This window comes from Canis lupus, chromosome 26 (genome assembly GCF_048164855.1).
Source record: "Canis lupus baileyi chromosome 26, mCanLup2.hap1, whole genome shotgun sequence".
NCBI classification, from domain to species: Eukaryota; Metazoa; Chordata; class Mammalia; order Carnivora; family Canidae; genus Canis; species Canis lupus.
The window spans coordinates 3349975-3413944 of record NC_132863.1 but is presented as its reverse complement, the minus strand read 5'-3'; the positions used below and the strand labels follow the sequence as shown (position 1 = coordinate 3413944).

The window sequence follows — 63970 nt, the reverse complement described above, 5'->3', positions numbered from 1 at the left end:
AAAGGCAGCTGTGGAATTGGTACAAGATTATGTCATGGGTGGTTGCAAAGTCATGGATTCCCTACAAGAGAATTGAGGTGTGGATCACATGCCTGATTCAGGAATGAAAAAGGAAGACATGTGTTCAAGGCATTTGGGTGAGGTTAGAATAACACACCTTTCTGCATCAAGTTAACCAACTGCACATTGGACTTCTCTTGAAGCTAGAAAAGTTACCAAAAAAATGCATTTTAAAAATAGAGACTCTAAAGCTTTCACTGAATCTGACACCTTGGGCCAGGATTGATCTAGTATGACCTCCATAGTTCTACTAAATGGACTGTACTGGTTTGCAAGAGTGGCCTTAGGAATGGTGATGAGGCCTCCTTGTGCAGTGCCTTCTTCCCACCTCCCTCCATTTATGCAGATCATAGACACACCAGTGAACCCTGAGATCACCAACATCTGCTTTGTTTCTTGGGCCTGAGTGAGCACAGATCATATAAACACTGGGTAAGAGACTCAATCAACAAGGAGAACTGGGTGAAATGATCAATCAAATTATAAACTCCACACAAAATAGCTTTATTGATTCAGTAATTTTTACTGCATCCAAGTGAACAAAGTTTTGGCCGGAGCCTTAAGAATATCACACCAAAGCAAATTCCACATGGGCCTACACATAATCAGTCTTCTCAATCCCAAATGTCCACAGCTGAGATTTCCAAGGCTGTGCTAGATGTGGTCAAGGCCCAAGTGAATCAGATACCTTCCTGCTCACTGGAGGCCAACTGCTGACCAATAAAGAACTCATAAACAATCAGGTGGTATTAAGCTCATACTCACCTTGTCCCCTCCTCCATACAGTCATAAAAGGCAGGTTGCTTAGTGCTGCATGTTTACATAACATCTAAGGAAAGACTGGTGTGAAAGAACAGAGCCTTGCTCAGGGAAACAAGATGGGAACTATAGCCTTAAACCAATTCAGGGTGTTCCACCCAGGAAGCTAGGAGTCCCTTGGTGTGCTTCCCCAGAGAAACAACATTCTGAACGGGGATCATGAGACTCAATAGATGACATGAGTTCCCCTGAAGCCCTAGAGTTCCTAAGATTGTCACTCAGTGGCTGAATGGTGGTAGAAACGTGGGTTTCCTGGGAGTGTCTTTATTGTCATTACTCCTTTCAATACTGAGGTTAAATTTCATGGTGAAACTTGCCTCCAAGAATCCTATAAATGTTGGTTGAGGGAATGAGGGATTAATCATGCCATCTTGAGTAGTTGGGATTCAGATTAATGGAGGGACAAGATCTGGGAGACATGCATCAAAAGGGGCCCTGTCATAAAGAACAACAACAGAAAAAAAAAAAAAACACACTTCTGAAAGGTTGGGAGAATGATGTGATGTCAATTGTGGGAGGCTATGGTCTTAAGCACAGGGAAAGGAACCAGTTTTTAAAATTCCTTTGCCAGGACACCTCAGGAAGTAGTTTGAACATTATATAAAGCAAATCATCTTCAATACTGTCTTCTATATATCTTGTATAAAATAAAAATGCATACCAATGGGTGTTCTGAGCCAAACTACATGCACAAAAGTAATTTTGCTCAGGACAGAGAAATCCAGTTGCCACTATGTTGTCATTTTTTGGTCTATTTTAATTTCTTTACCCATCATCTACTTCTCTGTCTTACTCAAAAAGGTACACCTTTAAAAAGTAAAATATGTTAATTTTGCCTTTTTGCCTTTTCTTTTGGTCTTTGTCTTCCTTTTCAAGGCTAGCCCCTTGTTCACTCCCTTTTTCCCAAAGCTAACTCCTGGCTGTGCTCATTTTGATTTTTGGTGACACAGAGCTGAGTTGTATTCTCCAACAGACAGCCACAGTCCTCTGTCTTATCTGGATTTTCCTCTCTATATAGCCAAGCAGAGGTCCTGCTCCCACAGCCATTTCCTAGCACCTGCTGAGCAGATAAGGGAATACTTTTGCTAAATGCAAAAATGTATTGAGCTTGTATTATGATAATTAATGTATATTAAAGCTTTTAGTACTTAATTTTTAAAAGTGCTTTCATATGTTAAAATCCATGGTTATTGTCTTACATATCCTAGGTATCCCCTTCTGGTAACCTAAGTCCCTTTGTCCTTTAGGAGGGCTTGTGGTTTGACTGGGTCTGGCTCACCTACTGGGACTTAGCTGCCTATTCGGGCCTGGCCACCTTCAGCCCACAGTCAGGAGTCTTTTGCTGGAAAGAAATGTGTTCTCTTGGCTAACTGAGCAGGCAAATCAAGCCTCAGGCTATTGGTAGTCATCCTTCCTATACGTGGAAGAACCTGTCTGATGAATCCAATAGGGTAAAAGTAGAAGTGAATGATGGGGAAAGAGAGTAGCATCCTTGAGCTACTGTATCTTTCTATGCCTGAGTTCCCCATTTATGTGAGCCAAAAAATTCTTTCTGCATCAGCAAATTGTTTTTAATATTTTCTTTATTTGAGAGAGAGAGAGACAGACAGACAGACAGACAGAAAGAGAGAAAAAGAGCACAAGCAGGAGGGAGAAGCAGAGGGAGAGGGAGAACCAGAACCCCCACTGAACAGGGAGCTTGATGTGGGGCTCAATCTTCATGTTCATGACCTGAGCCAAAGGTAGATGCTTAACTGACTGAGTCACCCAGGTGCTCTGCTTCAGCAAATTTAAATTGAGTTTCCTTTTCAACTGAAAGAGGTCTAATTAAGGCATAATTTGACAGTCATTTATTAAGTCTACTATGCAACACACACATTTGGCTCAAGAATCACTTTGTTCACATTATCTTAATGTGGGTGCTTTTTAGATTATTATTTTTATTAACAACCCTTTGAAGATTAGTCTCCTGAGACTCCAGGGAGTAATTCTCTCCACTTTACAGAGGAGGAAACTGAGGCACAGCGTGATTTAGTAAGTTGCCCAGCATCACACAGCTCAGACTCCTAGTCCAATGCCCCGTAGAGATAAAAGACACACCAGGGCTGTGAAGGAGCTCTCAATCTCTTTCTATACCAATAGCTTTGGGTATAGTATAGACCTTATCACCATTTGCAGTTAAGTATGTGGCCAGATAACAGAGAATATGCGGGGAAGGGATTGCCCAGCCTGTGACAGCCAAGAAGGCTGGACGAAGCTTGGCTTTTCATCAGGCCTGGAGGAGTGGCCAGGTCCAGAAAGGCAATGCCCAGAGGAGGTGCTCTCAGAAAGGGAAAGACAAAAGTGAAGGCTAGAAGTGGACTTATGAGGTCCCTCACACCACTAGGGGTATGACTCTTTCAAGGCCATCCATGTCATCTGAGCCTCAACTTTCTGACTGATACTACTGGAAAGAAATGCTCTCCTGTGACTCCCCTCCTTCCCCCTTTTCTGCCCTTTCCCTTCTTTCTTTCTCTTTTCTCTCCTCTCTCCCTTCTGTGTTCTCCCCTCCTCCTCCCTGTCCTCCCATGTCCTAATGCTTCTGGACACTTAGGATTGGCAGTTCCAACAGAGGACACTGGATTTATAATCCATACACTTGATTCCAAATCCTGTCTCCACTTACAAATGTATGTCACTTGCATCAAGCTGCTTAGCCTCTTTTAACTCAGTTTCCCTATTTGTAAAATGGACAGAATTCCTTCCTCAAAGACTTTTCAAATGAAAAATCTTTTGGCCCTTCCAGATCAAGCTTTTTGCTTTAAATGAGGTTTCTAGCACAGTCTAATTCTCTAGTCCCAACCTGGAACCTTTCATTCCTTCCACTGATGACATTCACCTCTGTGGCCTGAGTTCTTATCTCCTGCTCGGTTCCCAAACTATGCATACCGTGTGGGTTCCTCACTGCTCAGGGTCATCTTCACATTACCCTGGGGCTTGTTAGAAATGCATAATCTCAGGTCCTACTCTGGACCTTCTGAACCAGAGCTTGTATTTTTTTTTAATTTATTCATTTTAAAGAAAGAGACAGAGAGAGACAGAGAGAGCAAGCACAGCAGAAGGAGAAGAAGAGGGAAAGGAGAGGGAGAAGCAGACTGCCCCGAGCAGAGAGCCTGACCCAGGGCTGGTTCAGGACTTGAGCAGAAAGTAGATGCTTAACTGACTAAGCCACTCAGGTGCCCCCTAAGCTTACATTTTAACTGGTCCCAGGGAGACAGATCTGTGCATAAAATTTGAGAACTGCAGCTTTCTCCCCACATCGGACCCCACAAACCCACTACCTACTCATGGTTGTACTTAGCTAGCTGACCCTCCCCCTGGTCACTCTTCCATTTTCTGCAAAATCCTTCCTCCAGGGAGCCTCCTTGGTTCATGCCCCCATGGCACCTTGCACTTGTCCTGGTGACATTTAGCAGAGTTGCAATAAATAATTATTCGAGTAACCTCTGTGGTAACAAAATTCTCGCCTATATTATTCATCACATAACCTCTACATCTTAAGTTCCCAATAAATATTTCTTTAATAAACTAATGGTAAATGAAGGAGTATTGGAATAAAGGTTACTGTACATGTAAATAGCTGATATACAAGAGCTGAGTAAATGTATGTTTTCACTTTCCCACATGTCCCACAGCATAGGAGGCATATATACTCTGTGTATACGTCAGAGTCAGGATCGGTTGGGTGCTGGTAACACCAAAGCCACGTGGTCCAGATGCTGCCCTCTGGAGCTCACAGAAGTGCTTCTCAACATCAGTGTGCCGTTCTATCATCCCCATGATGAACCACAGCCTTACCCACCTATGCTCAAGGGCAAGTTTGTGTGGCATGCCTTCCAGCTAGGGTTCCTCCCACAGAGAGCAATAAAGAAAGTGCATACATTTGACCTGACCGCATGTGTGGTGTGTACTGCATGTCACTAGGTACAGCACAGAGATACAAAACACGAGACCACTAGGTTGTTGCTGGAAATTCTACTCTGGGTTGAAACCAGGTATAATGACTCCAATGATTTGTAAGTTTCCTTTTAGAGAAAGATCCACATAGACCAGAACAGTTTGGAAAGCTGCAATTGCTATTTATCAGCAGGGCAAAATGTTCTGTATTTTCTATGAGAAGCCCTCAACTTAAGTCAAATAGATCTTTAAAAAATCTTCATACATTCTTTTTTGCAGCAAGAGTACATTTAAATCATGATAGATAATCTGAAGTCTTGAAGGGTTTCCAGGGAGTGAGAGACACAATAGGAAGGATTAATTGATTGAGCTGCTTAATGTAATGAATGTTCTAATTCTTCAGTAAAGTGGAGGGTCTCACTTAGCCATTTCAGTGTCTTTGTACATAGTCTCTCTCATTTAATCTCCATGCTCTCCTTACCTATATTTCTTCTTTCTTTTTATCTTATTATCCTGGGGATATTTTATAAGCCACCTGGGAAAAAACTTCAAGGACCAGATATAACTTAAATATATGTGTACAGCTTCGGGCTTGGGAAATTTAGGGAAAGGTTGAAAATTAGAGTCAACTTTGTGGACAAGGGATGAGTGACTTAAACACACCCTTGAAAAATCAGCAAGATTTCGATAGGTAGAAACCCATTTTAACTTGCTGGTCCTACCTTTGCACTTGCCTTGAGCCCCTTGGATCATGGAGAATTATATTAGCCTCTGAGTTGAACAGCACTGAGCACCTAGCTACATGCCACAAGTGCTGGCTGTTATGTGGGTTCATGTGCAGGATATCCACCCAAGGCAAATACATTCTCCATTTGGGGTGATGGAAATGGTCTATATTTCCATCAGGGGAGTGGTTCCAGGGTGGATTCATTTGTCAAAACTCATCAAACTATTCCTTTAGGGATACCTGTATGGCTCAAGTATCTGGCTCTTGATTTCGGCTCAGGTCATGATGTCAGGGTCCTGGGACTGAGCCTCACTTGGAACTCCACATTCAGTACAGTGTCTGCTTGGCCCTCTCCCTCTGCTCCTGCCCCTGCTCTCTCTTTCTCTGTCTAAAATAAATAATAAAATCTTTTTTAAAAATCTATTCTTTTAGATTGAGGATAACTTGTTGCAAGTGAATTATGCCTCAGTGTAGTTGATCTTAAAAATGAGCATACGCTTTTGGTCCATTAAGGGTCTGTCCTCACTCAAGTTTGAGGTAACGCATTGGCAACTCTTAGAAGTTGGGGAAGGTGGTAGAAGAGGAGGGTCTCTCTGCATGACTGAGCTTTGGAAGCTAAGAAGCATCAATAAGATACAAATCAAAATATGTTAGGGATCTGAATCTGAGGAAGGGCTATTGAAAGATGCTGCTCTGATTTCAGTGGTAGCTGCTCTGATTTAAGTGGCAGGGTACCTGGTGGTGCTGCCTCGCCAGTCCAGGGTGAGGCGAAGGATCCATGGTGTGGAAAGTAGGAGAAGGGTGCATAAAGCTGAGGGGAGAAAAGAAGATGGAGAGCTGACAAGAGGTCACCATCACGGCTGGCAGAGGGAACAGAGGTCCATGCTGATGGTACATTTTGGGAAACTGTCTAGAAGTCAGTGCCTCTTTAGGCACCCAGGGTGGGGCTACCCCTTGGTACTGATGCTTTCTGCTGGTGCTTCTTAACCATTCCTGAGCATGAGCATTGCCTGAAGAGCTTTCACCAAATGCAAATGCTGAGGACCCTTCCTATCCAGCTGGCCTGGAGTGGGGCCAGCAGTTGTTGTTGTTGTTGTTTTTGAAGCTTCTCAGATGATTTTAGTGGGCAGACACCAACACCAACCCTCACTCTGTGTTCCTGGAATCAGGGTGGGGAGAAGCTAAGTGAAGAGGGGACTGAGACCCAAAGAGGTTAAGTCACTTACCCAGAAGTTATACAGTTTGACTGGCCCCTGAGCCAGACTGGCCCCCATGACGTAGGATCCTCACCCAGCTGCTGCATGGTGGACTTCTCTGCTCCCTTGTCCCTTTTCCTGCTGTTGACAACTGTGGACACATATGGGATCAGTGTCAACCCTCTATTCTTGGGGCTTCCTCAGACACATGCTGGAATTTCAGCACTACACAGTCAAGACCAAGGTTCTAGGCCTGGGTTGTCACATGGGCTGTGGGGAGTTGCCTTTCCCAGGACAGTGCGGTGGGGTCTCCCTCAGTCCTGCTGAGACCCTTGAGATGCCACAGGGAACCGTATATGCTTCATTTTCCCAGGCACAGACTGTCTATTAAACTTTGAGATCGCAAAATTAAAAGAAAAACAAGCTTCCATTTTCTGTCCCTCCCAACCCATCCTAAACAGTGTTCCACCCAACCCATTCCCAAACTCACTGTTAACCACCTATTTTCTGGCCCTCCATTCCTCCAGGACAAAATCCAAACTCTTGACCAAATGTCAGCAGTTCCTCTGAGCCATGACTCTGGGTTGTCACTGCACGAGGATACATTTCACAAACCTTTGGCACCTCCCAAACTGATCTCTTAGTTCCCCGGGGATCCTCTGCCTGTTCTCACAGATTTCTCAGGATTTAGAAAACTTAACTCTCCAGCCAGTGATTCTCAGTCCTCCTTCATTTCATGGCCCCTAGGAAAGACTACTATCTCTTCACCAAACACTATGCTCTTGATCCAGATTGCTATGACTATTTGTTGGCTTCTGCCTCAAGTCTTCTGCATTTGCTTTTCTGTTCAATCTTCCTAGCTTTTTCTCCTAACCAGTTCCTTCTAAATCCTCACCCCCCAACCCAGCCAGTGACACTGTTCACTCCAGCCTATTACCTTCTTCCAGTGCACAGAACCATTTGAAATCATCTTGACTTTTTGTCTACTTTGTGTGTTATCTGCCTTGCTCTACTTAAATGTAACCTCCATGAAATGCAAACTTCTTCTGTATTGCTCACAGCTGTACCTCTACTGCCAGTACAAGCACATAGTAGAATCTTATTCAATGTTAGCGCAATGAATGAATGAAGGAATGCAGTTATTCTGGGCCACAGTATGCCAGATACACTTCCTGTCCTAGGCACGGCTTCTTTTTTCTTTTTTTAAGATTTTATTTATTTATGCATGAGAGACACACAGAGAGAGGCAGAGACACAGGCAGAGGGAGAAGCAGGCTCTCTGTGGGGAGCCTGATGCAGGATGCGATCCCAGGACTTCAGGATCACACCCTGAGCCAAAGGCAGAGGCTCAACCACTGAGCCACCCAGGTATGCTTAGGCACGGCTTCTTGAGCCACCTTCTGCCTCTGCTCACCATCTGGGCTAAAGTGTGTCTGTCATCTCCTCAGGCAAGCCCTTCTTTTTACCAGTTGGACAGCAGGTATTTTCAGAGATAGATAGATATCTGACCTCATAGGTGAACAGCAAGCACTCAGGAGATAAGGCAGGTGGATATGGGCCCCCTTTCCCATGGCCCAAAAGGCCAAACCATGGTCTAGGAGGTCAAAGACAACCCCGACCATTCCCCAGTGTGAGGATGGACTATTTTGAAAACAAAATAAAACAAAAAAACTGCCATATTTGTAATAACAATGAGTCACAAAACTTCATACATTCATCTGTAAAATAAATTGTAACTGCTGGCACGGATCAGAAAACTATTAACACAAATCGAATACCAATAAAAAATAAATTTTTATTAGAAAAAAGAAAACTATTAACAAAAGAAGAAAGAAAGAAAGAAAGAAGAAAGAAAGAAAGAAAGAAAGAAAGAAAGAAAGAAAGAAAGAAAGAAAGAAAGAAAGAAAACTATTACCCATGGGCCAAATCCAGCTAGCCACTGTTTTCTTATGGCTCAAGAACTAAGAGTGGTTTTTATTATGTCTTACTGGCAATGTTTTAAAGGGCTATATAAGCACTGAGATAATATGATGGAGAGGAAATTTTAATTATCTTCTGAAAATCTCGCAAAACAACAAATGGATGGTAATGCTGTTGTTCATAAGATCAAAAGTGCACAGGATGAAATGAGCGTGCATATAACTTACTTTTGCCACTACAGAGAGTGTTAATGTCATAGAAGAATCTGGTTGAGAAATAGACTGTCTACTCCATGAGGTGGACAAGCAGGTCATGGTTCACCAGAAGAACATGACCAGTGAGGAGTGTAAAACTGTGTAAGGAATCTTCTGCAGAAAAATATATATTCGGTCCTATGGATTCATGGGTGAAAATACCAACTTGACCTTGTTTCAACCCATTTTTATCCATCAGCATTAACACTGACCCCTTGCAGTTCAGCTTCTAATTGTGGTATCAACATTAAGTCTTTTCCGTTAGTGCATGATATATGCTTGTCCTTAAGGGTTACATAGAGTGTCATCAAAGAGACTGGAAACCCAGCGTTTCCTTCCCAGCCTGCCCAATGTGGTTCTGCAGAGCAGACATTCGTACACGTGTCCACTTGGGGGCTCCATAGAACAATGTTCCAGAGCAGTTTTTAAAAAAACCAGATCAATAGCATCTCAACTGCCACCTCAGGGCCAACGTAACACGTCTGCATCACCTGCTCAAATTTGTAATTTTGCAAACATTATAAAAAAAATTCATTACTGAAAGAAAAAATATTTGAGGTGAGATTTTCCCAGCCAGAGAAGCTAATCCAGGAGTAAGACTTAATTAAATGTGGTCCCCATTCAGGTAAGGAGACTGCACCAGCGCACCACCTGACTTGAAGAATCAGCAGGGTGTGCAGGGGTCACCCCACCACCTTCAAATCTCCAGAGGGATCCCCCTCCTGAACACGAGGCACTAGGAATCAGGCATTCTGTCCTAGACTCTCGTTATCAAAAATCCAATGTCTAAGCCAAATGGATGCCAGGTCTGAAGAAAGAAAACATTCTGAGTGGCCCTAATTTCACAGGAAGTATATGCAAATGGTATCCTATTGATAAAAGAACTATTCATAGCACTGGGACCTCTTTATGGCCTGGAAAACATTTAGTAATGATTATGACCCTAATTTTTTACAGCTCTTTATCACATTTATGGACTTTTTCCTTTATATATCACATTTTATCTCCTAAAATACACATGGATTTGTATTGGGTTGAACTGAATATCCCAGAATTAAATGACTAACTTTCATAATATCTGGTCCAATACTTACTGTTCCTTGACTATTTTTCAGAAGGTTGAGTTAATTTACTTTAAACATCTGTATGCCCTCCTTCAATGACATGGTCTTTCTGAAATACACAAAGCATAAGCATGTGATGCAAACAGATACACCCGAGCTGCTTTGAGACATCAATCATTCAGTACCTAAGTTTGTAAAAACCTTTCCCTGATGCACCTGGTTCTGAGAAGTTACCCAAGAGCTAAGGTGGAGCCCTTTCATTGGGGTCCTGGTGCATTTTTCTGAAATAAAAACAAATATCCCCAACTCCATTTAAACTGTATCCTGCTATTAAAGGTACATATACTCTGTCATGGTCTTATATTTCTCCTCCCCAGTTTGAACAAATGTTACCAGTTTCAGGGCTTCTGGAATTATTACCAGCTAATAATTTCACCAGCCCTCTGGGTTTAGAAAACAATACTTGATGTAAGCCGTTTCTGATCTCCTGCTAATCCGAGATAATTGCTTTCGGGTTTCATGGGGAATCTGAAATTCTCAATGCTGGATTCACTGAATGGGTCTACTGGAAAAGGGCTTTAGGGGACACTTTCTGCCTCTCTTAGCAACCCAGGTTTTAGCAGCAGTTCTAGCACAAAAGAAGCCTTTACATTGGTGGCTGCCAACTGCCAACTCCCTGTAAAAATCAGATACACCTATTGATGGACTTGATGATATTCTTTTATAAATTCCCAGCTTCCAGCTTCCTTCCTTCCCTCCCTCCCTCCCTCCCTCTCTTTGTCTCCATACTTTCTTCCTCTCTTCCTGTTTGGTTTTTTTTCAAATGTTTGATAGATTTCTGGTAAACCCCTAGAAAGTGGCCACCAAGGATGGCTCTCTGCTGTTTGGAGGATTCAAAGTAGGTTTGAGTGGTGGAAGGTGCCACAGAGTTGGCTCCTCCATTCCTAGGAGAGAACATCAAAATTATGTTGGTCCCACTGAGACTGCTAGACCTCGGGTAAATCCTTAGACACCCCGACAGTTTGGCTTGAATTCTCTAACTTGTCACATGGCAGTTGGTTCTGAAAATTTAAACCTGGACTTCATAACATTAAAACAGAAGTTCTGGGGGCCAGGACTCGCTGACCAGTCGCCCATAAACTGTGCTTCCAGGAATAAGGGAAGAGTGGCCAGAATTCTAAAGTACAAGGCTCACTGTGGAAAGTGTAGCATCACCCAGGACCATGTGTTCTTTTGAAAAGACACACCCATGGGGCCGCCTGGGTGACTCAGTCCATTAAGCCACTGGCTCTTGATTTTGGCTAAGGTGGTGATTTCGGGGTCATGAGATCAGGCTCCATACTCATCATGGAGTCTGCTTTGGGATTCCCCTCCCCCCCACCCCGCAACAAACAAACAAATAAATAAAAATCTTTAATTCTCCTGGACACAGAAGGCTTCACACTCAGGAACAGTTCCTCACAACTTCATGTATAGAATTAAATGTCATTGCCAAGGGCTCTGTTGGCCAAGTGGTAAATTCATCCTGTATGTTTCTTTTCCTGGGGACACTCAGATCCATAACTAGTCTCCAATCTTTTTTATTTTTTAATTTTTTTTTATTTATTTATTTTTTCCAATCTTTTTTAGGTTTCAGCATGTTTCCATCTCCTTGAATGTATTCACATTTGCCTGCTCACTCCCTGAGCTCTGTACAGGCTCACGTGTCTGCTTGTCTCCAGGTTAGCTATAAATTAACCTGGAATTAGCTTTGGGTCTTTGGAGGTCACTTCATAATAAAACTTCAGAGACAACTAAGAAAGCCAAAGGTCACCAAAATGGCAGGACTTCCTTTGCAGTCCATTGGGTTAGATATACCCCGAAGCAGAAAATTCATTTTAAGGAATACACACCATAACTGAGAATATATTATGTGATTTTGCTCCTTCAGTCCTCATAAGAAATATTTACAGAGGGAACAACCATTGATCCCCATTTTGCAGAGGAGCTGAACATTGGAGAATATGGGTCAATTTCCCAAGGTCACAGAGCTGGCAAGTCATTGAAGTTGAGTCCACGTAAGGCCTCTCTTCTGATCTGAAATGTCTAAGAAGTCAGGGACACCGATGCTCACCAGGACTTACACCGATGCTCACCAGGACTTACTGGGAGTCATATCTGTTCAATGTTGAGTACCCAGAAATACTATCAGGAAAATCCTGTTGACCCAGTAAAGCCAAGTTCATTATGGGTATTGCCATAGAGGAAGACAGGCCTGACAGCAGGGTCTTGAAAGAGGACACCAAGCAATGGTATTTATTAGGTTTGGGACTGGACTGATTCGGGGTAGGTCTTGCAAGGTGAGGAGCGAGGGGATTGGGTCATTTTTTACCTTCTGCAAGAGTACATTGGTGGACACAGGAAGGTGAGGGGCATGAAACGGGAGCTGAAAAGCAAGAGTCAGTCATGAGAAGTAAACTGTGTGGTTGGTTCAAATATTGATTTTCTAGGAGTCAAAATTTCCTGAAGCACACAGGTGAGTTACTTTCGCTTCTTCTCTGGATTAAGGTAGCAAGTTGGTTCCAGTTCTCATGCAGAAAGGACAGGATACGAACAGGTAAAATTCCTGCACTCAAACGTTGGTGTCCCCTCAGAAGTAGCCACTATCCTTATCAGATAGCTGAGAAAAGAAAGCCTCAGGAAAGTGAATAATAATATTACAGTCCACAGGTGGGTGTGGACAAGGCCTGTTTGAATCAGGGCTTGCATTTTCACTGAGCTTCCAACCTCTGGAACATTCACCCTCAGTTAGGGGCATTCCTGCACCTCAGTTCCCTGATATATGCAGGGTCAGTAGGGGTCAGCAGGGGGAGAAGAAAATGCTTTGGGGAGAATTTATTCCAAGATCATTCTAGAGAAGTCCTTGATCTTAGAATAACCTGAGGCTACCACTCACCTGGCTTATCTCTCAAGTTCTTTAAACCTGTAAGAATGTTGATGAACTGTATTCATTTATAGATCAGTGAAATTTAGTCTTCTGAATTATAAAATATCTAGGTGCCTGGGTCAGTCAGTTAAGCATCTACATTTGGCTCAGGTCATGATCCTGGGGTCCTGAGATCGAATCCCACATCAGGCTCCTGCTCATCCAGGGCCTGATTCTCCTTCTCCCTCTGCCCCTCCCTCTGCTGATGTGCACACGCTCTCTGTCTCTCAAATAAATATTTTTTTAAATATTATTAAAAATAAATAAATCATAAAATATGTGGAGTTAGGGTGTTAGTAGGGCTCTTTGAACAATGAAGAATGTTTGTTTTATATCAAACTATAGGTCACTCAGGACCCATTGCTTTATCTTTCCTATTCAGAAGTGAACCCTTAGTACCTCCCTTCTGATTTGTCTCAGCAACTCAAGTGTAATACGGTAGCAGTGTAATATCACAGACTTGAGGCTGAAAGTGGAAGTGTCAATAAAAAACAACCAGAAATAGGTGAAAAATCTAATTTAAAAAATGGAGGGTCAGAATTTGGGGATTTTTTTTTTTAACAGAGACATATTTTTGTCCCTGGACATGGTGTCGTTTCTATTTTTAAGCCTTTTTTTTTTTTTTTTCTTCCCATTTAGGGCTTATATTCTTTTTCTTTTTGAAGTCTGGAAGGCAGCGTGGAGACCGCGGACGGCTCCGGCCACCAGGGCGCGTGTTAGACCAGCAAACTGACACCGTGTGGGCGGCCGGTAGGCCGCGCCCCCGCGGGGATGCACCGCGAGCCCCGGAGGAGCCCCGCAGCGGCGGGAGCCCGAGGCGAGGCCGGAGGGTTGGCGCGGGCGCGGGCGCGGGCGCGGGCGCGGGCGGGGGCGGGGGCGGCTTCCCTCCTCCCTTCTCCCTCCTCCCTCTCCCCTCCCTCCCTCCCTCCCTCCCTCTCTCCCTCCCTTCCTTCCCCTCTCCCTCCCTTCCTTCCCTCTCTCCCTCCCTCCCTCCCTCTCTCCCTCCCTTCCTTCCCTCCTCCCTCCCTCCCTCCCCCTCTCCCTCCCTTCCTTCCCTCTCTCCCTCCCTCCCTCCCTCTCTCCCTCCCTTCCTTCCCCTCTCCCTCCCTTCCTTCCCTCTCTCCCTCCCTCCCTCCCTCTCTCCCTCCCTTCCTTCCCTCCTCCCTCCCTCCCTCCCCCTCTCCCTCCCTTCCTTCCCTCTCTCCCTCCCTCCCTCCCTCTCTCCCTCCCTTCCTTCCCTCCTCCCTCCCTCCCTCCCTTCCTCCCTCCCTCCCTCCCTTCCTTCCTCCCTCCCTCCCCTCCTCCTTCCCTCCCTCCCTCCCTCCCTTCCCCGCCCCCACCGCCCGCGCCCCCGGGGTCCCGGCACACACAGGAGCGGGCGCCCCCCAGGCTTCGGAGCCGCCTCCGACCGAAGGGGACGACAACCCTTTAAAAGCAAAGCGACCCCGGGCTGTGACGGGAGCCAAACTGCTCCAGGCTTTGGGGAATCCGGGTCGGTCGAGGCTCGGCGTCCTCGGGAATCCGGCCCGTCGGGGCTGCTGCCCGGGTCCCGCGTGCGCCCGGCCCCGCAGGGCGGCGGCCCGAGCTCCAGACCTCCCCGCCTGTGTCGGGGCGCCGGGGCCCGCCCGGTCCCACCGCCGCCAGGCCACTGCTGGAGTAGGCCGGGACTTGTCACAGCCGAGGGCGAGGGCCCCAGGGAGAGAGGCTAGGGCTCTGCAAAGCCCAACCTGGCTTGGCCAGTGCTCCCGGGGGCCTGCCTGGAGGGGGCCCCGGGAAGGGCGGCAGAGCCTCCTCACCGCCCCCCCGGGGCAGCAGCTGCGGCCCTGGCCTTCCAGCGCCCGAGAGCAGCCGCCGCGGTACCCGAGGAGCCTGCAGCTCTGAGCCCAGGCCTGAGGCGCGCAGCCACCGTGACCTCTTCCTGCTGAACCCCACACTCAAGGGGCCCCGCTGCTTCTGCTGTCACTGCCTCTGTGATACCTTAGGGTCGCCTTTGCCCCTTCCGTTCTGTGACATTGGTAAAGACTCTTTTTGTTTGTTTGTTTTTTGTTTTAGGGAGAGCAGGGGGGAGATTCAGTGGGACTGCAGAGCCGGACGGGGGGCTCCATCTTACAACCCAAGATCATGACCTGCACCGAAATCAAGAGTCAGACGCTCGGTTGACTGAGCCACCCAGGCTCCCTGTGGTAACATGGTAAAGTTCTTTATATGAAATTCTCTGCGGTTTCTTCCTCTGACTGATGGATATTCCAGCCATAACCCAACAGATCATCAGTATTGCAGATTATTCGGGCTTCGGGTATGAATTGAAAGAAATGTAAAAAAAAGGCAAGGCCAGGGCTGGAAGTGGGGTGAGAGAGTTTTGTTGCAGTTAGCAAGGCCAAAAACCTTCAGGACCAGAGGCAACTTTGGAGAGATTGGGCTTAGCCCGCCAGGTGCAACCATGCCTCCTTGAGCAGGTCCTCACGGCCACAGCCTTCCTTTCTGGGCCTTTTCTTCCTCAGTGTTAATCTGCTCTCTTCTCCTAGTAAAGCTGCCCTAAAAGATGATCTATGAGTCACATTCACACCACATATAAATGACTGATAAAACTTTAACACATTATCAAGAAATTTGCACTTTAAAAATTACCTCTGTGGCTGAAATCCCAAGCACTGACAACACCAAATGCTGGTGAGGATGTGCAGCAACAGGAACTCTCATCCTTTGCAGGTGGGGATGCAAAATGGTACAGCTGCCCTGGAAGGCAGCTTGGCAGTTTCTTATAAAATGAAATATACCCTCACCATATGATCCAGCAAATGGTACTCCTTGGCATTTACCCAGTGAGTTGAAAACTTATGTTCACCCCAAAACCTGCCCATACATGTTTATAGCAGCTTTATTCACAGTTGCCAAAATTTGGAAGCAACCAAGATGTCCTTTAATGGATAAACAGTGTGATATATCAGTACGATGGAATATTATTCAGTGCTAAAAAGAAATAATAAAGCCATGGAAAGACATGGGAAGACCTTAAATACATATCACTGAAGAAAGGAGTTAACCTGAAAAAAAAACTATGTGCTGGATGATTCTAACTATATGACATTCTGGAAAAGGCAAAACTATGGAGACAGTGGGAAAAAAAAAAGCAGTAGTTGGGGGGGGGTGCCTGAGGAAGGGAGGGAGGGGTAAACAGGTGAAGCACAGGGATTTTCAGGGCTATGAACTACTGTGTGTGATACTATGGTGATGGATACATGACATGGTACATTTGCCAGATCCATGGAATACACAACTCCAATATTCAGCCCCAATGTAACCTATGGATTTTAGTTAATAATTATGTATCAATACTGCTGCTCATCAAGTGTAACAAATATACTACATTAATGCAAAAGAAAAAGACAGAAAGGGAGAACCGGGGGCATATGGGAACTCTCTGTATTCTCTGCTCAATTCTCTTTAACCTAAAACTTGCTTTCTGATGACAAAGCTGGGACTTCAGTTGCCCTGCTCTGATGTGCATTTCTGTCACTGTGCCTACAGCCAGGTCCGGGCAGAAGAAGGAATAGAGATTTTAAAATCATGAAGAATTCACCTCCTGTTCAGTGGTGCTTTGCATTCTGGTGTCCTTCCATGATTCACTTTTCAGGGTCCTCAGAAGCTGCCCTGTGTGTTTGCCCAGGTTTTATGGCCACATTCCAAGAGAGAGATGAAGTAGCCTCCCTCTGTCTTACTTGGGACCAGAGCCTACCACTATTTATTTAGATACTCAAATGTTCAAAGTCAAATGGTTAAATATTCAATCAAGTGAATTGGCTGGCACTCCTCAAAAATGCCAAATCAAGTCACACACAAAACCATGGAGATGTCCAAAGTTAAAGATACCTAAAAATGTAAGCAAAGTTATAAAGGGCATTACTTTATGGGGGTACTGATAAAATGTAAATATGATCCGTGGATTGAACAATAGTATGGTATTGATGTTAAAGTTACTAATGTTGATACTGTGTTATGGTTATGTAAAGGAATGTCCTTTCTTTTTGTAAATATACACCAAAGTATTTACTGGACAAGAGGGCATGCTATCTCCAACTTAGGTGCAAATGGTCCGAATATGCACATAAATGCACACTTTCTCACACAGGCACACACACACAGTACTGCACAGTACTGTACACTCACACACTCATATTCTCACAAACTTCCTTATCCACTTTCTCATCCACTGACAGACTCTCACAGACTCAAACACACACACACAGTCTCACATACATTGTGCACACATGCTTACACTCTCATACTCCCTCACACACACATTCATGCCACACACCTTCATAGCACTTAGGCTGAAGGGTGTGGAGAATAGAATACAGTTGGGAGGACCAAGAGCCTGTGGTCTCTTCCTGGGTCATCTGCTCACTTGCACATGAAGCCATTGACCTTGGGGCACCTCACTTACTCCTTGAAGTGTGGGAGTGGAGGGGCTTCTAAGACCACCTCTGCCTCCAAAACATTGAACAGGGTCTATGGGGCATGAAGGAAGCCCCTCTCCCATGTAGCTGGCATAAGTATGAGGCTCCTGAGAGTAAAATATTTTCTTTTGGGAAGAGTATAACACAGCTGTGTTAACACCGAGAGTGCAGGAAAGGCAGAGGTAGCCAACCTCGTGCACTGTGAATTTAGCTTCGGTTTCTCCATCCCATCCTCCATCAGCCTGGAGGAAGGTTATAAAGGGCTGATTAGATGTGGTATGAGTACTTGGGTTGTTGTCATTATTGCTCTTTTAATGTTAAATGCAGAAGTAAAGCTAAGCCATCAGAGGTTCTGAAACCTAAGCTTTAAGAATATATATATATATATATATATATATATATATATATATATATACACACACATACATTCTTTTGAAATCATTTATGATCATTAACTTCAAAGTCTAAGAAATGGAAATTTGACCTTAGAAATAGTATAGAAATACACTTATATTCTGGGAAGCCTCTTTTGACCTCATTGCAGGAAACAATGAGCAAACAGGTTAGAGGCCAGGACTGTGACAGTCTGCATGAATTCACTCACATGTCCCTCAGGGTTGTGGTTTTCCTTGACCCTTTTTCAGTACAAGACAACTGAAAATAGAAAGGCTAAACAATTTTCTAGAACAAGGCAGAGCTGGGATTTGAACCCAAGTCAGTCTCACCCCAAACCTTGGATCTCAGGCTAAGGCTGAGGAAAGAAATGAAAGAGCTGGACATCTGGGCCTGGAACCAGGATGGCTGAGCCATCATGTGGGGCTACTTTGTCCATGTCCTTCCTTCAAAGGGACCCTTTCTCCAATGGAAGAAGTGGGAAAGGAAAGATTTGGGTTTTACAACTTAAGTTCAAATAAGAGTTTTGAGCCCTGGGCAAATCACTTAACTGCTCTGACCCCTCAGTTTCCTTTTCTGTAAAACGACAATCAGAGAACCTATCTTGTAGGACTGATTGCTGAGAGGACACAATGCTGTACTGAACTCGAAACCTCTGGCACCGTGTGTTTACCAGATTCCTCTGAAGAAACAGAACCAGTAGGAGACAGACAAAAAAGGATATTTATGTTAGGAGTTTGTTCAGTTGGCTATGGAGGCCAAGAAGTTCCACAGCCTGCCATACATACGCAAGCTGGAGAAGCAGGAAAACCAGTGGTATAACTCACTCTGAGGTCAAAGGTCTGAAACCCTGGAGTCTGTTGGTGTGAGAGGACCAGAGAAGGTGGAAGAGGAAGAATTGGCCCTCCTTTTGTTCTGTGGATGCCTCTGACCATTGGAAGATGCCGCCTACACTGGTGAGGGTGAATCTCTTCACCCAGTTACTGGATCAGGTGTCAATGTCTTCCAGACCATCCTCACAGACGCACCCAAAAATAATGTCTTGCCCGCTCTCTGGACATCCTTTAAGTCAGTCAAACTGATGTAAAATGAGCCATCACAGTGTCCCCATGTAAATGCTTCATCTATGTTGATGACCACAAGAGCACAAATGTTTCACTTTACAGCTGTTACTTGGTTCTAACATGATACTCATTCTCATTCCACACACAACAAAATTCAGGACATTCCCTGCTTCAATCCAGAGCAAACTTCTAGCTGAAGATACTCTGTGGTGAGGACAAAGCCACCCCTGAAATTCTGTCACGGCCTCACAGCAAGGCAGCTTCATACAAGCCCTAGAGCAGCGTTGTCCCAGAAATACAACATGCTCACAAAGGCAGTGTCAACTTTTCCAGGAGCCGCATTAAAAAAAATGAAATTAATTTATAATATATTATATGTAACTCAGTATGCCCCCAATATTATCATTTCAACATGTAATCAACCACTTGAATTAATATTTTACATTCTTATATTCTTGTCCTCAAACCAATTCTTGGAAATCTAGTACGTCTTTTAGAATTACAGCTTATCTTAATTAGGATGACAAAGTCTCATCTGAAATACATAATTTAGATTTCATAAAGTTTACAGTTGAAAAGGTAGATTCACATACTCAAGTTGTTTTAAAACTACTGAAGAGTTTTCTAATAACTGATCCAAGCTTCCATTCTTAAACTTAAACTTAGAAATAATTAAAATTAGACAATTATACTACCTCTATCACATGATCCACATTTCAATTGCTCCCAGCCATAGGTGGCTAATGGCCAGTGTAGTAGGCAGTGCAGTCTTTGCCATGAAGACTCAAGGGCTCTTAAAACCTTCAGTGTGGATTCCACTGGTATTCCTCTGAGGTGATCTTTAAGGATCCATGCATGATAAACAGAAAGTCAAATATCTCCTTCTGAATGATAGACAACAAACTGTGCTGGAAATATATCTAACTTGAGATGAAATTGCCAAATATTCACTTAGTCAATCTACCAATTATTCACTAGTTTATTATTTATTAATATGATGTTTACTAAAACCAAGTTTATGCACAGCATTGTACTTCAGAGAGGATATGTGGGTGTGTCTTTCAAAATAATTAGAAGAAGGCCAACCCCAAAATGACAGAGGAATGCGGTTGAAATAGGTCATTCTTCAGGTTGACCTGATGAGAGTCTAGAGTCATCACTGCATAAAGTAACCCCCACCAAGGAACATCTATGAGGAAAACTACCCTCTCGTGGGTATTGGCGTTTCTCAGCTTGACCCCTGGCCCATAGCAAATGACATCCAATCAGCATTCTACATTCACGGAAGCACTCCAGTGACAGGGTATGTGCAAAGGTGTCTCAGCCAGCCTGAAAGAATGTCATCTTCTTCAGGGAAAAGTAGAGCAAGTTCACAAGCCTGATCCCCGTACCACACACAAATACACACACACACACCTCACTTCATGAGTCATTGAAAGGGAAAAGCGTATCCTTAAAATCTGTAGATCAGAACAAAGAACAATCAAGAAGTTTGATGGTGGACTCAGTATCATTATGCCCGTGGTCCTGTGGCATTCATTCATTCATTTTTCATTTGTACATTCATTCATTCGACAAATGTTCATGGAACCCACAATTGCAAGAAAGTGCTGACAATATTCCTCTGAAAAAAATGTGGACCCTGCCCTCCAGAAAATCAAAATCTACTGGTGAGACAGCAGTTAGCAGGGCATATTTGATACCACCTGAGGAATTCAAGTAGAAATAGAGAAACTTTGCAGAGGGCTGGAAAGTATTACACAGAGGAGGGAGCTAGAGAAATTCTGTTGAATACTGTCAGGCTAACATGAGCATGTCCCTAGATAGGGTGGCTTGGGTGACACAGGCCACCCTGAGCCGGGGCAGGAGTTTGGTTGCTATTCAGTGTAGCTAAAAAATAAGAAGCCTGTGGGGGATGCCAGGGAGGGGCTATTAGATCTTGAAGGATTCTGTATGCCTGCTAAGGACTTCAGACTTTTAATTAGGAGATCTAATGTATTTTAGATATTAACACAATAGGGAGTGGTAGTTCTCAACACTGGCTACACAGTAGAATCAGGAAAATGAGGGGGTGTATGGGAACTCTCTGCTGTCCGTTCATATTTTCTATAAATCTAAAACTGATCTGGAAGGTCTATAGAATCTATGGTCTCTAAGTCTAGAAGTACATAGTCTACTAATTATAAGAAATCATTCTAGATCAATGGCCTTGAACACATTGTCCAGACACTTCTGGAATCCTAAGGGTTGTTTCAGTAGAGTGATGAGGTCAAATCTATTTTCCCAATCTTGTGCTCCTAAGACTTTATTTACTTTTTCCCAACTGCTTCTGTCATGCATGTATAGTGGCATTTGCCAGAGGCTACGGGACATGTGCAGAAGAGAACATGAGGATTCAGTTGTCTTTTGTTATGCCAGTCTTTAAAGGAAAGACAAAGATGTAAAGCAGCATCACTGTCTTACTCAACTTTTTCCATCTTGGAACACATAACATGTTTCAGACAAATAATTCTTTTAGGTTACATTAATTGGATTTATCATTGTTATTTCGAATGAGTTAATAAAAATACTTTAAATGTCTCATTCTTGATTTCTAATACATTAAATATGAATAGATGTGGCCCACACAAATCAAAGCTCTTGAAGTCCTCAATAATTTTTGAAAGTGTCCTCAATAATTTTTGAAAGTGTAAAGGGATACTGAGAACACAAATTTTGAGAAACTCTGGTCTAGACTACACTACTAAAAGATAGAGAGTAGGCTTAGAAATTAGCCAATGGGAGCATTGACAAGAGGGGTTGGTTTTTTCCTTTTCTTTTTTCCCCTTCATTTACAGAAGTTTGAGCATGAATGGAATCCTAACATCTAAGCAACCAAGTCCATAAAGGGCATATTTTCCAGTCTCCTGGGCACTCCCTCTTCCTTATTCATTTATTCTCATCAACCAGCTTGAACTTGGCATAAAAAGCTGACCCTTAATTCTAAGTGTTAGTTTATATGCCTGTCCTTTGTACCAGCTGAATTAATGACAAAAAAAGAGCAAGTAAGTTTTCTTTGAAAGTGGAATATCATTAAGATCTCTTTGGAAGGCTGATAATAATTCTCCCTTCTTATCAACTAGATTAATTTTCTTATTAAGACATTTGCCAATCCATTAGTGCCATTTCTCTCTTTCTTATAGTTTAATAAGAGATGAGGTTGAGTCATATTAAATTACCATTTTTGTAGGTTGAAGAAACATAGCTGGATAGCAGCCATTTCACATGATGTAATCTAACAATTTCTATAGCATTAATTGCCACTTTGTGTCTTATTTAACTCAGCTGAGAAATGTGTTTCCCATGCTTGGACATATACGGAATAGCTGCCAAAACAAACAAACAAACAAACCTGTTATTCTGGCAGTGGCAAGATGTCTTTAAATGCATAGTAGCCCTTGTTTTTTGGCCTTATTTTTGGAACCTAGCTGAATGATGTGTGGCTGGGTATAGTTGAGCTTGAGAGCAAACCAAGGTCTACTGATTCCCAAATCTGCACTCTTGGACCATGGTGGCCACACAATGGATAGACCAATAATCTCTATTATTCGGCACAAGTCCATACTCCAATGTAATGTTACCCTCTATTTATTTTTTAAATATTTATTTATTTTAGAGAGAGAGAGGGAGTGAGTGTACACACATGTGCATGTGTGAGTGGGCAAAGGGAAGGGAGAAAGAGAGACTCTCAAGCAGACTCCCTGTTGTGTGTGGAACTTGACCCAAAGTTCCATCCCACGACCATGAGATCATAATCTGAGCTGAAATCAAGAGTCAGACTCAACCATGTCATTCAGGAGCCTTTACCCTCTATTTCTATTTCAATTCATTGCAGGATCCTTACAATGCTGTCTGAAACATCTAGGGAAATTTAGATTACATCTGCTATGGTTCCTGAAATCGATGTATTATATTGCACCTTGGCAATCTGCATCATCTAACTCATATATTAAATGAAAAATACCATCTCATTCTCTGCTATCAGATTGGTGCATTTCTCCATACTTACCTTCCTTTGATACAGGTTTTATCATCTGAAAAGGGTGGATGATAAGTAATATCTACTTGGGATGTATGCTAGTTAAAGGCAATCTTTTAAAAAAGATTTTATTTATTCATGAGAGACACAGAGAGAGAGGCAAAGACACAGGCAGAGGAAGAAGCAGGCTCCCCGAGGGGCGCCCCATGTGGGACTTGATTCCAGGACTTCAGGATAATGCCCTGAGCTGAAGGCAGATGCTTAACCACTAAACCACCCAGGCATCCCTAAGGGCAATAATTTAAGAGAAGTTCTGGCTCAGTGCTAGACACATGGTTGGGTCTCAATAACTACTATTTTTTTCCCTTTCCCATCCCAAACACACTTATAAATACCCTCATACATATGCACAAACTCATACACATGCACACATTTCATGCAAAACACCCTTGCACAAATATGCACACTCACAACACTGACACAGTCACTGTGAACTCACTGTGCTCATATGCGTAAATGCTTGGAAATGCTAGGACAAATGAAAGTGGTAGCCACTTATACTACTATGCATACATAATTGCTTTAAAGATGGCACTGCGGAATAGAAAAAACATGTATCCAGAAAGCAAAAACCAGGTTTTTATTTCATTGGATTGCTCTTCAGTGTATTATGCTCATTGACAAATCCTTAATCCGCCAAGCCAAGCTTCCTCACCTGCAAGATGAAGGCATGGAAGAGGATTGTAGCCTCTTGTGACTAGAACATCTTTCTTTGACAAAAATGAGCCAAGGCTTTGGAGCCTGTCACAAGTTTAAACCCCAACTTCATCCCTTAGTAGTTCATTCATTTGGAAGTCCTGCTTCCTCCTGGGCTCATTGGCGGACTGCCAGATTTGTGAGTCATTGTGAGGATTAAATGAAATACAGAAACTCACCTAGCCACTGTTAGGATCCCACAGAAGAATAGATGGCACTCAGCAGGTGACCAGATCCTGTCTCTGTCCCAGAGTCCAAGGCAGAGGACTCGCTCTCTTCCCTGACAGTAAAGCAGAAAATCTTCCCTGCCTCCTCTAAATGAACTTAACACTATGTTCAAACATCCTGTAAGAAAAAAAAAAAAGAAGAAGAAGAAGAAGAAGAAGAAGGAAACCCCTCACACCCACTCTGGTACACCTTGGTGTTTGCCATTATTAGAACAGCAAACTGAATACTATTGATTCAGAGGGTTTGTGGTTTACCGACTTGGTGCAGTTAAGTTTCTTTTCCTACCCCGGTGACTCATGAATACACATCAAATCCTAAATAGTTTATTTACTGTTTGAACAGATTTTTGCTTCATGTCCCATTTCCCTTTGGACAGATAACCCAGGATGCTTCCTTTAGCTACAAAAGCAAATGCAAAACAAAAAAATACTGTTTTAGAAATAAGGGCAGGCGTAAGAGCATGAATTTTATTGCGGGGTGGGGAGAGCTTTAGTAGAGATTTCTTTGAAAAAATCTCAGTCCAATATGTCTCATTAATGTCTCAACATTAATATGTTCCTTTCCATCCCAAAAGTGTCTTGGATTGGATAAGAAATCATACAGTAAGCTTACTCAGAACACAACTTAGATGGGATAGAGGCAAAGACCAGAAGAGTATCAGCTAGGGCACAACTTCACTTCCACTTCCACGCCGGGGGGTGGGGGGTGGGGTAGATAGAGAAGACTGATCATTAACTCTTCCTAAATTGCATGACTTCTAGAATCTTGCTACTGGAGATGCAGATGATCCTACTGAATCCAAATCTGCATTTTACCAGGATCCCAGGTGAGCCAAATATGTTCTTAAACTGGAGAGCTATCCCTCAGCAAACCTTGCTAGGGGTACCATGTCTTGCAAGCTTCAAGACTTTAGCTATTGTTCGTTGAGAGTTAAGAGTAACTTTTCCAAAATCCTAGAGGATTTCAGATTTAGAAAGACCTTCCCTCAAGTTTAGGTAATGCATGAATTTCTTCAGAAAGGCCTTACCTGGGGGGGCCCCATTGTGTGCTGGGGAACTCTCCCTCTTAGGAAGAGTTTTCAAAAGTGCTTCCCTCAGGCAAGATGGAACTTGCTTCCCTAGAGCTACCATTTACGGGCCCATTGTCTACACTAAAGAGCCACCGAGAGGAAAGATTACCTCTCTTTCCCTGTGAAGAATTTTTGTAACTCCAAGACACTTCCCATAAATAAGATCCCATATCCAGTTCCCTCTGAAGTCTGTCTGGTAGGTTTTGAGCCTCTCACTGAGAGAACATCCCTCAGTGCCCTGGGCCCAACCCTGCTGGCAGAGCCACATGAAGCCACATCAGCATGATGACAAGGGGAGTCCCTTGTCACTTTTTTCTGTAATTATTAAATTACAGTTGTCTGCTTTATTTCCCAGCCAGTTCAGTGGAGAGCTGTGGCTAGTCTAACCCCAGGACAGGTCATTTCTGTATGTTATCAGCAAGCACTTGAAGACAGGCATCAGTCTAATAGTCAGAGCTAGATAAATCTCGATCAACAGTGACAATAAATCTTCATGAAACAATACTCAATCCTAGAGACCCCAACTACAGCAGAAAATTTCGGAACGTAGGCATTGACCTCTGGTAAGACACAGTGTACAAATATCAGTATATCACTTAAACCTGTTTGGTGTTCTTGGCAATAATTTAAGAACAGAGAAAGTAAGTCTAAATGATAACCAATACCTAATACCTAATCTAATACCTGCCAACTAGTGGATGCTTACTGTGTACTTTGTCCACTCTGCAGCTCCTAAGTGGCAGGATCAGGACTGGAACCCAAAGCTATCTGCTTCTCAGCTGTCTTCTTAACCATGGGATGATACTGTATTCAGTTGGCCAAGTTTTATCCTACATACAAGCCTGTCTATCAGGGTAGTGGGTGGGGGCGAAGCATGAAATCATGGCCAAAAAAAAAAAGTAAGACTGATTCCTTTTTACTCTATCAGAGTAGGGTGGACCCAAGATTTCAAAAACAGTTGGTAATGATTTACCAACATATTATGGATTCAAATTCTTCTATAACATGATAAGACTTATATTAATAATTATGATGTTGAGTCATCCTTGAAGATAGTAGCTAATTGAGATGGCAGAAAAATATGTAAAATGTTTTAAAAATATTTCCATTACCATGGTTGACATAAATTTTTCTTTATTATTTCATGGTAATGCACTGTAAATGAAGTCCTTTTTGTAGGACTTCATTGGGAGTAAGGCTGACCTGGCCTTAAATTCTGGGTTTACCACTTTACTAGCTTTGTGAATTTCAACAACTAACTTCTCTGAACCTCACTTTGTCATCTGTAGAGTGGGCTTAGTAACACCAACTTCTGAGTGCTGTTAAAGGCATGGAATGGTAAACTGTCTTTAGAGCATAAGGCCTCCAGCAATGCATTTGGCATGTAACAAGAAAAATTAAATTTATGAGATAAAAATTAAAAGGTGTACCAATCTGCAAAAGATATTTCATGATGCAAAAATGTATATTTTTATACCCTTTGGGCAAGAGAATATGGCAAGTGTGGCATCTAGGGTTGGAACCGGAGATGATTTATAGGACTTCCTTCACTACAGATTCATCCAGAAGTTGAATTTGAAGTTTGGGACACTAGGGACAGGCAGGTGCTCTGTGTTTGGAATATCATAGGCCAAAGCTTGAGAATTAATAGGAAAGAATGGAAAGAACAGTAAACATGTGTTGAACTCAGTGACAATGAGAGCAGGGACATTGATCGATAATGGGAAGTTGGCTTATATGCCTTACAACAGGAGTCAATATATATTTTTTGTAAAGGGTTGGATAGTAAATATATTAGGCTTTGTGGACCATACAGCCTCTGTCCTGACTACTCAACTCCACTGCTGTAGTGAGGAAATAGCCATAGATAATCTTTAAATTAATAGATATGGCTGTGTTCCAATAAAACTTTATTTACAAAAACAGGTGGTAGGTAAGATTTGGCCCTAGAGGTCATAGTTTTCTGACTACATCATATCTGATTTTAAAAATAACTTGGAATCTCATCACCAAGAAATTTTCTAAATGCAAAAAGTCCAAAGAAAACTATTAAAATCCTGTAGTCTAGTCCAAGAAAATTTATAGGAAGAAATGACTTCTGCCATGAAAAATAAACTCTCTTCCTATCTTAGAAATGGCTCCCAGGAGAATGCCCTGGGTGGGGGAATATTTTCTCTATTCTGTGTCTGAAAATATACCTCTAACAGAAAATTTAAATGTGCTAAAAGGCAATTTCATCCAATCAGGTGGCAGTTTTGGAGAAATAAGACTCAGGAGCCAGAAGCTGCTACTGAACAAAGAGGTTTATGTTTTGAGGGAGTGGAAGTCATGCCATGACCTCTATGTCAGCTTGTGCTGGCAATGGATTGCCCATTCACCAGGAGATGGACTTCCCAAGGCAGAGGCATGCACAAGGAGACCTTCTTTCCCTCTGCAAAGGAGGAAGCTTGACGCCTGAGGGAGTTCTTGATTCCATGACTGGCTTATTGAGAATTTATTGGACAAGTTGCACACACAGATTATCTTACAGAATTCTAAGGGATTTGCTGGCAGAAACTTCTATCTAAAGGTCAAAAGGAGAAAATGTCTCAGTTTCTAGAAAAGTCCATGGTTAATATTAGCAAACCAAACAATGAGTTGGGAAAACAGTTTTCTTTTTTTTCTTTCTTTTTTTTTTTTTTCCTATGAGGTTCACAAGGGAAGGGACAAGGACGGCCTCACTCACCTTGGCATCTCCATCATATAGCACAGGGACACAAACAGTAGTCACCCACTCAGTAATGTCTACTGCATGTAAGAAAGTTGCTTTTCACTCTCCTGGGATATTTCTGGCCCTATACACAGGGTAAAAGGACTGGTCTATTGGCTGTTGAAAGGATAGATAAGCATCACAAATCTGATTATCTGCTCCTTGCACTCTCAGAGAAGCCATGCTGTTGAATGGCAAATAATGCAGTCTTAGAGTTCTGTCTGAGTTCACTGGCCACCAAACCAGGGGAAGAGGAGAAAGGGGCCCAATTGGCTCCTGGCATTTAGGACTCTTCTACACAAAGTGTGAAAACTTCCCATGAGGTCCTGCTCCTTTAGAAGAGGGTGCATAGTCTTATATCTGCCCAGAAATCTCAGAAGTTTTAGAAACAAAATCTGTAGGAACTGGTTGACCCCACACGTTGCCCTATCCACTTTCAATGGTAAATAGGAGGTCCTGTATTCAAGATTGGGAGAAATAGAAAGTTTAAACTTTTCCAAAGTTTAGAGCTAGTTTTGATTCCATAAGTTGCCCTTTACTCTTCAAAATAGTTTATCCTAGTTTTAATCTACTTATAACTAGAGTTAAAATATGCTTTGGGTATTAGAAGATATCTAAACTTTGAGCTTTTGATTTCCATTTAAATGTTTGCTTCTCCCAAAAATGAATAAACAAACAGAAAAATGTTTGCTTCCATGGTAGAATGGTTATAACATAGAATCAAGGTATTTTTTGTTTTACTATGAAATTTGCTATATCTGTATTTCTTCACTGAATCATCCCATATGTTTCACTAGATGTGTATCCTATGAGGGGAAAATTTTTATAAGGCAACATATTTGCAATTTCCTTTTTTACAGTACATTTTTCTATATCATTTAACTTTAAAACTTTTTACTTGAAGGAAATATGAGCTATTTCATTCTGTGTCTATAATTATCTTATTTTCCATCCAGAATCAAAGGATTTAAAAAACTATCAAACCTAATTTGTACCTGTATAATGTATTTTCTGTATATTTTGACTATGAATCAATTTAAAAGCAGCAATTTAAAAATAGGTTAGCCTGAACAACAACTACAACATAAGAACAAATCTACAATCAAATTAGTAGTCAAATAACCAACGGCAAGTGGAAAATTGGTCAACATATTATTTCTTCTATAACCTAATTCAAAATGTGACATTTAAAAATGTAAATCTCTCTTTTCAATGTTAGAGAAGCATCGATGAATATTTCTATGAGTAGGAAAATATTTATTAAAATAGTGGCTACCTATTGGTATTGATATTATTCTTCTAACTGTCGACTCTTTTAAGAGACATCTGGGCCAGATGGAACTCAAGGGCAATGGAAAATAGAACACAAAATATCATCCACCTGTGATGACCCACACAAAGTGGGAAAACCACAGTTCCAATGCTTTCTACTTACAAACCTAGAAAATAAGTAATAAACCATTCTTTCATTGGAAAAAAAATGTCTCAAATAGATTGATTGGATGATGAGTACCTTCTCTCATAATCATAGTTTGGTCTTCTTTTTTAAAATTAAAAAAAAAAGGATTTTATTTATTTATTCATGAGAGACACAGAGAGAAAGGCAGAGATATAGGCAGAGAGAGAAGCAGGGTCTATGCAGGGAGCCCGACGTGGGACTCGATCCCAGGACTCCAGGATCACGCCCTGGGCTGAAGGCAGGCGCTAAACCGCTGAGCCACCTAGGCATCCCAGTTTGGTTTTTTTCTTCTCTCTCTCTCTCTACATCCCTGCCTGGATCCCTCCCTCCCTCCCTCCCTTCCTCCATCCTTTCCTCCCTCCCTCTCTTTTTGTCTCTCTATAGAGGAGTTGACCCTGTAGAGCTCTAGTTCTTTTTTTTTTTCAATGAAAAATAGATAAAAGTTAAAATTGCCTATCTTTCCAGATCTCCCCTTCTTTTCTGCTGTCCATTTTCACCCCCAGAATTCCAGAACTTGTTAGCTTGGAGTTCAATTGTTTATGGTAATATCAAATCCACAGATGAATTCATAACTCTGTAGATAAAAAGAAGTCTTGAAAACAGAGCAAGTGAACTGAGGATGACCTAGAACATCTTTGTAAGGCTAACATATCTGCTCTACTTTTAGAACCTAGTAAACCTAACTCACAAAACTAAGTTCCAATCATATCGTAGGAAAAACATTATATTGAAGGTCAGAAGTCCTCTGATCCCACATCTATCACACCTAACTTTGTAAAACTAGACAAATGACTTGATTTCCTTGAGGCACAGATATCTTACCAGCCATATGAGTGTTTAAGTGACATTACTAGGTCACTTCTAACTTGAACATTCTATGATTCAAAGATTTATTCCTAAATGGGGTATAGATGATAAAATGTGTTCTACTGGAGTTCCATAAAATTCAGGAGACTATGTGAATTCCTTTTTAAGGTAATGAAGTCTGCTTTGTTTGTTATGATCCCCATTTATTTCTTCCTTCACCTACCTTGAAAACTGAATTTATTTGTAACCTAAGACAACTTTTTCCACCCAAGGTTCTTTGCCTTGGGGAGCTGGAGGTAAAGTGTATGTCCCATAATATAAGAGGCAGCTCTATGGAGTTTTGCCTCTTTAACCAAACAGCAGTCTCTCTAGGAGCCACACTTCTCAGGACTATATTGATTATTCCTTTTGTTCAAAATACATCTATGCTATCTGCAAATGTCTGACATCACATTTCAGATGGTCGTTTTCAGAGGGACATCTATAGAAATGAAACATATCTGTATTTCTATAAAGTCAGGTTGGAAAAGAAAATGTGGAAAATTATGATCTACAAATACACTCATTTCTGAATTGTATTTATTCTCAGCTTCCATTCCCATGTCTATATCATAAAAATAACAATACCTTTCTTCACGATTTTGGAATATTGAATGAGATAATACATTGAAGTGCATGTGAAAGACTTGAAAATGCAAGATACCACTCAGAAATTCCTAGTTAGTATTACATAGTAATCTCAGAGCTGACAGGGGTTAAGTGCCTGCGTAAAAGTGACAACCTAGTGACAGTATTAGCAATTTATACTTGGCTCAGGCCACCAGAATTGGTGGTCTTAACTTTCCAACCCATATTAATGGATCCTCATTAATGACACATTTAGAAGAATAAGTACAGAAGGAAGAATTAGATTCTAGAATGATGCTTCTCATTAAGCCTCTATTCTTTCACTTCTTGTATTTCTGACAAGAACTTCAGAAAACTCATTAGGGATTAGAAATTTTATCTAAGACACTTTAAGATTTCCAAACTGAAACCCCCTAGCATCCTATCACTAAAGGTTAGACTTGTTTTGTCACCTCTCATGTATTTCTAAATGTATCAGCAGTGACCATAAGAAAAATAGGTGAATATAGATAGTTTTGATCTTTACTCCGGGTCAGTTTGTAAACATTTAAGTGCCCAGATCTGGATGCACACTAAAGGCATGGTTAGCTTTTGAAAAACCCCAACCAGAAGTCTACACTCCAGCCAGGGTATCCTTGATTCTCTAAACCAGCGTTAACATTGGTGCTTTTCAAATTTTAATACCAGATGAATCACCTGGAAATCTTGTTAAAATGGAGGTGATGACTCAGTAGGTCAGCGATCAGCCCTGAAATGTTGCATTTCTATTAGGTTCCAGGTGACTTGTGATGTTACAGGTCTCAGGGCTACTATTTGAGTTGTAGGTTGCAGGTGTGTTACTTATCATAGGGATACCATAAGTAAGATTTAATTGGGGAAATAAGTAGTGTTCAGTAACATCTTCTAGTGTTTCTTGACTAGTATATAACATCTGGTAAGCCCTAGAGTCAAATTCTCCTAATGCACCTGGGATTTCAGATTCCATGAAGAGCTCGGTTTGGTCACAGCATGTAGGATTCTTGCACAACACAGGAAGATGTAGAAAAGAGGCCTCCTCAATGAGATATACATATTATTATTGATAATCCAACAATAACAATAACTTTAGCTTGTTGAGATTTATCAAGTGCTAAGCAAATATTAACTTGCTTTACTCAATATCTGAGATACAGAAAGACTCAGTGAAGTGTCATGTGTGACAACCAGTTATCTCCCAATATCCTTTTCGCCTTTCTCATTCTTTACTGTCCCATAGTAATAGAACCATTCTGTCTTAGCTGACACATGGCCACCAGCTTCCCATATAGGAAGATTGGTCATGTGATTGTGTCCTGGCTGAGGGAATGAAAGTGTAAGAAATGGTACAACTTCTAGGTTATGACTTTCCAAGAAAGGTGGCCACTATCCCTTTGACCTCCTCTCCTTGACACAGGCTAGAACTTGGATAGTCTAGAGGGGAGTTTCCAACAGATGGAAGCTGCATATTAAGAATGGAATATACTGGGACCCTAGGGGATATACACTTTTGCTGTATACTTAATAATTATAAATGTTTTAAAAGGTAAAATATTTTATCTACTCTTGTTTTGGCCTTACAATGACTATGAGGGTTAGAGAGATATATTCCAAGTTCATAGATGAAGATACTGAGGCTTGGAAAGTTTGAATAATGAAGCTAAGAAAAACCTGGACTTGAACCTGGTACTTTATTTATAAATCTTGTTTACTTTCTATTTCTTAATACTGACCTGTGTTTATGTAGACTTGGAAAGCACCCTACAGAAAAGAGGTTGGCCTCGGTTTGAAATGCAAGCCAGAGTTCCATGACTATAATATTAAAATGCAAAGAGGAAGAAACTCTTTCATTTCTGAGTGCACCGGACAAACCAGCACTAGACACAGAAGGCTTCCACTCATGAATGTCTTTAATTTTGGTTAAAGGAAAAAAATAAAACACCATGCAGTCAAATGCTCTATCCTCCCCCAATGCAACAAATGCCAAATTTTAAAAAAGACATGGATCTGCAAATCTAAGATTAACCAGCTTCAGGTTGGATAAACCCGAAGAGGCCTACACTAGACATCTTATCATCAAATTCTGGAACGCCAAAGGCAAAAAAAAAATCTTAAAAACAACTAAAGAAATGCAACGTGTTATGTACAAGTGATCCTCAGTAAGATTATCAGGATATTTATTGGCAGAAACCCAGGAAGCCAAAAGACAGTGGAATGATATATTTAAAAAACTGAAAGAAAAAAAAACCCTGTCAATCAAGGATTCTATGTCTGGCAAAACTATCTTTCAAAAAATTAGAGCAATCAAAACTATCTTTCAAAAAATTAGAGCAATCAAGATAAACAAAAGCTGAGGGAGTTCATTACCACTAGACCTGCCCTACAATATCAGCTAATGATAGTACTTAAGTGGAAATGAAAAGACACTAGACAGTAACTGAAAGCCATGTGAAAAAACAAAAATATCCAGTAAAGACAAATACATAGACAGATATAGAAACAAGTATTATTATAATTTTTGGCTTATAACTTCATTTTTAGATTGCTTTAAGAAACAAAGACAAATTCACAAAGAATTATACATCTAAGTTAATGTATATATGATATATATGAAGATGAGACATATTTGTGATAAAATTTATGACATCAATAAAATAAAGGACATTACTGTAAAGCAGTGCAGTTTTTGTTTGATTGAAATTAAGTTGGTATAAATTTATAGGTTTGTAAGACTTTAGGATGTCATATGTAATCACAAAGAAAACATTTATAGACTATACACAAAAACAAAGGAGAAGGAAATCAATACATGACAAAACAAAAAAAAAATCAAATAAACACAAATGAAAGAACTAATGCAGGAAATGGGGGACAAAAAGGTTATAAGACAAAAAAGCTTTCTGCCCAAAAAAAGATAGAAACTCTTCCTTATCAGTAATTACTTTAAGTGTAAATGGATTAAATTCCCTAGTTAGAAGGCTGACCAAGTCATAGACTAACAGAATGGATTAAAACAACAATAGTATCCAACTGTATGCTGTCTTCCTACTGACCTCCCAACATACAGTAGTTGAAAATGGAAGGATGGGAGAAGATAGTCCATGCAGACAGTACCCAAAAGAAAGAAGGAGTGGTTATACCAACATCAGACAAGATAAACTTTAAATTAAAAATCACTATGAGAAAAAAAAATCACTATGAGAGTTCAAGAAAGATTTTGTTTAACGATAAAAGGGTCAATTTTAAAGAAGATATAACAATTATAATCATGCATGCACCAAACATCAGAACTCCAGAACATATGAAGTAAATAAAATTGAAAGGAAAATAGTTCTATAATAGTAGGAGATTTTCATACCATACTTTTCAATAATGGGTAGAACATCCAGACAGAGGAAACAAAGGACTTTAACTACACTAGAGACCAACTGCACCTGACATGCATTTACAGAACACTTTACCCAACAACAGAAAAATACATATTTTTCTCTAATTCACATCGAATGTTATCCAGAATAAACTACATATTAGGTCCTAAAACAAATCTTAGTAGATTGAAAGAAGTTGAAACTACACAATGTGTCTTTTTGGTAACAGTGGAATGAAATCAGAAATCACGGACAACCTGGTTGGTTCAGCGGTTTAGCACTGCCTTCAGCCCAGGGCCTTGTCCTGGAGACCTGGGATTGGGTCCCACGTTGGGCTCCCTGCATGGAGCCTGCTTCTCCCTCTGCCCTGTCTCTGCATCTCTCTCTCTGGGTGTCTCTCATGAATAAATAAATAAAATCTTTGAAAATAAAAAAAGAAATCAGAAATTAGTAGCAGAAGTAAAACTGGAAAATTCTTAGGTATATGGAAAATTAAGCAATGCACTCTTACATGATCAGTGGTCCAAAGAAGAAACACAAGGGAAATTAGAAAATATCTTGAGATAAATGAATATGGAAACATAGCATATCAAATTTAAGAGATAGAGCAAAAGCAGTACTAAGAGGCAAATCTATAGTTGTGAATGTTTACATTAAAATAGAAGAAAGGGGTGCCTGGGTGGCTCAGTTTGTTAAGCATCTGCCTTCAGCTCAGGTCATGAACTCAGGGTCCTGGGATCGAGCTCCATGGTGGGCTCCCAACCCAACATAGAGTCTGCTTCTCCCTTTTTCTCTGCCCCTTCCCACCTCTTGTTCTCCCTTTCTCTCATAAACTAATAAATAAAATATTATAAATAAATAAATAAATAAATAAATAAATAAATAAATCCAAAAGTAAAAACTTAACTTCATACCTCAAGGAACCTTCAAGAAGAAGCTAAACCCAAAGCTAGAGAAGAAAAAAATAATAATAAAGATTAAGTCAATGGTAAATGAAATAGAGAAGAAAAAAAGCAGTAAATAATATCAACAAAACCAAGAGCTGGCTATTCAACAAGATCAACAAATTTGAGAAACCCTTAGCTAGATTGACTAAAACGAAAAAGTGAGAAGACTCAAATAACTAAAATTGGAAATGAAACTGAGCACATTGCTACTAATTTTTCAAAAGCAAAAAGTGAGAGTAATATGAAAAATTGTAGTCCAACAAATTAGATCACCTAGATGTGATGGAAAAATTCCTAGAAACCCTCACTCTAGTAAGACTGAGTGAAGAAATAGATAATTAAAAAAGAATACAACTAATCTATTATGTAGTAAAGAAATTAGATGATTAATTATAATTAATAAGAAAATTAAATCAATAATCAAATCTTCCAACAAGGAATGCCCTGGATAAGATGGCTTCTACCTGATGAATTCAACCAAACATTTAAAGATTTAACACCAACATCTATCAAACTCTCCCAAAAACATTGAAGAGAACACTTTCTAACTCATTATTTGAGACTAGCATTACCTGGTACCAAATCCAAAGATGTTAAGTGAAAACTACATATCAATATCCCTTATGAATATTGATGCAAAAATTCTCAACAAAATACTACTGTTGAATTCAACAGCATGTTAAAAGGATCATATACCACAGCCAAGTGGAATTTATTCCTTGAATTCAAGGATGGCTCAACACATGAAAACCAATCAAAGTAATAATACATTACATTGACAGAATAAAGGAGGAAAACGTAGAATCATCTCAACTGATGCAGAGAAAACTATTTGACAAAATTCAACACCTATGCATGATTAAAAACACTTAACAAATTATGGGTAGAAGGAAGTTGCTCTAATACAATAAAGACCATATATGAAAACCTGATGGTTAACATCATATACAATGGTAAAAGACTGAAAGCATTTCCTCTAAGATGGAGAACAAGACAAAGATGTCTGCTTTCACCACTTGTATTCAATATATAGTGGAAGTTCTAGCCCAACGCAGTCAAATAAGATAAAGAGGTACAAATCATCCAAATCAGAAAGGAAGAAATGAAATTATCTCTGTTAACAGATGACATGAAAAAAAAAAAAAACAGATGACATGATCTTATATGTAGAAAACCCTGAAGATTCCATAAAAAATAACTGTTAGAAATGATAACTGAAGTCAGCAAAATTGCAAGATATAAAACTAACACAGAAAAATTGATTGCATTTCTATACACTAATAACGAACAATCTGAAAAAGAAATTAAGAAAACAATTCCACTTACAACAACATCAAAAAGAGATAATATTTAGGAATAAAATTAACCAAGAAGGTAAAAAGACTGGTACACTGAAAGATACAATGTTTTCAATTATTGTTAAATGAAATTTTAAAAAGAATAAATGGAAAGACATGCATGTTCATGGATTGGAAGACTTAATATTCTGAAGATAGCCAATATTTCCCAAAGTGATCCACAGATTCAATGACATCCCTTTCAAAATCCCATTGTTGTGGGGTTTTTTTTCAGAAGTAGAAAAATCCATTCTAAAATTTATGTAAATATCAAGGGATCCTGGATATCCTAAGTAATCTTTAAAGAGAAGAAAATTGAAAATTCACACTTCTTGATTTCAAACTTACTACAAAGCTATAGTAATCAAAACAGTGTGGAACTGGTATAAATGCAGACATAAAGAACAAATGAAAAGAATAGAGACCCTAGAGATAAACCTTTGCATATACAGTCAAATTATTTTTTACTGGGCAGCCCCGGGGACCAGCGGTTTGGCGCCGCCTGCAGCCTGGGGTGTGATCCTGGGGACCCGGGATCGAGTCCCACATCGGGCTCCCTGCATGGAGCCTGCTTCTCCCTGTGCCTGTGTCTCTGCCTCTTTCTCTCTGTGTCTATGAATAAATAAATAAAATCTTTAAAAAATTATTTTTTACTAAGTTTCTAAGACTCTTTAATGGGAGAAAGGACAGCTTTTTCAACAAATTGTGGAAATTTGGATATCCACATGCAAAAGAATGAAGCTGGACCATAACTTTAAACCGTATACAAAATTAGCTCAAAATAGATCAAAGATTTAAGTGCAATATCTGAAACTTAAATTTTTAGAAGAAAACATAGGAGACAAACTTCATGATGTTGAATTTGGCAACAATTTCTTGGCTATGATACCAAAAGCACTGGCAACAAAAGGAAAAGTAGATAAATTGGACCTCATCAGAATAAATTTTTTTTAAATGTTGTACCTCAAAGTACACTATTAACAGAGTGAAATGGCAACCATAGAATAGGATAAAATATTTGCAAATCAAAAGTCTGATAAAGAATTTTCAGAATACACAATGAACTCCTGTAACTCAACAAGAACAAAACAGCCAAAGAACTCAATTTTAAAATGGGCAGGGTGTTATTCTTTCTATAGGGTGTTATTCTATATGTTGGCAAATCGAACACCAATAAAAAATAAATTTAAAAAATAATAAAAAGAAAAATAGGTAAAGTGGCAGAAGGGGTGGTGGTGCTGGCTAGCTCAGTCCATAGAGCATGCAACTTTTGATCTTGAGGTTGTGAGTTCAAGCCCCATGTTGGGTGTACAACTTACTTAAAATTTCTTTTAATTAAAAAAAATAATAAAAATAAAAACAAGAATGGTAAAAGGACTTGAATAGACATTTCTTCAAAGCAGGTTTATAGATGACCAATCAGTACATGAAAAGATGCTCAATTATCACTAATCACTGGGGAAGTACAAATCTAAGTCACAATGAGGTACCACTTCACACCCATTAGGATTGCCATTAACAAAAAAAACAAAACAAAACAAGAATAAATAACTCAAATAAGCAATATAACTTTATGACTAAGGGAAGTAAGAAATTTAAAACAAAAGTTAGTAGAAAAAATAATAAGAAAAAAGCAAAGCAGAAAATAACAAGTGTCTACAAAGATGTGGAGAACTGGACCCCTTGTGCACTGCTGGTAGAAATGTAAAATGGTCCCAGCACTGTGGAAAAACAGTATTGTCAGTTCCTCAAAAAATTAAACATAGAAGCACCGTGATTCATAAATTCTGCTTCCAGGTATGTACACAAATTAATTGAAAGAAGGGACTTCAAAGATGGATATCTTTGACGTCAAACAAAATATGGTACATACATACTGTAGAATATACTTCAGTCTTTCTTTTTATAATATATTTATTTTTTATTGGTGTTCAATTTGCCAACATACAGAATAACACCCAGTGCTCATCCCGTCAAGTGCCCCCCACAGTGCCCGTCACCCACTCACCTCCACCCCCCGCCCTCCTCCCTTTCCACCACCCCTAGTTCATTTCCCAGAGTTAGGAGTCTTCATGTTCTGTCTCCCTTTCTGATATTTCCCACACATTTCTTCTCCCTTCCCTTATATTCACTTTGACTATTATTTATATTCCCCAAATGAATGAGAACATACACTGTTTGTCCTTCTCCAATTGACTTACTTCACTCAGCATAATACCCTCCAGTTCTATCCTCGTTGAAGCAAATGGTGGGTATTTGTTGTTTCTAATGGCTGAGGAATATTCCATTGTATACACAGACCACATCTTCTTTATCCACTCATCTTTCGATGGACACCGAGGCTCCTTCCACAGTTTGGCTATTGTGGACATTGCTGCTAGAAACATCGGGGAGCAGGTGTCCCAGATATTCTTCAGTCTTAAAAGGAAGGAAATTCTGGCACATGTTATAACATGGATGAATCTTGGAAACACTATGCTAAGTGAAATAATTTTCCCCCATTGCAAAATTTTTAACAGATTTATTTATATATTTATTTTAGAGAGAGGAGTGAGCACTAGAGTAGGGGAAAGGGCAGAGGGAGAGGGAAAGAGAGAATCTCAAGCAGACTCCTCACTGAGAGCAGAGCCCTCTGGGGGGCTTGATCTCATGACCCTGAATCATGAGCCTGAGCCAAAACTGAGAGTAGGACTCTCACCCAACTGAGACACCCAGGTGCCCCTCCCCCTATTGTAAATTTTAAATAATTTTTCAGGCTCCTGTAATTCCTGCCTTTTCAAGAACACATTTGAGATGAAAGGATCAGGCTAATTGCACTTAGCAGGAAAGTCTGGAAGTTCTGGAAAGTTCTGCATGTATCAACTTTCTGTTATTCTTTCCACAAGATAAACATACAGACTAAATATTGTATATGTACCATTTACTTTTATCAAGTTGTTCCTCCTCTTCCCTTTGCTCCCTGCCTCCCAACTTTGTCCCTCCTCAACCTATCTCAGCGCCTGTCATTAGGACCAAGGGATCTCAAATATGTGAACCCCAGTAATACAAAGATAGATGGCACCAGACATCTGAGTGTACTTCTGTGAATTAACAAAATTCCTCAAGCCATTTATGAAATCCATGTAATGATTTCATAGTGCACAGCATACCCATTCTTGTGACCACATTTCTGTACCCATCCTTGCACACACATGTGTGATCTACAGAGAGAAGAAAGTTCTATTTCCTTGAGGATACTATATGCAAGGCACATGGATATGCACTTCTTTGAGTTGTCTTATCAAGTCCTCCAAAAAGCACCACGCAGTCCGATTGTCATCCTCATTCGCAGGTGAGGAGCTCAGAAAGGTGAAGCAATGGTCACACCTATACCTGCTTCTTCCACCTTGGTCCCAGCCACCATTACCATGGAGTTCCACTGAACTCAAAATAATAATATCTTGCATTGAAGTGTACAGGCTTCTCTGTTAGTTTTACTTTTCTAGTTTCTGTTTTTTATTTTTTCTGTTTTTTTTTTTTTTTTTTTTTTTTTTCAGTATCTACTGGTGGGGTTCTTCAGACTTCCTGCATGGGGAGAAAAACAACCTTGGACTCTCTCCTCCATTAAAACTGTTATTACCAATAATTGCTCTCTAGGATTCTGGCTCCCTGAAAATTCAGCTGCAGGGAACTTTCCAGAAAAAAAAAAAGGAGATCATATTTTGGAAACAGATCTATGAAGAGTACGCCTTCTTTGGAATGAATTCAACAAAAAGTCAGTCCTTGGCTTCATTTTACAGCAGGAAACAGCCTGTTTAGTATTGGTTTTTCCAAAGGCCTCTGGCCCTTCCTTTGTCTACAGAGGGTCATAAAGGCAGGTGCAAGCAGGGAGTCAGAGAGCAGACAAAACTGACCTTTAAAGTTTTGTTTCAGGCCAGTGTGCATGACTCCCAAAAGCGTACTGACTAACACAAATAGCTTTCAACCTCTGCCCTCCTCACTTGTGTCTTGCCATTGTGGGGGAGGCATTCATCTTCTGCCATGACACATCTTTTTAAGACGGAGAGACTGTGTATTGAGTTATTATGATGATTGTGACCTTCTTCTGTGACCCATTATTTTTCTCCCACAATGAACATACTGAGTAAATGCAGATTTAAAATAATACATATTGTTATTTATTCTTATGAAGTCCTCAGTGTCGACTTCTCACCTTACCTCCTGTGTCTTTACCGAGCTGGGTATCACCTTTACATTTTGTTTAGTTCCTGAGAACCTAGATATGAGGGTGGAGGTGTGATGAGGGAGATAAATACGTTATTGCTGGGACAGTCAGTGTTTATGAGATACTGACCACATGCTTGCTGCTGTCATAGGTACCAGAGTCAGGTGGAAAGAATGTGTGGGGCCGCAGTCTGCCTGTGAGGATTCTGCCTCTGAGACAGAATGGCCTTGCTCACACAGATTCTTTGTCCACTCCAGCTTTGCTGCACTAACAAAACACCCCTAAATCTCAGTGGTTTACATCACTTCTTGCTGTGAGCTGTGGTTCTGCTCATGTGCCCCCTCATTCCAAGTCAGGCTGAAGGAGCACCTCCCATTCAGGACCATGCCATTCTCCTGACAAAACGCAGAAGCAACACAGCTGGAGGAACCTCCAGATTCTTCTCAAAACCTCTGCTTGAATGCAGAATACGGTATGTCATTGCTTCACATCTCATTGGTCAAGCATGTCACACAGTGAACCCAAAGTCATGGGTTCACTGTGTGACAGACGGAGGCCTGGCTCTCACAAAGAATTAGGTTATGTGGGAAAGGACACAGTAAAAAAAGTGTGAGTAATATGATCTATTATACCCAGAAAATCCTCAAAATGTATGTGAACTGCAGTGGATGGCAGTGACAATGAACATTCTACAGGTAGAGAGACTCATGGTGGCCAATGAGAGCAAAGAGAAACCCGAATAGCCAGAAAAACTAGAAGACAGAGAAAACAGAGGGGAGGGGAATGAAACTGGGATTTTCTTCAGTTAAGCATAGTGTCATGGATGGAGGCATGAGAAGGAAGCTCATGCAGACATGTCACTTTTTGCTACCTAGCATCTATTTCCTCCTTCCTGATATCATTTGAAATTGCATTTGAGAAATGCTTCTTTTTATTTGTGGGACCGTAAGAAAGGACGGTGGGGGCCTCTGGAGTCTTCTGCACTCATCCACTTCTTTTACAGTCAAAAAGTCAGCTGGTCACTTACATTTGCCCCATTAGACTCTTTCTTGGGGCTTTAAATGAGAGGTAGGTTGCTTCTAGGACATGACAAGGAGCAATGGCTGAAGTTCACTTCCACACGAAGGCCACACTGTCAGACCCAGAAGGCTCCTTCCCTCCATTCCTGTCCTTTTTCCTGTCCTGGTTCCTACCCTTCCCATAAAGTTTAAAGGATCCCCTCTACATTGAAGTTAAACAGAATGGTTTCTGTAGTATATGACCAGAATGTTCTGATTGATAAGGGGCCACAGAAATCATGGGAAACCAAAATGCTATTCCTTTATAGGGTTTGGCATTGAAAATAAAAAGAAAATTTATTGCATCAAAACAATATATCAGTGGAGATGTTGTAGTGGCCTGTCCCAGGTCACTCGGTGGCAAAACCACACCTTGTTGTGTGAGAGCCCTCCACTGTGTCAGAGCTCCTTTCCCATCACTCTGAGTGGACCTGAGCCTGCCTCAGGAATCAAGGTGGCAGCATGGAAGGGAGGCATTCTGGAATGCTGTAGGATGGCTCTAGATGAGTGGAGACCATGCTAACCAGAATGGGAAAAGGGGATCCATCAGTGCAGGATGAAATTTCCAGAGAAATTCAGGAAAAATTTGGAGTGATGCTTACAAAAGAATTAGAGTAATATGGACAATAATTATGTTAGAATGTTAAATGAAAAGGAAACAAACACATTCACTCTGACAAGTTTTATTCTAATAGAATGAAAAAAAAACCATGTACACAAGAGTTTGGAATTCTGGATAAAAGTATGAATGACTGTCTTTTTCCTAGTTCTACTTTTATGTGGTATCTCATTCTATTACAATGAAAGTGAATCACTCTCACAGAGGAGGATAAATTTTTTCAAAATCACAATTGCTCAAGAGTAAACAGCAGAAATCCAGGGATGCAACACATTTATAAAAAAAAAATGCTTTGCGCAGTTCACCTTCTGATGATTTACACATCTGCTATTTCTCTCAGAGATGAATAGTCCAGGTCTGCTTAAGATCATCTCTTCCATTTGGTGCAAAGCTTTGGCTAATCTCTGCTGGAACTGGGATAGGCTAGGAAATTCACCTGGATAAAAAGATATCACCTGGATATTTTCTATGTAGACAATACTTTATTTATGCGCCTTAGTAGCCATTGGCAGCATCTTTATAATAGCCTGCAAGGGATACAGCTGTTCCCAAATTTAAAAACAGAGAAACACAAAGGCTTCTGAAGCCTGTACTGTGGTCTCTCTTTGACTAGAAAGAATAAGAGGGAACAATGTGCATGTTGGCAGAGAGGTATTATGAAACAACTGCTGGAAAGCTGAACTGAGACAACCTTCCCCTGCTCCTTATCACTTGCAAAAAAAAAAAAAAAATCTCTAAGAGCTGCTATAGAAAAGGAGGCAGGGCTATTTAGGATGATAGCCAAACACCTGCAGATTTTTGAGATTATATCACATTCTGTGGTTCTGGAGGAAAGTTTGGCCACTTTGTTTTCTTTTTTTTTCCCCCATATCACTCATGGATTCTATTTTCTGAGAGTGCTTTGATTTTCTACTGACTTGCAAATGAGTATTTCACCTGAGATGACTCCTGCATCTTTTTGACAGCTATAGGCTTCTTTCTTCAAGGACTTTTGTACTCTTTGGAAATTGATGGGATTATGGCAAGGAAAGCAACCTAGGAATATACAAGTAGGAGAACATCAGTATGTATGAAGTGACCACATTTCTCATATTCCCCTGAAGCAAGATGTTCTGAATCCCTACCCACCGCCCTATGTAGGGTTTACATAGCATGCTCTGTGTGCATCCCTCTGCAATGCCAGGCTCATGGCAGGCCCCGGTATACATTACAACTCTGGTACTCAGCCAGAGCTGAGTACCATAATGCAATGGTTCTAGGTTGTTACTACCAGGAGGCCAGAGTTACCCATGAAGTGACAGCTCTTTGATATACCTGTCTTCTCTGCAGTTTGTGAAAACTCCAAGTTGTCGATTTCAATCCTTCCTCAGTCAGAGGTACAAACATGGCTTCGACTCCCTTGCAAGTTCTGCGGCCGCGTAACTGACGTCTGTGCGGTGGGATGCAAGCAGAAAAGAAGTGATCGTTACCTTGGAGGGCGGGAGGGAGCCTTTTCCTCTTTCTCACTGGCCAGAGCTATAGAGTAAAGCAGCCCCCATGCCCTCAGAGAGGACAGGCAGGCTTGAGAATGGAAAACTGCCTACCTAAACACTATGTCTTGTCCTGGACCATTCAGTTAAAGAGTAATAAGCTTCCAGCTCATACCAGCCACTGTATTCGTGGTCTTTTTGTTGCAATGCCTTACTTAGCCTACACCTCTGCTAATGCATACAGAGGGCAGGAGAGCCCCTTCCCTGCTTTTCCTGGGTCCTGTGCTCTGATCCAGATAGCCTTCCAGGATTTCAAGACTGGAGAAAATAAAACACAGGCATTTCTTATAAAAAATATCCAGGATTGCTGCTTTGGAATGAAGAGCTAAAAGTAAGTGACTGTAAGCGAGTAGTAATTCAGAAAAAAAAGGAAAACATCAGCTCCATTCTTGCCTTTGACCTGCGTGTGGTCCAGGAGTTTGAAGGAAAATCACAGCTGTCATTGGACAAAGAAGTGGAAGCCCAGATACTCTGAGTACCTGAGAGTTTGTGTTTGCACAGGATTTTGCAGTTAATTTATTTTTCTGATTAAATGGTATCTAAAAAAAATAAAATAAATGGCATCTAACCAGAAGTTACTCTTTAAGGAAAACCTTTGTTATTTGACTGTTTTTATTTCTGCCCTGGTCATTTTGTTTACCAATCCTCATGGTAACTTTCTTTGATATTAGAGAATGTCGGCTTCTCAAAGTCCTCACTCTGATGGACCCTGAAAGATGGAGATAGGACTGAATTCATCACTCATTAAAAAAAAAAATCCACTTCCATCCCACATCAGTTTGCCTAATATTCCTTTTTTAAGGAGAGAAAGCACAGAGGCCACAGATGGGGTGGGGGGACACTTGCCTTTCACCAAACAGGAGGACAGAAATGGGACGTTTATCTAAATGCAAAAAGTATTCCTTTGGCCATTATCGAATTCTTGTCAATGAGGCAACAATCTGTATAGGCAACAATCTGATTGTCATGTTTTCTAACATCTGTTTTTTGGACAACAAAGAATTGCCCACAGTTTTTTAAAGCCCACCTGGGAGAGAAACAATGGGGAGTGAATTTGAGATAATTGCATCACTTCTCCTAATGAGCCATGCTTCCCTTACCAGGGATCCCACGCAACCAGAAGCTCCTGCTTTCTGCTTCTTTGTGCCAATGACCCAATGGTGATGCAGGAGAAAGTATCACCGTCCATGTGGTGGAGCACAATTCTTGTTGAATGAGAAAAAGAGAAATAGTTGGTTTCCTCTTTCCACCCCCCATGCCATTTGTGCTAAATATGTAAGAGGCTAGAAAGTCTTACCCAGAGTCTGACATCTGAGTAGAGACCTCAAAAGTCAATAATGTGACCCAAACCTGAACCTTGGCAAACAGTTTCCAAAGCCCAGCTGAGAAGAAAGGGCAGGTGTGCTATTTGATTGCATTTCTTTTGCCACAAAAGATCCTACTTGTTTCAAGTTACTCTATTTGAAGTGCACTTTTCCTGTTGTTTTAATTTGCGTGTGAGTACAAACCTCCTGAGAACAAGGCCTCCCATTTGATTCACTCTTGGTGCATTCCTTTCCCAGAGGCTTGTCTTGCTGCCCATCTTGGATTCTCTCCTTCCTCCACCCCACCCTCTACCGTGCTTACTGGGATCCTCTTCCAGATCAATCCCCTGCTCTCAAAATCCTTATCACAGGTCCACTTCTGCAGCAGCCATAAGATCTCAGTCTCTCTCTCTCTCTCTCTCTTATATATATATATATATATATATATATATATATATATATATATATTGAACAAAGTTAGGGCACAAGAGCAATATATGAAAAATCCAATTTTCTTTATCTTGATTGACAGCTATTATGCCCAGGAGCCATCATTCTGTTTGATGTCTCAAAGAAACAGGGGTTCATTCAGCATCACCACTCCATGCTCCCCTTGGAGTCTGTGTGGTTTAGGAACCTCTAGCCTTGTGTCAGCAGCCCAGTCCGGGGAATACTGGTCAGTGCTGTCATTTATGCCACTTGCTGAAGCTTCTTTCCACCATTGCTTCTCTGGGGACTCATCTTTGGGTATCCTCACCTGGTCCTCAGGTTCACCAGCTAAGCGTGCTGTGTCTGTGCTGTTTGGAGGCTGGGGTACCTCCTATTGCTCCCACGTTGTGTTGTCAAGTTTACATCAATAGGAACTTGGGGGTTCTGCGAAGGTGGGTGCATCAGAGTTTAAAGTTTGTGGCTGTTGAACACATGCCCCTGAACATTTTCTCAGAGGTCAATTCTGTTTTTACCCAGTGCATATCATTTATTCCTCTTGAGAACTGAAACCAAGAGGATTGATTTCCTGACATCCGTTAAACAATACTGAACCTGGTGCTCTTTCACCTTCCTGCTGTTGCATTTCTATTCCTAGAAGATAAGACCCTACATCAACTAAAAAGTTTATTAATTAAGACCTACACTTGCTCAACCAGACTCATTTCAAGACGCTCGCCTTGCTGTCCCCACCAATTCAAAGCTTAGCAGCTTTGTCATAATGGCCTAGGCTCTAAAATCCTACAGATGCTCTCCTGTGACTTGGTCATTCTCAGACAGGGCTAAGATGCCCAAGTTGAGTGAACTGAACTTTGCTTTCTTGACAGGTGTTTTTGGATGATCTCCTGGGGAGTCAATAGTAGACTATCTTCTTACTACACAGCAGTGAGTCAGGGAGCCACTGTATTATCATTGTGAATAATCGTTTCCATACAGAAATCAATAGTTTATAAAAGGGCAAAATCATAGACTGAAGAACAACTTAAATGTTGTTGGACAAAAATAAATGTTGGACAAAAAGGAATAATTAGCGAAAGCACTAAAGGTGACCTCAATTTCAGAGTCTCTAAAGACCATCTATTTGCTACCCTCTTGCAGCATGCTGACATCAGGCTGATTAGAAAGACAGGTGAGCAGGAGGGGAGGGGGCTGCCTGTGGGTGTGTCCGAGACTATGCTAAGGCAGTGGAAATGGAGAGTCGTTTCAGAGCTGGCAAATCCTAAGTTTGTGCTAAGGTGGCTCTGCTAATACCAGGTAACGGGGTCTCTGTGGAAATCCATGACAAAAGATGCAGGAGATCATTGTTGGCAATGACCTGCTGTAACTTCCTTCGGAAGTGGATCATCCCCACCCCGACCCCAAATCCAACAATATGTCAGCATGCACACATCCCATTTTGTATGGTAAACACCAGGACGCCAAGCATCAGTCTTGGTCATAGAGTCAATACCGTGTGTGCTTTTTATAATGAGAATTAATATAGTTCTATCTCAACAAAGCAGCAGTTAGGATGTCATCCTATATTCCCTATTTTCCCCATCCCTAATTCTTAAATGTTGGTGGGCAGAAAAATCTCTTGGCACTTCCAGACTTGGGAGAGATCAGATGAGTGCATCTGGGATGGGGCCCAGGAGTCTGTATGTTTAACACTTCCCAGGCCAAAGGAGCTCATGGGAAGAGCACAGCTGAGGCTCAAATAATGTGTTTCTGAGGAGGCCAACCTTAAATCTTGGCTCTGATTCTGGCTGGCTATGTGACCCTGGACGAGAAACTCAGTCTCTTCTATTTTTTATCTGTGAAGTGAGGATCATAATGCCCACTCCTCGTGTTTATTTGAGCTGGCAACAGTGAGATGCTTGTAGCATTTGTGCATTCATTCAGTCCAAATTCAGTGTCCAGGAGTTCTGGGACAAGCTCTGAGCAGGGCTGTGGCTACAAGGAGCAAATAAGGCACTCAAAGTCCTCATGGTTTTTGGGTCAGCAGATGGCAAGTACTAGTGGCTTTGGGAGGAGAACTACAAGAGGGTTGGTGTTGAGGCCCCTGGCCTCTTGAGTCAGCCCTACTTCTTAGGAAAAGCATCTGGCATCTTGAAATTACTGATGAACAATCAAGCACCATGAATTGGGTTGGGATCTGTTACATAAGCAGTATCAGCTGGGTGTAGCCTTGACTTAGGCTCTCTCAGGCTCTCTGATCCTGAGTCTAGGGTCCTGGTGGAAGTAGCTTATTAAGGACGTTTTCCCACCAGAACTAGGAAAGGGGTGGGGAGCAGGACGGGAAGGGAAGGGAGCCAAGCTCAAGTGTGCTCTCAGGTGAAACCCTAACCTCAGCCTGGACCCTCTGAGACCCCAGGTTGTAAATGACACTTCAGAGTTTTTTGGCCAAGTAGGTAAAGGGCTGTGCCTTTCTATTTTCAAGGATGTTCCAGTGTTGATAAAAGGGATCTGAGGGATCCCTGTATTGCTATACCCATTTTTAAGCTACATAAACAGACTCAGCCAGTTTTCTCTGTCTGAGCTTGCATAGCTGTTACAAAACAGCAGTCACCACTGGCTGAAGGCTTGCCATGTGCCAGGCAGCCCTCCAGGTACTTTACATTAATAACTCACTTAATCCTCAAACAACCTATGACTTAACATCATCATTAGCCCTGCTAAGGGGATTGCATCAAAAATAATTAGTAACCTGCCGAGGGTCACAAAACTTAACATTTCAACTCAAGTTCAATCCCAGAGGCTGGGATTTCAACCCAAGTGTGCTTCACAAACCTGGTCAAGTCTACCATGGTGCTCTCAGTATTTGGTTATCTACATGACTCTGGAAGCCTTAGGAGCAGCTGCCCTTCCCTGTTCACCCTGCATTCCCAGCATCTGGCAGAGAAGTTAGACATTCATACATATTTGGAGGAGGAGAAGAACAATTTCAAAACACCTCGAAGTACTTTGGTCTATAGTTGCACTTGGACTAGAACAAACCCAAGAACAACAGTAGCAAATTATGAAATTCTGGCCTTATTAACTCATTCAGTCAAAAGGCACAGAGCGCCCATAGCATACCTGGCCCCATCCCATGTGCTGGAAGAACAATCATGAAATTGGATACTTTTCTCCCAGCTGAGACTAGGCTTGACAAGTTGAGCAGGGAGGGCTGTCTGTCCATTCTGAAGGCACTCGGCCTCTCCCTTTGTGCAGGCCTTGCTGTCCTGTGTCAGGAGCCCTAATATTGGCCAGGAAGGGACCTGTGTCCCTCCTCTGACCTTCAGCATATTAACAAGGGAGCTCTGTACCTCCTTGGGCCCCTTCGACCTCTCCCCTTTTCCCCTTATAATTATAACAGGTAAATAGCTCAGAGTTATGGTACAAAGAAATAGAGCTGGAGGGATAGTGTTTCAGAACTAATTGTGAGTCACCGGATCAGGTTTCTAAAAGTTGAATATACTGTGAAAATATTCTCCTACCACAGAGTCCTGTGACTTAAAAGTGATGACTGTTAACTATTACTAAGGGAGAAAATTTTACTCAAATTGTTTTCTCCCTTTTCCCATTTTCATTGTTCAATGTATCAGCAAAAAACCCATGGTCTGTTTTAATTTAAGAAGAAATAATGTAAAAATGTTTTCCTCTGCCCTCCTCTCAGGTGTAGTGAGCAATTATAGGGATCGATAATTTTTCATTCCAGGATGAAGATAAAGGAGTCTCCCTTTCAATTCCTCACCTTCTGCCCCCACAAAGAGGGTTGCAGTACCTCTGGAGGCAGCAAGGAACGAGGCAGGGTTCAGAATTCCAGGGGCAGACAACCAGCCTCTGGGTCAGAGTCTCCACCCCAGGCCTCCATTCCCTATCCGTGGTCTCTCCCAAGCTGAGACATTTCTCAGAGTGCACTACCCTGGGCTAGCTGGAAGCTGGACTGTCTCACGTAAATGTTCCTGTGAGGTCACAGTGGTCTTAGGGGTCTCTGATTCCTCCCAGCCGAGTCATCCTAAATTATGGACACTTGGACCCCTCCTGTGTGTCCTACGAGAGAGCCTGAGTAAGACCCTGGAGCCATCATGAGCCACCAGCCTCTAGCTGTAAAGGAGAAATGAACTCTGTAGGGGACATATCCAATTCTGATTTAAATTTAATCTCGGTGGTCAATTATTTGTATAATAATGGAGGAAAATAAAGACTATTTCACCAAAGTCAACTCTGTAATTTTAGAGCCTTTAAGACATTTGAAAAAGCCTTGTGCAATTATGTGGCGCTTAATACTCAGATAATGGAACAATGAAAGATGTATGTTTGCATTTTGTAAAATTAAACTGTATGCAGTTATTTATCTTTTACCTTAATTGTTTGAGCTTGTTTCTAATGTAAACTGTTGTAATTTTAAATAAATACAATAGAAAAAACTTTCATAGGTATCAAGAATCCAGAGTAAATTTACTTTGCAAATAGGCTTTGTAGGTATGTTTTATGCTGAGGATCTTAAACTGACACTTTCATTCAAAAATCTTTTGAATTACTCACTGTTTGCCTCTCCGAGGTCAGATGGATTTTGAGGAGGCTGGATTTCACAATGGAGTTTGGGTGACTTCATCCAAATCTTGAAATATGGGAAATGTATGAAATCGGTGTGCTAGTGGGTTGAAAGTATAGTCTGGACTGACTTTTGTGAAGTGTGCTAACTTTATCCTTTCATTTTTATGTTCTTCCTTTAACCCTGGGTCCAATTTGGTCTCCTTTATAATTATATTTCTCATCCACTTACCTTTTGTTCGCTTGATGTATTTATTATAAGAAGGTTTAAGTATCTTGGGGGATAAGGCAAGTTATAGTATATGAATATATTTGCTAATATTTAAAATAATCGATACAAGTCAAATATACTGTTGGTTAAATTCCAATGTTGTCTTTCTGATGTGATATTCATACCATGACTACAAACACTTGTACAAAACATAAAAACAGAAAGTAAGGCATAAATGATTCCTCATGGATTGCAGAGGATTCCAGGATTACGCTCAATCACATTCCCCTTGTCCAATGGCTTCCTCGGAATTTTATTACTTCAGTGACACTGAATCACTACAGCACAGGGTTTAGGAGTATAAACTTTCAACTGGATGCACATTCCAGCTCTGCCATTTACTAGCTGTGTGACCTCAGGCATGTCACCTGAACCCTCTGAGCCTCAGTTTTCTTACCGAAAAAACAAGAATCCTGGTAATACCTAAGTCTTGGAGGAAGCGGTTGTTCAAATGTATTGATGTATTTTAAAATACTTTGAACAGTACCTGCCTGGCACATGGTAAGCCTCCTATGGGTTAGTCTTGGGTAAAGCTTTATTTTGGAATAATTTCATATTTATAGACAAGTTGTTAAAATGTACAGAGAAATTCTGTAAATTCTTCTCTATTTGCTAATATTTTTACATATGTGCTTAGATATCATTATTAGTTTTCTATTGCTATGTAAGTACCTGTCATAAATTTAACAACTTAAACCAATATACATATATTGCCTCCCAGTTTCCAGGGGTTGAAGTCCAGATACAAGTATACTGGGTCCTCTACTTAGGGTCTGGCCATACTGAAATCAATCAACCTGTCAGCAGAGGCTATAATCTCCTCTCATTTTCAGGATCCTCTTCCAAGCTTAGTGGTCACTAACAGAATGCAGTTTATTGTCTTTGTAGGGCTGAGATGCCTACTTTCTTATAGGTAACAGTAGAGATCATGCTTAGCTCCTAGAGGCCTCCTGTCATTTTCTACCATGTGAGCCTTCCCACAGCATGTCAGTATGCCCTCCTGCAGGAGAGAGCATTTCTCTAATGGCTTACCTTTAGTTAAAGGGTTCACCTGATTGGGTCAGACCTACCCAGGGAAATCTCTCTTGTGATTAACATAGAATTAACTGAGGAGTAGTCTAATCATCAGAATGGTATTCCATCATATTCACAGGTTCCGCCCAGACTTATGAGGAGAATACATTACACAGGCATGTACAACAGAGTGTGAAAATCTTTGAGGATTACCTTAAAACTCTGCTGTATGTGTATTTTTTCCCTGAATACTTTAAGAGTAGGACAGATGTAATGCCTCATCACTCTTGAGAATGCTTGAGAATGCTTTTTCTATGACGAAGAACATTATCTTACAGAACTACAACATAATTGTTAAAATGAGAAAATTAAAATTGACATAATTATCTGTTTTAGAGACCTTATTTATCTATTACAAATTGTCCTTTATATTAGAGACACACAAAAAAAATCTGGTCCAAGATACAATCCACATGTTGCATTTCAATGTCATGATTCTTTAGTCTTCTTTAATCTGGAATGTTTCTTTAGTGTATATTTGTTTTTTATGATCTGGGCACTTTTGAAGGGGGCAGCCTAGTTACCTTGGTGACTGTTTGATACTTCCTCATTATTAATTTAACCAATGCACTTTTGCCAGGAGAATGACAGCAGTTATATTTTGTTCTTGATGTGTCATATCAAGAGTCACCTATGTTGGTTGGTCCAATTATTGGCGATGTTAACTTTGATCATATGGTTAAGGTGGTGTCTGCCAGGTTAGTCACCATAAAGTTAGTCTCTACATAATTATTACTAAAGATGAGCATTGTCCAGTGTTAAAAAGTTAATAGGAACAAAGAAAAATAATAAACTTTCACAGGCCTGAAAGCACTGTATAGCCTCAAAGCACTTTGACTTATATTCCCTTAGAGTTAGCCAGTGAACAAGTCTGAGTTTGGCTGTCTGCTGAGCTCCCAAATTCTTGTCTTTCAAGGGCTCTGCCCTGCAATCATGCAACTCTCTCTTTCCTATAACAAAATTGCCTCCCTCTCTGGGGATGATTCTCAACACAATATCATCACATCTTACTTTGTTTCATCAGAGACTACATTCATCGTCTTACTCTCCTCACTCCCCTCTTAGAACAGCTTTATCCTGACCTCTGTCATCATCATACCACTAAGAATGAGACAAATCATGTCCAGCTCACCAACAATCTCCATGACACTAAATCCAATGGATGTTTCTCTGTCTCCACCATTTTTGAGCTTTCAATGACAGCCAACATTATCAGCCACAATTTTCTTGAAATGTCCCTACCCCAGCCTTTTCTGGCGGGTTTCCTCTTATCTCAATGGCTGTTTCTATGTCTCTTGAAGTCTTAGATATTACTCATGGGAACCCTTGGGATGGCATAGTTCTGCTCCACACGGTCGCTCAACCTCCAGCAGGTGAGCCCAAGTATGTGTCCATGGCAGTAGCTGGTCCCAAAAGAGTGAGTCACAGACACAGTGTCTTAATGTCTAGACTCATTCTGACCCTCTGACATTTCTGCTGCATTCTATAGGCCACAGTGAGTCATAGGGCCAGCCCTGATTCAAGGGGGAGGGAAGTAAGTTTCACATCTTGATAAGAAGACCTTCAAAGTCTCATTATAAAACATGCAAATACAGGGAGTTGGGAAGAATTGGAACCATTTTTTGCAATTAATCACTAAATCCACTAAAAATAGCCCTGGACAACATGATATTATCTGCCATCTGCTTTTGTATTTTTGGTCAAATATAGTGATTCCTATAGGTTTTGACACACTCGTGATGCACATTCAAGTATTCTTGTGCCCTTTCTTTTCACCATCTGTTCTCCCTTCCTCAGTTTTATTGAGTTATAATTGACATATAATATTATATTAGCTTCTAGTGTACAACATAATGAGTTGGTATTTGTATACATTGGGAAATGATCATCACAATAAATCTAGTTAATATCCATCACCTCAACATAATTACAATTTTTTTCTTTTGATGAGAACTTTTAAGATCTATTCTCTTAGCAACTTTCAAATATATAATACAATATTGTTAACTACAGTCATCATGCTGGGCATGACATCCCTATGACTTAATTCTTATAACTGAAGGTTCTTACCTTTTGACCACCTTCACCTGTCTCATGCCTCCTATCCCTGCTTTGGGCAACCACCAACCTATGAATTCAGTATTTGTCCTCTGTCAGACTATTTCACTCTCATGTGTCTTCTAATAAAGACCGTGGCTTCTCCCACACCCATCTGTGGAAATATCCTCCTAACTCTGACCTCTGTGGATTTCCATTTTTGCTGGCTCTGTAGCATATCAGGTTCTAAGGTTACCAAATGATGTGAGGAGTGAGCTTAGATAGGGGGCCACCTTGCTGGTGCCCGTGAGAGCCATAATGATTGGTCATGGAGTTCAGCTTCTCTTATGACTGAATATTCTTTCTAATTTCACTCTATTAGCTCCAGCTCCAGATCAAGCCATTCACTTTCTCTATCTTATTCATCAGTCCTAAGGAAAAAAAAAAAAAGGAGTGTTTTTCTGTTAGTTGGAAAACCCTCTGACCCTCCATTATTTCAATTTCTTTCTCCACCATGTCTAGATGGTACTTTGGCAAAGACACATTTATATTTATGAACCACATGAGTTTAGAAATGAATCTATTTTCTTCAAAGTTATACTGAAAGGAGGTTCAACCAAGCTGGACACATATTTGGAGAAAGGGTTACTTTCCATGTCTTTCCTATTTATCATGACATCTCTGAAGGCCATGAGACTAACCTGAGCATCTTCCTTTTTGGGGTATCATTGAAATCACCTGGGTTGCTTAGAAATAATCATGCCTTGTCACCACCCTGAGGGATCCCAAGGGTCAGAATTACCTGGGTCCAACTAGAACCCAATCATCTGTACTTTACAGAACCTCTGCAATAGCTGGAATTTTGGCAATCAACAGGATTAGAATGAATGCTGCTTGAATTCTCCCTCAACCAAGAGGCCCACTTAAATACCATACAGGTGGATTAGCTCCTTGTTCCTTTTAAATCAGCCAGAGAATAATGTCCAGAGTATCAGGCATGAGAACTAAAATTCCACATCACTTATTCTCAGTGTAATATTTTAATCTGGCTCACCTGGACTAGTTTAGAGTAATAACTGTGACCATATTGGTGACCCTCTGCCCTAGTGGAATTGAAAATTATGAGGTGAGCTCCTTTATAGGTTCTGAGATTCAGGATAATAAGGTATCTTGTCATTCCACAGGAGACAGAAGGATTTAGTCCACCCTTGGAGGCAGATGGGATAGACAGTCACAAATAAGTGATGGAGTCTTGGGCCCTTGTGTCACCAGACGTGTTCTATGGGCATCGATAAAAAGGGGAAGAAACAAGTGGAGTGTAATACATAAGACTAAGTACCCTGTTAATAGTGCAAGATTCAGAGAGCTTTTGACTTTAGGGTCTATGTGAGGATGAAGAAGTCTCTCCCAACAGATAGGAGATATACCAGTGCAATTGTACCAGACTTAAAAAAAATGAGAGTAGCATGTAAAAATATGACACTCATTTTGTCAGAAAAGGGTAACAAAAGCTTACATTTTAATGCTTTTTTATGTGTGCTGCAAAAAAACCTGAAAGTTTACATAAGAAACTAAGAATAAGTATTATCCAATCAGAGGTATGGAGTCTTGATGGGGGTCGACAAGAATGGGAGAGAGAGATTTTTTTCTGACTCTTATGACATTTTTCTGGTTTTTGAACCATGTGAATTTACTGCTTATTCAAAAATTTAATAATACTATCTCTAGTCTTACCTACTGAAAAAATACCTAAAGAGAGACACATCCTGTGAATTCAGCAAAATGTTCACATTGTGTTTTATCAATCACAACAGTATTTACATATGTTTGAAACAGAGTAGTGCAGATTAGCTCAAGACATATTATTTGCTCAGGCTATGAATAACGCTTGGAGCACATATGGATTCATGGGCCCCTTGTAATGACTCCTTCTCACGTCATGTTCACGGAAAACCATGGTCTCTGGTGTGCCCAGCCCACCTGACATTCTTGGGTCACTCTCCTTTCCATAAAGCCAAGTGTTGGACAATTTTACAAGTTAAGGTCCCTAATGTTTAAACCTCATATGGGCAGTCTGGGTGGCTCAGTGGTTTAGCGCCGCCTTCAGTCCAGGGCGTGATCCTGGAGAGATCCTCGATCGAGTCCCACATCAGGCTCTCTGCATGGAGCCTGCTTCTCTCCCTCTGTCTGTGTCTCTGCCTCTCTCTCTCTGTGTGTGTGTGTGTCTCTCATGAATAAATAAATAAAATCTTAAAAAAAGAACTAATAATACTTGTAACAGAGCTAATGAGATAGTTTTAAAAAGCTCAGAACATTTGTTTCCTCCTTTCCCTCCTAGAGCATCGTGGCTAGCTTGGCTCCTTTGGCCACCATACTGTTCATGTTGGGAGAATGGAAGCCTTTCATTCTTCCCTTGTGTTGGTGTGTCCTATGCTCTCTGTTATGTTAATATTTCTACAAAAACATTTTGTAGCTCAGTGTTGTGGGCCAAGATAATTCCATCAGCAGCTATCAAGCCCCTAGCCAGCCACATCAGCCCCTTGCCCCATCAGCATGCCTCATTAGCACCCACACATGCCTCCCAGCACCTTTAGTGCTGTGTGTTAAATGTGAAGACCGCCCTTATTCATAGACCCACCTGTAAGGTCACAGGCACTTTCACAGATTAAAACCTCTAAAAAGGGGGCACATGGGTAGCTCAGTGGTTAAGCATCTGCCTTGAGCTCAGATGGAGATCTCAGGGTTCTGGGACCAAGTCTTACATCGGGCTCCCCACATGGAGCCTGCTTCTCCCTCTGCCTGTGTCTCTGCCTCTCTTATTATGTGTCTCTCATGATAAATAAATAAAATCTTTTTTAAAAAGAAAAACTCTAAAAAGTCCTATGGTAAAATAACCTTTTTAGCTTTCTTTAAACAGCATCTCCCAAATTCATTTACTACTAAACTGGTTTTCAAAGAACCCTGCAAGTATTCTCAGTTCTGGCCTAAGTGTTATTAGCCCCTTCAAAGGAAACAAAGCAGAGGCTCCTTATCTCCCGTAGGGCCTTAAATCCCAGCAGTGTCAGGCTTTTTCTGCAATAAGAAATACATCCCCAGCTCAGTAACTGTTCCCTTCCCTTCTTCCTCTCTGATGCACTTTGTATAATATAAAGGTGGTAGATTGTACTCCTAGAACATGGACAGAGGGAAACTTTTACTTTTTCTTTTTTTTAAGATTTTTAAAATATATTCATTCATGAGAGACACAGAGGGAGAGAGAGGGGCAGAGACACAGGCAGAGGGAGAAGCAGGCTCCATGCAGGGAACCCGATGTGGGACTCAATCCCGGTTCTCCAGGATCATGCCCTGGACTGAAGGTGGCACTAAACCACTGAGCCACCCGGGCTACTTTTTCAATTTGCATTTTACTTAGTGAACATTCAGTGCAATATTGGTTTCTGGAGTAGAATTCAGTGATTCTTCACTTACATACAATACCCAGGGCTCCTGAGGCAAATTTTTAAAGCCAAAGCCTCCTCTCAAAAACTTCAGGGGGAGGGATCCCTGGGTGGCCAGCGGTTTGGTGCCTGCCTTTGGCCCAGGGCGCGATCCTGGAGACCCGGGATCAAATCCCACATCGGGCTCCCGGTGCATGGAGCCTGCTTCTCCCTCTGCCTGTGTCTCTGCCTCTCTCTCTCTCTCTCTCTCTCTCTCTCTCTCTCTCTGTGACTATCATAAATAAATAAAAAAAATTAAAAAAATTTCAGGGGGAGAAACAGAAATCTCACTTTGGTTTCCTATAGTTTAAAGGCTCCAGAGAGCTTTCTTCTGTTTGCAGGAAAAGCTCAAATCTTACATGTCAGTATACATTTTCAAAAGAGATTACTTTACTTTTGACTTGAATCATTTCTATCCTGACTGTTTAAAAAGCCAAAAGCGATATCCTTTTTTCCCTTCTCCTAAATCAATAGGAGACATTTCAGCCAGACCCACTGGCTCTGACCTCTGGGAAGGGCAAGCAGTCCTGCCCCAGCCACCCCTGACTGTAGCTGATGGTGGGGAAAACCCCAAGCTGGCTGTGTCTAGACAATACAACTGAACCAGCAGGGAAATGAGCAAGCAAGTCAGCATTGCAGACCATCCTAGCAAGGTAGTAGTGCATTCCTCCACCTGAGCTTTTGTGGTGGGTCAATTTGGTTGTTAGAATGACTAAAATTATACAGCGGCCCCTATTCTGGTTGTATAAAAATGCCCTCCATTCAAGGAATGTACTGTGTGGTTTGCCACATTTGGGATTCTGAGCCTTTTTGGATATGCTATCTTTAGTGTCAAACCCCACATCCATTCAGTGCTGTTAACCAGATCTCCAGGGTGTAGATGACAGTTCAAGCAAGGGTATTTTCAGATCTATAAATACCCCTTGGTCACCAAGTGGCACTTGTTTCCCATATATTTCCATGAAACAGGACAGCAAGAGCCAAGTTTTCTCTGGCTTATGAAAAGGGGCTTATGAAAAGGGGCTCATTCTACTGAGACTGTTTTTCTGAGTTAAAGTTAAAAATCCAATGGGTTTCTCAGTGCTGCTCAGGTCCTCACATGAATCTTTGATGCACTGGGAAATCACACTGTCAAGGCAGGGAAGTGGGTGAAGTGAGAATTTCAATGGGAATTCTGCATCTGAGGGGGGATGCGCATGTGAGGATGTGAGGGTGTGTGTTTTGTTTCTCCAAGTCTGCTTAACAGGCAGGCAGAACGGGAGGAGGAAGGACTGTACTAAGCCTTTCAGTGGATCCTGAGTTTATAGGAGGCGCTTCACACAAATGCATGAACACTTCCCTTTCTGGAAACAGCCACCGCGTTATTCGACTCAGGACCTTGTGCTTCTAGAAATGCCACGGTCCAGGTAGACTTGCTCTGTGGCTTGCTGATGGTACCAGTTTGGTGTTTATTCTATCTGTTTCACTTCCCTTATATGTACAAATGAGACCTCCTGAGAGTTAAATTTTATATTGCCTCTCTGAAAGCAGAGTCTCTGCCACAAAATCAGCCTCTCCCCTCGTCTTCTCACCTCTCATTCTCCTCTCTCCCCCTGCCACCCTCCTCCTCCCTCCTGCCTCCCCTCTTCCCTCCCTTCTGCCCTGCCCAACCCATGTCACTCACTTCTCTGTCATCTGTCACATGAGAAGTCCCCTGTGGAGGGGATTCCAGAGAAACCAGGAGCATCTGCCCCATCTCTGACTCCACCGAGTGCCCAGCTATCTTTGGGACACAGGAGAATTCAGTTTGCTTTTTTGAGTTAAAAATCCAGCTGTCCAGGGGCTGCTGCTCCTTTGACAACTGCCACACATGTGGCTTTGCCCTCCTCTCCTTTAGATGGCACCATTTTACTGCAGTGCAGCCTGGAGAATCCTCCCCCCGCCCCCCCTCCCCGCTTCAATTAGTATTCCTTGTGCAAAAATAAGAAAATTCCTTCATTATGCTGGTGCCCGGTGGCAATCTGATAATTAAGGTGACGCATCAGCATTTCCATTATAAACCCCAATTCTCACATAGGGTTGTAGCTCAGCAATAAAAACTTGCTAGCGAGGTCCTAACCTTAGGACATTTTAAAATAAACATTGCATTTAGCTTTTAGTGGATCTGAGTGGATCCTAATTATATATGTCAAGTCTTGTCCAAGAAATTCTTTTCCTCTATGTGACCACAAGGAAATTAGGACTTTATCTAGGATTTTGAAAATCTCAGCTAGGTATCAGTTTGCATTAAAATAAAATGCAAAATGTGAAAGATATATCAATTAAAAATTGAAAGCAATATAATCTTTTGATTTTTGAGATTTGGTTTCCTAAAGATGAGTATGCTTTATCATTTCTATCACATTCTTGTTTTTGTCTCTGGGTAAACCTAACAATAGGCAAATCTAACTTCTGAAACAGTCCGAACTTCATCCAGAGCACATTTCTTTGGGAATTACCTAAATAATCCATTCATTTCCTTGCTCCACTTTTTCAGTAGCAATGTGATCCTAGAATTAATGCAGAGGCCACTTCACAATCTTGGCCACTCCATGGGGTGGGAAAGGTGTGTGGGAGTCACACTCCACATGAACCCAAGGCAAGACTCCTGAGTATTTCAGAGCAATCCCCGTTTCAAATATTCTGTCCCTTTATCCAGCATGGTAGCAAATCATGTATCCTCTCTTTTGGCTACAAAAATATTTGGTCAGGTAAATATCTGGTCAGAGAAGGATTTCCAATCTATTGAACAATACTGTACATCTTCAGACCATGCTTCTACGTGAGCCACCTAAAATAAAATCCCTGACCAATGATGGCTTTCTACTTTCCTTTAAAATGATTGATAATTGAAAGTTACTTAAATGTTTTCTGTTGAACTCTGAGGGCATACCATTAAAATTGGAAATTTTAGGTTTTAATCATTGATGAGGTTTTTCTGCTCTATAGCACTTTATGATCAGAATCAAATGTTTTAGGGCACCTGGCTGGCTCAGTTGGTAGAGCATGTGATTCTTGATCTTGGGGAGGTAAGTTAGAGCTCCATGTGGAGCACAGAGTCTATTTAAAATTTTAAAAATAAAGTTTAAAATTCATTTTAAAAAGGAATAAAATGTCTCAGGTACACATTTGAACAGATTCACATGGAGAGCTATCTGAATGTTTGTTACCAACCTTCTTGTTTGCTTCTAGCTGTTATATATGTTAAATGACAACAATTGCTTGACTGAAGAGACTCAGAGTTGGAACTAGAATAAAGCAGGCCACAGTTATAAGAAGAAATGTTCTAGAATTTGTGCCTCTGAAGAGTCCCATAGGTTGGTTTCAGGAAAATTGTGCATCTTGGTGTTAGAGGTGAGACCGGAAGAGAGACTATGCAGTGTCACCGAGGACTTTGCAAGCTGTTAGAATAGAGAGACTGAGAATGAGTGGACAGAGTTGAATGCCTTTTGTCTGTCCTGATGGGCTGTCCCTAAACCAATCTCACCTCTTCTCTTTTCACTTCCTGTTAAATAGTAAGTTCAGATTTGCTTTTTAAAATGTTTTCAGTATCTAAGTTAGTCCTGGATTTGAACTGCAGCTGACTTGTAGAGAAAGACATTGGTAATGTGGGTGTGGGGGTGACTACTCTGAGTAGCAAGATGACCCTAAATCCTTGCAGTGGGAGTCAGAGAGAATTAGGGGCTCTTTAAGATGAGCAAGGATGTTGTCTATGGCTGAGTGGCCTTTATTTGAGGGAAGGGCTAGAATTATATACACTCTGTTGTAGCCACAAGACATAATAATTTCCCACGACCCCAATCTCAGAGCAATAACATGTCTGGTTAACTCAATTTTCCATGATAATCAGACATAAGGATTAATCAATGACTGTAACTCCCAAAGTACAAAAGATTTGAACTTGAACCCTCTGGTAGCATCAATCCCTGCTGCAAGCCAGTGAATTGATTGTTTTTCCCTCATGGGCACCTTCTGGTAGGTATACAAATAAGGAGAACCCAGGATGAAAGGAGAGGAGAGAGAAGGACAGGAGGAAAGCCATACACATACAATTTGTTGTTTCTGCTACTCTCTATAATTACAGTGATGCTTCTAAAAAAATGTTCACAGATGACTCATAGAATGAGAGCAGCATTACTTTTGTGTAACTGATACAGAACATAGAAAACAACTCCCTTCTTCCTCTGGTGTTGGTTTCAGACCACAATGCCTATTTCCCAACATAAGAGAAGAGAAAGAAGAAGAAAGAAAAGAAAGAAAGAAAGAAAGAAAGAAAGAAAGAAGAAAGAAAGAAAGAAGAAAGAAAGAAAGAAGAAAGAAAGAAAGAAAGAAAGAAAGAAAGAAAGAAAGAAAGAAAGAAAGAAAGAAGAAAGAAAGAAAGATTTTGAAATGTTAACTTTATCAAAAATCAAGATGGATGACTAGGCAGGTTCAACTGGGTAAGACTCACCAGAGGGAGGTGAGAACAGAGAGGAAGGAGGGTTGTAGTGACAAGAGATGTCTGGAGAAATTGGGGAGACTAACAAGTTGACTTCTTTTTTAAGATTTTATTTATTTATTTTAGAGAGATAGGGTGCTTGTGAACAGGGGAAGGGGCAGAGGGAGAGGGAGAGAGAGAATTTCAAGCAGACTGCCTGCTGAGCACCGAGCCTGATATGGGGTTGGATCCCAAGACCCTGAGATCATGACCTGAGCTTAAATCATGAGTCAGACACTCAACTGACTGAGCCATCCAGGCATCCCAACCAGGTGATTTTATAACCAAACAATGTCTATTACTACGTTTACTTGTACCCTTAAGTTGCTTGAGGATAAAGCAAATGAATTGTGCCTAACTTCACAGTGGAGAAGTGATTTCAAATAGCAATAACAAAAAAAGCATGCAGCCCAGAAATGGACTTGACCCCCTTCTTTGCCAAACTCCCATTCACCTCTCAAGACCCAACTCTACATGTCTTACTCCTTGTGTGAAAGCATATTCAATTCTTCTCTCATATCCAATCTTCCTTCTGCAGGTTTTTGTTCATGCTCCTGCCATGAAATGTACTCCTGTAGTACATCTAATCTAGTACACTCACTAGATTAGAAAGCCATTCTTCCCATTCGACTGAGTTCTTCAGGATGAGAGCTTATTCATCTTTGTATTCTCAATGCTTGGTACAAACCTTATATAAGACTAGATAACATAACTAGACATGGCTAACAGATGACGAATATATACATGGATGCTGGAAAGGTCTTGCTCTTTTATCTTTGAGTGGTTATGAAGAAATTACCAACGGCAAAAAGCCAGAAAGTTGTCATTGTGGCTGCTGTAGACACTTAACGGCTAGTTTCTACATAGTAACCTAGCTTGAAAAGAATGCCCAGAAACCAACTCAGAATTCCAAAATGAATGCCTAGAACTTTTCTGGCTGGTGGGGATCAACCTGGTTGAAGATCTCACTCCATCATTAGTCCCAGGACTCAAGTGAACCCTGATACTTTGGACTAAAATGAGTACTCATTTAGAGGAAACATTTGGCAGCTGGAGATGTGGTCAGTCAGCAATGAATTGTTTAGATACCTGGTTGCTGTTTCCTAGGAGACCACACGTCAAGTACCTGCTGAATCATGTGCTTCCGTTGGGTAAAGATAGGCTTCTCTGACAAGATGTGGGAGGTTGGGCTGGAGCAGATACCTGACACACATCCAACTGGCCAATCTGAGATAGAGAAGAGGAAAAGGGAAATGTGAAGCTTTACTCACTGAGAATGTATTGTCATAGGGTCTGCTTCCAAGGGAATTGTATGTTCTCAGGTCAGAAGGAGCCAGTCAAACCATTAACTTGTCATTTTTAATAGGTGTTCTTCCACCAAAAAGGTTTTTCTTTATGTTATTATATGAAACCAAATACTTTTATTTCTGCTGCATAGACATAATGGCCTGCTTATGAGTGTAAAGCAAGTGCAATGCCACATATTCTAAATGAAGGAGAACTTTATAACGTTCTACCTTTTTAAAAAAGATTTTCTTTATTTATTTATGAGAGAGAGAGAGAGAGACAGAGACACAAGCAGAGGGAGAAGCAGGCTCCATGCAGGGAGCCCGATGTGGGACAGGATCCCAGGTATTCAGGACCAGGCCCTGGGCTGAAGGAGGCGCTAAACCGCTGAGCCACCCGGGCTGCCCTATAACATTCTACCTTAAAAAGGAAGTTAATGGTCAATGTGTGACAAGTAGTAAATCATGCATGGGTCAGTTTCAATGAAACACAGGGAAAATTCTCAATATGGCAGAGAAAATAAAATGGAAGATTGTCAAGGATAAAGCTTTATGATTGAAATTTAAATATAAATCCAGATTCTGTTTTCCAACTCTTCTTAATTCTTCCCCTAAACAATTGTGATAATCTTCTGTGATGCTTGGTATAACTAATGCTCCAAGACCCTGCAAAAGATAAAGGCAAGAATCAACAAGGTTTTGGGGAGTTATACCTATGAAATAATGCTTAAGCCTTCATTTGAAATTCTACATTTCTGCATCTTAGGTGAGAGTCATTCTGGTAAGAGATATTTTAAAGGCAGGAGTAACCCAGTTGGCCAACTCAAAGGAGAAAACAAAACATAAAGAGCTCATCTAGCACTTTGATTGTTGGTAAACTATACCAGATTGGTTTGAGATGACTAGGTTGGAACTAAACTGCTGGAAAATAAAACTAGTTAAAAACTATAAAGCAACGTCTTCTTCAGAAAAAAAGTATCTTTATCCAGCTATCCTACCGAGGAGCTATTTACTTTTTATCTTGTGTCTTCCTTCTCATGTTCTAAAATTTCATACCCTCTGTGAAGCTCCTGAGAAATCCAGTTATCACAATGCTCCAAAGCATAACACCCTCATCCTTTATCTCTGTGCTCTGTCTCTTTGCACATGAACTTGGCTTAAAATGAAACATGTTGGTCAATGGGCTCCTGCAGGAGAAGGGACCCTGACAGCCACAAGATACACTGCAAGTCTATATTACAACAGCGGTTTAAAAGCCAAACCATTGAGCAAATTATATAGTTATTAATTTAATACCATACTAAATATATATTATTTTCCCACAAAATTGGCTGATTTCATTAAATTAACCCTTTTTCAACAAACTCAGTAGACACTG

The 63970-nt window shown here is 41.0% G+C and overlaps 2 long non-coding RNA genes across 4 annotated transcripts; one reads left to right on the top strand and one right to left on the bottom strand.

The window, feature by feature from the left end:
- The first annotated feature begins 14333 nt into the window (after positions 1 to 14333).
- LOC140617970 (uncharacterized) lies at positions 14334 to 29183 on the top strand. 2 transcript variants are annotated; one of them, XR_012018122.1, is made up of 4 exons: positions 14334 to 14433; positions 14994 to 15132; positions 24619 to 24683; positions 27173 to 29183. It is a non-coding gene; the product is annotated as an uncharacterized lncRNA (long non-coding RNA). The 2 variants fall into 2 exon arrangements; XR_012018123.1 differs by lacking the exon at positions 14334 to 14433 and adding an exon at positions 14475 to 14597.
- A 12991-nt stretch (positions 29184 to 42174) lies between these two features.
- Positions 42175 to 62387, bottom strand: LOC140617969 (uncharacterized). 2 transcript variants are annotated; one of them, XR_012018120.1, is made up of 4 exons: positions 61790 to 62387; positions 44746 to 44850; positions 43431 to 43545; positions 42175 to 43151 (listed from the first exon to the last, which is right to left on the bottom strand). It is a non-coding gene; the product is annotated as an uncharacterized lncRNA (long non-coding RNA). The 2 variants fall into 2 exon arrangements; XR_012018121.1 differs by having other exon boundaries at positions 61908 to 62387.
- Positions 62388 to 63970: the final 1583 nt, after the last annotated feature.